At 54.8% G+C, this 70,091-nt stretch overlaps 1 protein-coding gene across 1 annotated transcript; it reads left to right on the forward strand.

Annotated features, from left to right (window-relative positions):
* The first annotated feature begins 8,283 nt into the window (after nt 1–8,283).
* On the forward strand, nt 8,284–49,254 carry SLC6A2 (solute carrier family 6 member 2). Its single transcript, XM_062176705.1, has 14 exons — nt 8,284–8,557; nt 18,772–18,903; nt 20,599–20,836; nt 32,431–32,569; nt 39,762–39,896; nt 41,182–41,285; nt 42,455–42,579; nt 43,799–43,911; nt 45,061–45,189; nt 45,663–45,762; nt 46,288–46,388; nt 46,849–47,016; nt 48,454–48,525; nt 49,088–49,254. The coding sequence occupies exons 1-14, from the start codon at nt 8,284–8,286 to the stop codon at nt 49,109–49,111; spliced, it is 1,854 nt and encodes a 617-aa protein (XP_062032689.1). The 3' UTR covers nt 49,112–49,254.
* Nucleotides 49,255–70,091: the final 20,837 nt, after the last annotated feature.

Genomic DNA, 70,091 nt, shown 5'->3' on the forward strand with positions numbered 1-70,091 from the left:
AAGAGCTGCATGGTGTTGCTCCTGCAGATAGGAGCGCGTGTCGCACATCAGTGGTATTGACTGAGGCCCAAATAAACTGAGAGAACAGAAGAGAGACCCCAGAAAGCACCCAGACAAAGGAGCGTGGTTTATGATAGAGAATTGTCTGTTCATCAGAGCAGAGAGGAGGTTACGACTTAATAACTGGGTCCGGACGATTCGTTATCTGTTACTCGTCTGAAAAATAATGGAGTGGAATCCCTCTCTCACACCTTACATAAAAATAAGCTGCAGGTGGATGAAAGACAAAAACGTGAAGTACAAAAACTGCCATATTTTAAAATATAATTTAGAAGAACTATTAGGGAAAAGTAGACATAAATACGCAAAGCAACGCTTGTTACATTAAATCACATTAAATACAAATGACCCATGCGTGTGTGTGCGAGAAGGTGTTCAATGTCATCAGAAGTCAAGGGAATGCAAATTAAAACCACAGTGGGATAGCATTTCACACCCAAAAGACTGGGACAACTTAAAAGCCCAGGTAATACAAAGGATTAGCAAGGATGGGAAGAATTTAGAAGTGAGAAATTGACAGACTCCTATAGGGAGTTCCAACTGTTGCAGGCACTTTAGAAAAAGGTTTGACCTAACTTGAAGAGCCTGAGAAAATGCACTCTACAAAGAGAAGGAAGAACAGGCTCTGGAGCAACCCCGCACGTCTGAAGAAGGTTACAGACAGCCTCGTTGCACATAGAAACACAACTGGAAGCCATCCAAGTGCCCTCCTAATTAGATGAGTAAATAAATTGGGATTATGCGTGGAGTATAGTGCATCTATGTAACAACGAAGAGGAGTGACTTACAGTCAGCCCCGTCGCTGGGACCGATTCTCAAAAGTATTATATTGAGCCAAAGAAGTCGCGGAATATATACAAAGTGATTCCTTTTATATAAAGTTTAAAAAAGAATAAAAGTAAACACATATTTTTTCAGAATATATTCCCAGGTGGTCATACTACCAGCAAGGAAGGAAGGAAGGAAAAAAGGGGGGGAGGGAGGGACGGGGAAGGAAAAGAAAGGAAGAAATTGACTGCTACATTCAAGACATTGATTTTCTCTGGGGGGAGATGAGATGTGAGGGGCATGCTGAGGGAGGGGTGCACAGGGGCTTGCAGGGTATGGAGATGTTCTGTTCCTTAATCTGGAGCGAGCTCTTGTGTTGGTTGTTGTTGTTTAAAGCATGACTTGTTCATGCATGTTTTACATGCCTTCTCCTACGTATGATAAATTTCAGACTAAATTTCAAGGATGCCACGTGCGTGCACACATTGCTGGGAAAAGAGCAGAAGATCCTCTCCTCGGCCTGGGACCCTGGTCTCTAAGAGAGGAAAAGTGGGCATGCAGTGGCCTGAGACACCGCTGTGCTCTGATGTGCCCAGCGGGCAGGGCCCTCGTGCCTGGCCGACTGTGGCTCATCCCCATTGGCTGACCACACCTCCTCTGCCTTAGAGAGGAACGTGGTCCGCACGCGAGTCCCCTGTCCCCAGGGCTTCCCTGACCATCTTGAGGCCAAAGGAGGGATCCAGGACCCACCTGGGGGCCGGGGAGAAGCCCTGCTTCCCCCCCAGGAGACTAAGACCCTTCCCTCCTTTCCTTTTTCCCCGCCCTTCTCCTGACACGTGCTCCAGCTGTCTTTCTTCCATCCATGGTCCCTCCCCATCATGCTGGTGAACTTGGCCGTTATCACAGAGCCTGAAATAGCAGAGTCCGAGTCAGGATGGGAGGTGCCAGCTCCCAGCCCAGAGCTCTTTCTGCCCCCCGCCCCCCGGCCCCAGCCACTCCTCTTCTCCTCTTGCCAGCGCCCCCACCCTGTCCCTACCTGATCTGGCTTTCCCTGGGGGCTGCAGAGCCATCAGGGCTTGAGTTGACAAGTCCGCAGCCGGGTGCATTTACCCATTCAGTCATGGCAGCCATGGGAGGGCTTCAGAGTTTATCATGGATGAGATGGGAGCTGTTAGAGAGGGAGGGAGAGGATCTGAACTCATTCCTGAAAGGTGTTTCTGACAGCTGTGTAGAGTTTCAGCTTCCGAGGGCGAGGGGAGAAGTCCGGGAGGCCATCGTAGTAACCCAGGGCAGAGGGATGGGCCCTGCAGTCACCGGTTTGCAGTAGGAGTGGATGTGGGAGCAGGAGAGAGGAGATGAGGCCTGAGGAACTAGAAGGAAGCAGCCGCTGGGACGGGGGCGGGGGGGGGGGGGGGGGCTGTGGGAGAGCAGAGCTGCGTGCAGGTCACGAGAGGGAGGCCAAGGACTCTGTTTAGGACACGGGGAGTTTCAGATGCTTCTTCCCAGCCACACGGAAGTCTGTAGCTGGATAAAGGTGTGCAGGGCTCAGGGGAGAGGTCCGAGGAGAGGATGTGGCTGTGAGGGTCTACACTGGGATGCCAGTGCCTGGGCGGGCCAGTTGGCTTAGGAACCCGACAGAGAAGAGGCTGAGGCCAGAGCTGCAGCTGGGTAGCCTGGAAGCCTCATGACCCCCAGGGGGCTTCAGGGGGCGTGTCCTGCGGGAGACTGATTTCAGCTCTTGGGGGCTTTCTCTGGAGGGGACTTTAATGTGATTTGTAAAAGCAGCACACCTTATACCAATGACCAATGCAATGCAGGGGACAGTTCTGAGGGTATCCTGGGGACCCAGCCCCTCGGACTCCACATGTGCCCCTCCCCAGCCCTGTGTCTGTTGGGAGATGGCCAGCCGTCACCCTGCATCCCATGGCCTGTGTCACCAAGTGCCACGGTAAGTGGAAGTGATGCCTTCCCAGAGATCACATTAGCCCCGATAATGCTGCAGCCTCCTGCCCACTGCGCGCCCTCAGGCCAGCTGCAGGGGTAGGATCAGGACACCGAGACAAGACACATGGCCCCATGGCTCTTGGAGCTGCCAGCAAGGAGTCTGGGCTAGAAGTGGAGGCAGATGCCTTCCGCTCCAGCCCAGCCCCGGGCCAGTGTCCTCACTGCTGGCCCCCAGAACCCTGAACGCTCTCAGGACTTGCCGACTGGCTCGCGGATGGTGTGCATGTCATGGGGGGAGTGCCACCTTCCGCCCCTGAAGCTAACACTCCCGCTGGGCCCTGCCCACACCCCTCATCGCTCCTGTCCCTGCCAATGCAGATGCCACCCAACAGCTGGCTGCTGGTGGCACCTGGGACTGTGCTGGCAGGCTTGGTCTGGCTATAGGTGCAGGCTCACCCCACTCACCACACTGGCAGGTCATTTGGGGAAGTTAATGCCCTGACAGCAACCTTGAAGGATGGTGGCTCCAGTGTCCTGGCCACTCTGTGGCATGTCCTCTCCAGTCACCCAGAGGTCCCCAGCAGGACTCAATGCCAGCCGTGCACCCCAGCAACCCCTCCTTCATCTACCCTCTGCAGTCTCCCGTTCCCCACTTCCTGTCTCTCTTCCCCACTCCTCTAGGGACTGCTTCTTTGAAGAAACTGCTTGCACCTAACTCTGGCTTCAGGTTTGGCCTCTGGAGGAATCCAATGTAAAACAACCCCAACCAAAGACACCAAACCAACCAGACAGTGAAATTCCCCCTGGTTCTCTTTTGCACAGCTTTCTGGAGCGCTGGCCGTGCCATAGACTACACGCCATTGGTCCTGTTCCTCATAGGGAAGTCACACGTGGTACTGTACTAGACGAATGGAAAAAGCAGATAAACAGAATTTTGATTGTGTTGTGCAAGGTGGTTATCAGAGAAAGCTGCCCAGTGGAGGTGTCACTGGAGTTTCTGGAAGATGACCGAGAATTCTTCAGGTGGACAAAGGAAGAAGGTGGTTATCAGGGAAAGCTGCCCAGTGGAGGTGTCACTGGAGTTTCTGGAAGATGACCGAGAATTCTTCAGGTGGACAAAGGAAGAAGGAAATGGCACATTAAAAAATGTGGAGGTGTGAAAACGCACAAGGGTACAGGGAACTGCTAGTAGCTGGGTATCTCCCCTGGTGCTGCAAAGTAAGGGATGTATCGGAGGCAGCCGAAGGTTTGTAAGGAAGGTGAGGAGAGAGGGTGGCAAGAGCTGTGGTTGGACAGGCAGAGTCTTGTCGGTGCTGCTGAAGCTGTTTAGATATTATCTTGGAAAGACCGGAGGACTTTAAAAAATGGCCTATCTTTTTCTGATTGCATAAGTATCAAACGCTCATTGAGGAAAAGCTGGCCTATACAGAGAAATACAAAGAAAATAAAATTACCTCAAATCCAGAGTTAATGAAATAGCACTGATGTGTTGGTATGTCTCAGTTTTAGGCAGAGGAGTGGGGCGGTCAGACTTGAGTTTTGCTTTCATTCAAAACATTTTTGTCCTTTTCCTTGGAGATGCAGAGACAGAAAGAGGGACAGAGAGGCCCCACTCCGTGGTCCCTCTCCAACAGCCTGCCACAGTCGGGCCGGGGCCAGGTGGAAGTCTGGAGTTGGGAACTCCATCTTGGTCTCTCCAGTGGGTGGCAGGCCCCTGGGTCTTTGAGGTCAGAGTTAGTAGGCAGCTGGGGTCAGGAGATGGAGTGCAGATTGAAGCCCAGGCTTTCTGATGTCGGATGCAGGCTGCTAACTGCTAGGCCAAACGGCTGCCCCAGACGTGCATTTCAGAAGGCGCTCTGGAAGCTGGTGATGCTGAGGGGGCCGGAAGGACTGGGCGTGAGTGGTCAGCTAGGGGGCTACTGCAGAGAGAGGGCAGGGCCGGCCTCTGCAGGGCCGCGGTGGGAAGGCAGGGGCCTCACGGGCCGTCCGGGAGGCAGGATCCTCAGCACCCAGGAGGGGGTGGGGGTAGAGGGAGGGGACATGACTGCTGGAGAGATTCCGAGTGTCTTCCTGCCATGGAGAGGGAGGAGGCCGGGAGCCAGAAGACCTGGGTTCTCCCTTCAACGCTGTTGCTTCCAGCATGGGGGGCTCAGATGGCTGCCTTGAACCCTCAGAGCCGCAGTTTCCTGTGCAGAAAAAGGATTGCATGCCCGCCTTCCTCACAGGCTTGGCAAAGCGGTCCGCTGCTCAAAGGGGATACACAGCCCGGATGGTGACCAGGCTCTGGTCCTGAAGCCCCTGCTCAGAGCTTTTCCTCACCTTCCTCCTGCCGTGAGCTCAGAGAGACCCGGGCAGCCTTGCTGTCCTCTAGTTTCCCTTCCTCTCTCCTCTGCGTCCTGCTCAGAGGACTTCTATCCGGCAGGTCGCTCTGGTGCCAGCGCTCTCAGCACTGCCGTGTGCACCTGTTCCTTCATTGCTTCACTCCCCTTGCTCGTCCACCCAGCACGTTGCAGGGGCCAGGAACATGGGGGTGTACAGGCACACCCTGACCTCATGGAGCTCATATGCCACCCCAGGGGAGACATAAAACAAAGCTACTAATAAGATAAAGGGAATGAATGAATCAAGGGAAAAGAATGAAGGGAGTGAAATATGATGATGTGGGGAGACCCGCTCTGTGGCATAGTGGGTAAAGCCGCCGCCTGCAGGGCCGGCATCCCATATAGGCGCTGGTTCATGTCCTGGCTGCTCTACTTCTGATCCAGCTCTCTGCTATGGCCTGGGACAGCAGTAGACAATGGCCCAAGTCCTTGGGTTCCTGCACCTGAATGGGAGACCTGAAGAAGCTGCTGGCTCCTGGCTTTGGATCGGTGCAGCTCTGGCTGTTGTGGCCACTTGGGGAGTGAACCAGTGGATGGAAGACCTCTCTCTCTCTCTCTCTCTCTGCCTTCTCTGTATAAGTAAATCTCCTTCTCTGTGTAAATAAATAAATATTTTAAATAATAATAAAATAATATTTATAATATTATAAAATGAATTTATAATATTATAAAATAAAATATAATAATATAAAATAAAATAATAAAAAACCATAAATAAATATTTTAAAAATTAAAATGATGTGGGGGCTGACGCTGTGGCACAGTGGGTTAATGCCCTGGCCTGAGGCGCTGGCATACCTTATGGGCACCAGTTAGAGACCCGGCTGCTCCACTTCTGATCCAGCTCTCTGCTATGGCCTGGGAAAGCAGTAGAAGATGGCCCAAGTCTTTGGGCCCCTACACCCATGTGGGAGACCTGGAAGAAGCTCCTGGCTTCTGGCTTCGGAATGGCGCATCTCCGGCTGTAGCAGCCACTTGGGGAGTGAACCAGCAGATGGAAGACCTCTCTCTCTCTGCCTCTCCTCTCTCTGTGTAACTCTGCCTTTCCAATAAATAATCTTTTAAAAATAAAGCGATGTGATGTGGGGGTGTATTTTAGACACCAGTGGTTCAGAAAAGACCTCTGGACTCAGGCTTGGACACTCAAGAAGAGACAGCAAGTGTAAATGCCCAGGGGTGGGTTGGAACTTGGAATGCTTAGGAAAAGGAAAGATCCTTGGAGCCAGGCTTGCCCAAACTCTCCCCCTCTCGGTTTGAGTGCTGCTGTTTCTCCGAGGCCTCCTGCCTCCCTTCCCTCACAACTTCTGCTCCACCCAATTTCCTCACTCCTGTTGTCATGACCACAGTGGGCAGTGGCAACTCTGTGCACACTGGACCGGGAGCCCATTGAGGGCAGAACTACTTCCACAGCTCCACTAGTTAGCAGTGCTCAGCATCTCTTGGGTGCATGAATAAATTCACCAATAAAGGAACAAGTGAATGACTACCGGCTCCGCGGGTCCGCCTCTTGACTGCTTAAGCGGCGCCTTCTCAGGCGCCCTGGCCCCCTTTGCAAGCTGCCGCCCCATTGCCTCACCAGCCTTCACGGTTCTCCCATAGCCAGCATCACCGGCTCACCCATGACATCATCTGTGTATTTACGACGCTTCCTGTTTTCCCCTATCTCCCCTGCCAGAATGCAAACACCATGACATCGGGACTCTCAGGGCTCGACCTGCATTACTGTCACCCAGGAGCCTACCCCGGCACCTAGCAGGACCTGGAAGAATGAATGAGTGAAGCAGTGAATGAATGAGTAGATTAACGAATGCTTAGCGTTTCTCAACCTTACAGAGCGGAGGCCACAGCCTCAAATGCCCTGCAGGCTGCCCACAACAGGGGTGGGAGTCAACACTGGGAGGTGACTTGGCAATGTGCCGCCTGCCAACAAAACCGCCCAAGGGCCCGCGGGCCACCAGTTCGTAGCCTTGGGCGCTGAGCCGAACAGATTGGGTTGATGGAGAAGCCCTGACCAGGTAGTTTCAGTGGCTTGGGGCAGACGACAGCGCCTGGGCTTGCAGGGTTTTCCTGGCCCAGTCTTGGGCGCGACTCAGACCCCCAGTCCTGGGAGTCTGTTGCTCTCTTGCAGCGGCCGGCAGCAGCTCAGAGCCTAGCGTCCTTGGCAGCGGTTTGCGGAACTCGGCGCAGGAGAGGTCGCCAGGCAGTGCGCGCCCGGTCCCGCAAGTGGCCGGGCGCCCTGCTCCCGCCGCCCCTGAGCCGCGCCCCCGCCCCTGCCAGCCCCGGCCGCGCTGTCAGTCTCCATTAGCGCTAACAGCCTCCAGACTGAGCCGCCCGGGCGCTGGGTTAATGCAATCGGCGCGTTACCTGGGGCGCAGGCTACATTACCAGCCCGGCCCCTGCCCGGCACGGCCACAGCCAGCCAGCCTGCGCCCCGCCAGCGGGCCCGCGCCCTCAGCGATCCCCACGCCGCGCCCGAGCGCCACGCGGCAGTGCCTTGCCCTAGCCCGCGTCCCGGAGCCTGCCGAGGCGCGGCTGGTCCCGGGCTGGCAGAGCGCACGGCACCCGGGATCCCCTCGCTGCCGGACACGTGAGTGCGCTCTGCGCGCGGGACCGGGCTGGGTGTGCCAGGACGACCTCGGCTGAGCCGCAGGAACTTGAGAGTCTCTCTGACTTTAAAGTGTAGACGTTTGAGTGTCCGCAGGGGCTCCCGGGGCTGCTAGAGGTGACGCAGTCCCTGGCTGGGGAGGGGGCGGCCGGCTGCACCGGGTCCTGGCACGGCCCTGGGAAACTTAAGTCGCGATGGGTCCACACCCCGCAGTTCGCGGACGGGAGAGCGCGGCTGACCGGGGAGCACGCTCGGGGGACGATCTCCACCTTTGATTCCCCTGCGGGTCGGGCTCGCCACAGCCTCTTGTTTCCAAAATTTTCCGACAGACGTGCGCGTCTGTCTGGCAACCCTGCGTCCGCCCGGCTGAGCGCGCACCGATCCAGGTGTCCTTGGCACTACTGGGAGGTCTGGAAAGGCACCCGCAGGCAGGAACCGCCCAGGTGACCAAGTCTTTTCCTTGTATCCTAGCAGAGCCTCGGCGCGCCCCCAGTCCCGCGAAGGTCCCTCCTGTCAGCCGCACCCATGCTTCTAGCGCGGATGAACTCGCAGGTGCAGCCCGAGAACAGCGGGGCGGACCCGGGGCCCCAGCAGCCCCTGAAGTCGTGCAAGGCGGCCGAGCTGGTTGTGGTGAAGGACAGCAACGGTGTCCAGTGCCTTCTGGCGCCTCGTGGCGGCGATGCACAGCCCCGGGAGACCTGGGGCAAGAAGATGGACTTCCTGCTGTCGGTGGTGGGCTTCGCCGTGGACCTGGCCAACGTGTGGCGCTTCCCCTACCTCTGCTATAAGAACGGCGGCGGTGAGCGCCGGTGGCTGGGGGGCTGGACTTGGGAGCCTACCTGTATGTCGTGGTGGTGGCCGGGAAAGGAGCTGGGCTACACATGGAAGGAGATTGATGAGATCTACGGGCAAGGTTGGGGCACAGGACAGGACCGGAAAGGAAGAAAGACTGGAGTCCCCAGTGGAAGAGGGAAATCGAGGCATGACCTTGGGCAGGGATAGTTTCTTGAGTGCAGGACGGAATCTGGGTCACAGGGTGGGCAGGAAAGGAGGTGGAGCAAACTCTTGAAGGGGCACCAGAAGTGTACATGGTGTAAGATCAGGTGCAAGGTGACCTAAACCCAGCACTCTGAGCTGCAACGCAGGAAGCCCTGAGCAAGAGGGGAGAAAGGATTTGGATTCCCTGGGGGAAGACTTTGCACTCTTGGGGTAGGGACACTGCAACAGAAGCAGACCAAGAGAAGCCACGCTCTGAGAGAACATGGCTCTTGGTTTGGAGATTGTTTTGCTTGGTCCTTGAGGTAGGAGGTGATGCCACTTTCTCCCCAGGTCCCATTCACATTGCACGGAGGAGTGGGAGGGGCTGGAGGGCACGGCATGAAGCAGCCAGGCTCTCTCCCCCTCCTTCTCGGTGGTCAGATTATCGCCTGCCCTAGAGTGAGAGCCTGGAGCTCATCTACAGCCCAGTGGGGAAAGGATAAGGTGGAACCCTGGGAGAAGCAGCCAGGAGTCGGGATGCTGCATCCTAAAACCCTCCCTAATTCCTGAGGGCATGTGCTCCCCCAGGGTGCAAGGGATAACACCAGTCCTTCCCTGATATTTGCTGAGATGAGCTCAGGGGCACCCTACAGACAGCATTGGAAAAGGACTTTCCAGAGGAAGACATTGTCCTGGCTCTGGAACCCTCTCTCCACCAAGCCACCGTGCCTGGGAGTGGCTCCAGCTCGGGACTGGAGGGAGGTCAGAGGAAAGGGAGGCAAGGTTTGGAGCTGGGTGATGGGAAGGCTCATAACCTGTCCGGTGGGATCTAGGACTCTCAGCTCTTTGCTTCCAACATGCACTCTTGCACTTGCTGTGGGATGGGTGATGCTCAGTGTGTGCCAAGAAGGAGTGGTTACCAGGGGGAGCAGGTGGTTCTAAGTAGAGAGTGCTCTGGAAAGAAGTGTTTAGCTTTCTGTCTCTGTCTCTCTGTGTCTCTGGGAAAGCGAACCCGAGACTGGAGCCAACACATGAGGGTTTTGGTCCATGCTGTCCTCGTGGGCCTCCTGAGATGGGACTGTCACTGTGGGATGCTTCGAGATGAGGTATCCAAGACAGCAGTCCTGACCCCTGGAGGCGCTCACTCTCTGCAAGCTCACAACTCGTGTCTGGCCCCAGGGTGGACACTGGCAGAGAGGAGGGTGGCAAACATAATCCAGAGGTGAAACTTCTCTGCCTTCGGTCGCTGAAGCTTCTCATGGGTTTGTGCCCTACGGTTGAGGATTCTGACCCCTTGAACCAAAGCAGGGAGAAAATGCAGATTTTTCTATATTTTTAGCAGGCAGGAGATGATAAATGAAAGACAGACTGAGAGCCATCCTTGTATGTCCTCAATGACTGTCCGGGACTGCTTGTCCCTAGGCAGTGGAAGACGGTCATCAATCAGCAATATTTATCTGGGCCCTCTCAACTCTGTGGGGCTCACCTGGATGTACGAACCACCAATGCTGCCTGCTGGGGACTTTAATCACCCAAGGTCTTCATTATCATACTACGGCAAGTCCTTTCCATTGTTGTATGTGTTTGTTAAGCTCAAAGCACCTTGGATGGCCAATCCAGTAGTCATGGGTTATAAGGGTATTCCAGGGCTGTCACCGACACAGTGCCCACTTGACCGTTGTCCCTCCCCCCGCCCCCGCAAATAAGCACCTGCTGGATGCCAGGCAATAGACCTGGAGCAGGTTTGTCACAGGCTCCAATTTCTAAGGGAAGTGGACCAGAAGCTCCCTCTTCTAGGCTTGCCGGCCGTGAGCACAGCACGTCCTGAGCTGTCTGGTGAGTTATCTCCTTATGGGTCTCCCAGACAGGCTAGGGCACGTGGAGGGCAGACACTGTGGCTTTTTCATCCCCAAATTTCTAATGCCCAAGATAAGACTGGATCCTTGGAATGTGGTAGAAGGTGCCCACAAAGCTTAGATTGAATGAATAAATTAATGAAAGGGGCTAAGCACCCCAGACCCACTGCTGTACCTAGAACCCCCGTAGAAACACCCAGCAGTATCTAACAAAGCAGGCAGCCTGGGCTGGTAGGGGCTGCAGCCCATCTGTTAGGATCTTGACTCTGCAATCCTAGGGTGCCGTTTCCAGCTGTGGGACATTGGGCCACCCTCCCAGCCTCCGTTTCCTTACCTGTCAAATGGACATAACAGTGTTTAGCGGAGAGCATGGTTGTGGGCACAGAAGGCGATGATGGAGAGCCACAGAAAGCCTGGTATGGAGGCAGGATGGCAGCTGCTTTTTATTAACGTCGCTCTGATGATTATGGCGTGGATGGGAGAGGGGATGGGTGCCCTCAAGGTCTGATAAGGGGCTGATTAGGGGAGACTCAGCGGATATGGGCTGTGATTGGAGTTCACTGCCCTGGACACCGACAGAGAGGCCAGCCAGAGAGGACTCAGGCAAGCCTCGGGAAGGGAGCACATGATGTAGCCATGACCCTACCCGGCCTGTGTGTGGAGTCATCACAGATAACAGGAGTGCAGGCTGGCTCCAGGGCAAGCCGGGGGAGATAAGGACTCAGAGACAAGCTGGGGCTGGGCCGCAGGGGCCTTGAATGTCAGGCTAAGGTTGGTGGGGGTATTAGACGGGTGAATTTCCGTTCCTGTAAGGATGCACAGTTGGGGTGGGGAAGCGGTGCAGCTCTCCATCTTAGAGTGTCAGGCAGCTCCTTTGCTAACATCCCCTTCCTCCCTCTGGGGGATGCTCAGCTACCTCTTCTGGGTGGTGTTGCTGCTGAGACCCCCTGGCTGCCCCTGTGAATCCACTCCCAGCTGGTGATTCTGAGGACAGCCCTGGAGAGTGGCAAGCAGGCAGGCAGGTGGTAGCCTTTAGTCATGGTGTCCAAGTTCAAATCCCAGCTCTACCACTCACTGTGAGCTTAGGCGGTGCATGGATGCCTCCCTCCCTGAGCCTCAAGTTCTCCACTGTGGCTGGACAGGAACTGAGATGGCCCTCAAGAGCCATCCCTGTCCAGAACCCTGGCTCGACCTGCACCCAAGCCAGGGCTCACCTTACTTAACAGCCCCCTGCCTGTGTGTTCTTCTGGTACCAGTATTCACAGCATCCCGTGTCCTGGTCCAGCTCTTCCTTCCAGACTGGCCCAGTCTGGTGGATGTTTCGAAATGATGAGGATACCAATAGTTTAGGCCCCTGGCGAATACTGTGCGAGTGAGTGACAGGGTCACTTGAGCCTGTCTGAACAAGGCCCTAAAGACAACTGCTGCTCTTGAAAGTTCCAGGGTTTGTTCAGACCCTTTTCAAACCACTTGTCTCAGGGGGGAGGCAGGTCCAGGCAGTGGGGCTGTGTCCAGGGTTCTAGATTTTCTTCCCCCACCTGTGATCTTGGGCTGTGTTGGTCCCTGGGGAGGTACGGGACAGGCCCACTGTCCCCCTGCTTAGGGGAGAGGCCACTGTGGACTCCCTTTTGTACGTGGCTGCTCCTGTTTAAGGCGGGCCCCCCGCCAGCTCTGCCTCTGCCTTGTGGACACTTTAGGATCTTTAGTTTCTGCAGATTTGAGCTTGAACCTGATGTGTGGCCTTGGACAAGTCACTCACCCTCTCTGGTCTGAGCCTAGGTTTCCTTGGACAGGAAAGGAGAGCCATCGCAGCACCTCCGTGCAGGTGGGAGAACCCCAGAGATGCTTGCTTTGTGGGTAAATACTTGAGCAGTGTTGCTGATGGGCTCAGTAGCTGTAGCTGCCGCTATCAGTATCCTTGTTCCATGATGTTGCCTGCGGACTGGACCCTGGGTGGGGCAGAGCCCTGATCTTGGTGGGAGCAGGATTTGTCCTAAGAGGAAGCGGTTGAAGGAAGTCAGGCAGAGGCAGTCCCACGTGGGCCCGGCTCCCAAGCACTGCGGAGAGTTGCATGAATCAGGGCTTGGGCTTTGCTTCACATAGTGGCGGCCTAACCTCGTCTCCTGGTAGATCCCTCACCTGAAAAGTGGGGTCCCCTGAGCATCCTATGAGCTACCGTGGTTCTGCAGCCCCTTCCTCCTCCAAATAGGCTCAGGGTCTGAGAAATCCATAGTCCTCTTGGGAATCGTCTTGGCCAAAATGTCGAATATTCTCGAAACGATAGGGATGATGCCGGTGTCTGGCGCTTAGGTCAGGAGCCTGTGGACTCAGTGCCTTCCCATCCAGCCTGGCTTCGCGGCGGGAGGCGCAGGGGGTGGGGGAGGGAGTCGGCGCTATCCTCACCTTGAGCTTGCTGAACTTGCTGCAGATTAGTCAGCTCCTGTACGCAATGAGCCAGGCTGCTGCAGGGCATCTGGCTGGCAGGGCGGCACACTCCTTTGCAGCAACGCAGTGCGCATCTGGGGCCTGGATCTGGGGTCAAGGCATGAAGTTGCCAGCTACTCTGAGCTGGCCAGAAGGAGCTGGAGGAGCTGTTCTCGACAGGACAGAGTCAACTTGGGATCAGTGTGACATCTTGCCTTGCGGTCCCCAACTCAACTGCTTAGGTGAGGGTGTGGCCGCACCACAAGCAGAGAAAGGCTCTGGGATTTTCATTAGCGACGTCCTCCATGTGAGTCATTGCTACAAGAGGCAGTCCCAGGCTGTGCAGAGCCCGTAGCCTACTGCAGGTGGCCCTCAAGGTGCTGGCGTGTTCTATTGCGTTACTGGTGGTGTTATAATCCCAGTGAGGGAGACAAGGCCCTCTTCTGACCACCGTGGGTCATTTCCTCTGTGATGTAGCCCCGAGCATCCAAATACCCCTTAAGTTGTGCCTCTTAAAGAGGCCACGATGGGGGAGATGGGAAGCCAGCATCTTCATGGAGCTTCTGCTGAAGTCACAGCTTTATTGGTCAAAGTCCAGTCCAGACCCTCCCAAGGAGAGGGGCAGTTGCTGCACACGGAGGGGTGACCCTCGTGCTGACTTTCCAGGATTCCAGCCCCTCCTTGCCCTCCTTGCAGGAGCTGGGTTTAAAGGGGAGTGGGTATGTATCCTCCTGGGGGGCTGTTCTACGTCTTAGAGCTAAGGTTAGAGTTCAGCTGGAGGAATCCTAGGGGAAGGTGAGGGAGCCACTTCTACAGAGCCAGGAAAGCCATTCTTGCCATTTTGTACAGAATCTCACCTTGTGATGCCGGGAACCAGGTAAAGGCTTAGGAAGATGCGCTTGGCTGCTCTCCGAGGAGTGCAGGGGAAGCACTGGAGAGAAGCATGAGCCTTCTTAGGCTGAGGTTCCAGGAGGCCAGTGGGCAGGGCCTGCAGTGGGCAGGGAGGCCCCAGGGGAGAGATGAGTGTGGGGGAGAAGAGGCGTGGCGCAGGCTCTGGGTGCTATCCCCCTGGAAGGGTCTGGGGCTGGTTTACTCTGGGAGCAGAGCATTTGCCTAATGCCACAGGAAGCCTGTGGTTTGTCAAGAACTTGGAGGGACATCTTCTGTCTGACACCAAATGCACTAAGAATTGCTTTAGAAAAGGCCTTCCATAGATACAACAGTAAGCCAAGGGATGGGGAGAAGGCAGGGGTGGAGGCAGCAGAGGGGGAGATTCAGGCCAGGGAGCAAGGACCACTGGCCAGGGAGAGGGTGGGCAGCCAGGCAGTGGCAGGCAGGCCTGCGGCGGCCCCGTGGGGAGATCTGAAGCTGGGATGCTGTGTGGGTGCTGGGACTTCATGGCCTGGTGTGATGGGCCACTGGGTGCCAGCTGCTGTGGGAAGGGAAGGGACTCTGGGCTAGGTGGCTGTCTTCAGTGGAGGCAATTCCCAAAGGGCAGGCAGCTGGGTGCTGAGCGGCGGATGGAACAGCTCCTTCCTTCCTGAGGGGGCATCTGGGCAGCACCAGGGGAACATTTTTGTCCCTGGAGCTGGCTTTTGCCTGGGGGCATCCTTGGTCCTCCTCTTGCCTACAGTCTCCATGCTTCTTGGGATACATGGGGGTTGGGGGAGGCGGCCTCTCTGGGGACGGGGTCCTGAGGAATCCAAGGGACTGCCTCAAGCCGGGGTCTGGGGAGCCGGTGGCAGGTGCTCCTTGAAGCACTCATGTCCCTCAAGCACATGGTGAGCCTCTGCTTGCTGCTGCCACTCAACACAGGTGCTTTCCCAGCTGCTCTTGTGTGTGAGGATGGGCCGCAGGTGCCACTGGCAGAGCGCCCACGAAGGGCCTGGTGCTGTACCCCATTATCTCCAATCACCGCAGAACACCGGTGACCAGCTGTTCCAGTCCCCACTGCAAAGGGGAGCTAAGGCTCAGAGAAGGTGCATTCGCCAAGGTCAGGGAGCTGCGAATGGCAGGCTTGGGGTGTCAGGGTCATCCTGAGATCCAGACAAGGGGAATGTCCTGGGCCCTGCGCTTAGACAGCCCTGCTCTGTCCTTGTCCCCCTCCCACCAGGAGGACCTGTGTCGCCCAAAACACTGCCCACCACCTGCCCCCACCACACCAGCAGGTACCTAGACTCTGGAATTCTCTGCTCCAACAGCCCCAAGCCCCCTGGGTCTGCTTGGGGTTTACACTTGGTCCCCTCTTCTAAAGCACATTTGTGTGGCAAGGCCTGAGCGGAAGCCAGGGGCACGGTGTCTGCAGGGGGCGTGGACAGAGCTCACACACAGGCTGGGGTGGAGCTGGGTGGGAGAGAAGAGGAGGCAGGCAACAGCGATCTTCCTGGGCTGCCACATTCCAGCCCAGAGCTCCAAGAGCAAAGGGTTCCAAACTTGAACTTCACTGCATAGAGCCCTAACAAGGCCTCTGTGTGAAAGCAGGGAGATGGGACATGTGGCTTGATGGGCCGTCTTTAAGTATGTCAACATGGGGATGGCGGACCCCGTGTGTGCTCTCACCCCAACCCTGCCAGTGCTTACCTCCCTAGCACTCCATCTGCAGTACCCCGGGGTTGTTGCAGGAAGGGGGCAAAGCAGGCTACCCCAGACACCGACTGCAGTTTTCTTGGGACTCTCTGAGAGTCAGGGGGCAGGAAGAGCCCATAGCTGAACTGTAGGCACCAAGGGGTCAGCTCTGTGGATTTCTCTTCTTGCATATAACCCTCCCCTTGCTGGGGCTCCGGCCAGCAGAAGCAGAGGTAAATCCCAAAGTAGGTAACTTACCAGCAGCGCCACCCAGAGACACTGGAAGAAAGCAGCCAGAGTGAGAAGCCTGGGTAACCGACTGCTCTTGCTCTGGCCCTCCCTTGGCCCTGTGGAAGAGAACGTCAGGTCAACAGCAGCAACCCCCAGTGCCAAGATCCCAGTCGCACCTGCTGCCTTTTGCCTTCCCCGGGTTCCTGTTGGGCCACTGACTTCAGTCTTCAGGCCTATTGGGCTGTTGTACGCCTTGTTTCCCACTCTTTCCTGTGGGCTGCAGGCGGTCACAAGGCAGAGTGAGGCTCAGGCAGATCTAGGTTCGAAGCCACGCTGCATACTCACTAGTTTAGACGAACTGCTAACCTGTCTAAGCCTAGCTTCATTGGAGAAATGGGATGCGTATCTGTTATCTCCAGGGGGTGGTTTTAAATGAATGGTTATACAGAAGCTTGTATGTGCTAGTAGGTGCTCGACCATTGCTTCTTGCTATTTTCATCAGCTCCACAGCCTACTTCCGTCGGCTGTGTTCACTGGCACCATTGCCCATCACCCCTCCCCACTGCTGTCAGCAGTGGGGACAGGCCCGGGTTCAGGGGCCAGACCAATCCTCTTTCTGTGGGACAGCAAGAAGGCAGGAGACGGAAAGGAAGACATGAGGAAGGGGAGAGAGACGTCGGCACACAGCATTTCAAAGAAGTCCAACCTGGACCAGGGGCAGAGACACCGCAGCTGCTGTTACCAATAGACCAGCGGCTCAGCTGAGCTCAGATCCCCAGGCCCAGAACGAGCCTTCTCACTCTGATCCTGTTCAGACTCATGTCTTTCTTGTCTAGATTGGAGTGTTCTGGAATCACGGGGTATACTGAGAACGGCTCTGGGATTCTGGAGCCAGGAAGATCGGGGTCCAAATTCCTAAGCCATCAACCACCAGCTAGATAAACTTGGCCAGGTCGCTTAGTTTCTCCTAAGCCTCAGTGTCCTCCTCTGAAAAATGGGTAGAGCAGTTCCACCCCTGAGGGTTTCTGACGTGGCGCTGTATCCCACTGAGCCGCACCGTAGAATGGGATCCTACGTATCTAGTGCCCAGTGCCTGACACTCAGGAGGTGCTCGTCTCCCAGTTTTCCTACTCTCCACCTGCTGGTCCATCGCCTGCTCAGAGGGAACTGGGTCTTGGCGCATCAGGGCCAGGCTTCCTCTTTAAGAGCCCTGAGCTTCCTGGTGAGAAACCTGAGCCCAAAGTGAAGGTGGACAGTCTGAGTCACTGGGCGAGTTTGACCCGGAGCAGCGCGTGACTGTGCCACAGCTCCTGGCTAACTGGAAGCCTCAGATTCAACTTCTGTAAAACGGAGGTGGTGATCACACGGGCCTTGCATATGCTGTGCAGATGAGATGAGGTTGCTCGGGAAGCGCCTGGCACGCAGCGAGGATCACCGATTGTGAACTGCTGGCGTCCGGTGCTAAGACTGCCGGTGTTTCCTGGTTTCCCCTCTTTCCTGGTGTGGGCAGGTGGATCATATCTGGTTTCCAAGGTTACAGCATGAAAGCCAAAAGCCAATGGCCAGAGGAATTTTTGCACCTGGCCTGGGCAGCTCCAACTGCGTCGGGAAAGGAGCCGGTGTTTTGCTTTGCTCGTGTCTGTGGCCTGGGCTGACGTGGCAGGAATCCCAGGGAGGCACTCGATAGCATCAGGTCCCGTTCAGCTTGCCCTGGCTGCCAGGGTGTCCCAAGAATCATCTGCAGAACTCAGACGTGGCTAATTCCTCTAGGGAGCCTCTCCAGGATCTGCTGCTGCCATAGCCTAGGAGCCCCTGCTGGGTGGGCCTCTCTCCTGGTCCAGAGTCAAACCCTGGGCTCTTTCTTTACCTTTAGCCACCTGTAACGGGGTCAGCCTAGTGGACTGGAAGACCTGAATGGGAACGCTGCTTCTGCCACCCAGCACCAGTGCCCCAGGGACAGGGCAGCTCTCCGCTCCTCAGCTTCACACCCTGCTTCCCCACGGCCAAGGAGGGCGTGACGACCCCAAGCTTGTTATGTCATCCCGAGCTTGTTTTGTCTGCAGGCTGTCGGGAGATTCTAGGAAGAAGCTAGTGAGATCACTTTTGGGAAAGCCACGCGCAACCTTCAACTGATGTCAATCTGAGCAAAATCAGCAATGCAGTCAATACGTAACTTACGCAGCAGCAGCAGCTCTCCCTCTCTGGTCTCGGCTTTCTTGTCTTTAACAGGAAGGCTTTGGGTTAGAGCAGCATTCCCAGAGAAAAGACTCATGGGAGGAAAGGCTCTGTGTTTAAATACATTTGATAAAGGCTGCACCTGCAAGTCTCCTCGCCGCTGTGCTGCATGCGCTGGTGCAACCAAGGCTAGGAGATGCCTGCCAGGACCTGCTTAGCTTTGCTTAACCCAGATTTTTTTTTCTAAGATTTATTTATTTATTTGAAAGGCAGAGTTACAGAGAGAGGTAGAGACAGAGATTGAGAGAGAGAGAGGTCTTCCATCCACTGGTTCACTCCCCCGATGGCTGCAACAGCCAGAGCTGTGCCAATCCGAAGCCAGGAGCCAGGAGCTTCTTCCAGGTCTCCCACACAGGTGCAGGGGCCCAAGGACTTGAGCCATCTTCTACTGCTTTCCCAGGCCATCAGCAGAGAGCTGGATCGGAAGTGGAGCAGCTGGGTCTCAAACCGGCACCCATATGGGATGCTGGCACTGCAGACAGCAGCTTTACCTGCTACGCTACAGTGCTGGCCCCTTAACCCAGATTTTACTGACTGGACCACTGACCTCATTATCATGGCTGTGGTACTGCCTCTATTTTTATCCATTGCTTTGTGGAACTCTAGTTACCTGCCACAAAGCACACCTTGTGGAATGGCCAGGCGAGCGTATGACTGCGGACTTGGATCCATGTGCTCTGAGGGGTGGGGTCTTGGGGTCACACTCTGCCTCTGTGTCCCCCAGGTGCCTTCCTGATCCCATACACCCTCTTCCTCATCATCGCGGGCATGCCCCTGTTCTACATGGAGCTGGCTCTGGGGCAGTACAACCGGGAAGGGGCAGCCACCGTGTGGAAGATCTGCCCATTCTTCAAAGGTAAAGAAGGGACCTGGTAGAAGCCAGACTGTTCCTGGGGGTGTCCATGGTGCCTCTAGGGATCTGAGGTAGACCAGTGCTCTTGGGGGATCACAGGGATTGACAAGGTCAAGGGTATGCAGCATTCCGAGTTACACAGAGCGTTTGGTATGTCAGAAGGAGCATTAACAGAGGCAGTCTGCACGACCAAAGTCTATTTTTACATGCAGGAAATACTTACAGAAACCTCAGAAGTACTCAGCACATACACCGCTACTTCCTATATCGCTCTAGTGACAGACATGATAAATCGATTATGGATATTTTCAAACTCAGCCAGGGAGCTGCCTGCAATCCTTAATATCCCAGCCATAACTAACAGATTGCAGCTGGGGTATAAGAGGAGCCTACTTGCATTTGGAACTTAGAGAGTACATCTGCAGAAAGTATCCAGAATGCCCTTCCCTGGCCTCCAGGCAGCAAGGAGAAGGCCCTGGAACACGGGTTGGTGTTTCACCAGCACTGGTTTTAGACCCAGGATCAGTGAGGGCTACAGCTGCTCCCCAGCTGGCACTGGTGTGTGAGTACCTTGGGTGTATTCAATCCTGTCCTAGATAAAGGCTGGTGCAGGAGCCTTAAGAAACATGTGTGCTACTCAGGATCGTGTTTGTTTAATTCCCAGAAATCCACTCAAGTCGGGTTAAATGTAAAAGGTAACTTATTGAATTACATTACCGTCAAGTCTAGTTGTCTGGACTGAGGCTAAAACTAAAGCTAACGTCCAGGCATTTGAGCACTGTCCAGAATTGACATCTTTCTCTTTTCTTCTGCGTTAGCACCAGTCTCAGATATATTATTCTCAAGCACGGCGAAGATGGCCATCAGAAACTCTAGGCTCAAATTCTACCAACTTGTACAGTGATCAAAAGCAAAAAGAAACAAGAGACCCCTTACAAACGCACAGCTTTGAGTCCCCTGCGCCCCTGTTAGCCAATCACTGTGGCTGTGGGGAAGCAGCACCCTGGTTGGCCACACCTGCCTCAAGTGCTCTGGCTACATTAAGGAAACAGGGGCTTAGCCTAACCCAGACCGCACAGGCTGATCATTGCTTAAGGCAAGTATTATCTACTCCTAGGCAGAGAAAAAGCCATAGAAGTAGCTCTAAAGAATACATTCAGGAAGATGAGGTTGGCACTTGGAGCAGGAAACTGTGAGTCTAACCCAGAGAACACGGTGAGCGGAAGGCAGTGTCAAGAGTTATTCGAGGAGGAGATCCGGGGGTCAAGAGTTATTCGAGGAGGAGATCCGGGGGAGCACCAGTGGGGGCTGGAGAATGGGAGGCACCCCATGGGGAGGGGAAGGGAAGGGAGTGTCATCAGGGCAAAAGCAAAGGGCTCAGTCCCCTGGGAGCAAGTGTGAAATGTGGCTCTGTGCCACCCTGCTAAGGAGCGAGGCATACTCCTGCTCCACTTCCTGACCCAGCTGCTCTGGGACAATGCCTGCCTGCCTGCCTGGTGAGTGGACAGAGCAGGCTACAGTAGCAAAGGGCTGGCAGGTGCCTATGGAAAACAGGTGGCTCTGACACTCCTCTACAGAAAAGCAGAGACTTGGGAGTCAGGGAGTACAGTGGTTACAGCTGATTCTCCAGGAGAAGTGGCTGTAGGCCTGGGCGGGGGCCTGGGGAAGCCCCTACCTGACTCCTCTGTCCCCACCCAGGAGTCGGCTATGCTGTGATCCTCATCGCCCTCTACGTTGGCTTCTACTACAACGTCATCATCGCCTGGTCACTCTACTACCTCTTCTCCTCCTTCACCTTCAACCTGCCCTGGACTGACTGTGGCCATGCCTGGAACAGCCCCAACTGCACTGACCCCAAGCTCCTCAATGGCTCCGTGCTGGGCAACCACACTAAGTACTCCAAGTACAAGTTCACGCCAGCAGCGGAGTTTTATGAGTAAGTCATGGGGACCTCATCCTGGGGGTGGGGGTGGGGCCCACTGAGGCCTGTCTTGGGGCAGGAGAGTGTAGATAGGGAGAAAATACTGGTAACCAGATAAGGATACAAGAATGTCTTAGAGAGAGAGAGAGAGAGAGAGAGAGAGAGAGAGAGAGAGAGAGAGAGTATTCCCTTGGGAAAGGAAAACTATTCTGGAGATTGGGATTACCCTTTAGAAACTAAACCCAGGGGGGTGTGGGGAAGACTGGAACTTTAACTCAGGTAGGCAGGGAGGGCCTCCTGGAGGAGGTGACTTAGGAGCTGATGAAGTCAACCAAGGGACCATCTGGGGCTCAGCTGGGAGGTGAAGGAGCTGCAGTTGGAATCCAAGATAACCTGATCCCTAGGCTGTTGTCTGATCCACCGTGTGCTGCCGTCTCTCTGGGGTGGTCCTGGGGGAACATTGTTGGAGCTGGTGGGTGAAATTCAAGATGTGGGCAGCAGGCCAGACACATGCTGCCCAGGGAAGCTGTTTGGACCCCGTGTGCTTGAGAGGCAGCACCCAGGGGTGGAAGACGGAACACCATTAAACAAAGCAATGTTGTATGTTGAAATTATTTTATACAGAGAGAAATTTAATAACTAGTGCATAGACCCTTCTCTCACCTTCCCTGGAGGCTGACCCCTTCCATCACCACGGCTCTGGGATTCCCAGCATGGAGATACTGTGACAGGACCCACGTCAGGCCTTGTTTAATTCTGCCAGTTTTCCCAGATGTCCTTATCTGGCCTTGACTTGTCATGGCTCCTTAGTCTGCACCAATCTGGGAGGGTTCCTTGGGGTTTCCTTGAGTTTCAGGACCTTGATGCTTTCAAAAAATATCGTGCAGTCTTTCTGAGAACCGTGCCTCAGCTGGGTTTGTGTGTCATTTTCTCACGTGGAGATTGACACGTACACCTTTTTGGAAAGATTGCCAGGGAGCGAATGCCGTGTCTGTCTCAGCGCGCACTATGGGGGCACTTGATGTTGGTCTGTCTGCTGTCGTAATGTTGACTTTGAACACCTGGCAAAGGTGGGGCCTGCCAGCTTCCTCCTGTGCGGACAAAGCATTTTTCTTTCGCAATTAGTAAGCATCCTTTGGGGAGATATTTTGGGTTTGTGTAAATATCTTGCTTCCCAACATACTTTGCCCATATTTCTTAGCATCCGTTGAAGACCCTGGTGAACAAGGGCGATTGTTGCGTGCTTGTCTAATTGTCCCGTTCCCATCATCCCTTCCAGATTAATTGCTTGGAATTCTGTGAAGAGTTGTCCCTTCTCTCCTAATTCTTACTCAGTGATGGCTTTATAGCAGTAGGGGCTCGCAGCTGTTTATTTTGTTCCGTGGTTTTAATCCCTAACCATCATTATTTAATTTGTTGCTCTCTTGAATCCTCTTAGCCACCACAGCATCCTAGTATAACCTTGAGGAAAGTGATGGGCAACTTGTTTTCAGCCGCTAATCTAAAATGTCCACATGGTGTTCTCTTCATGTGGAATATGTTGTCATTATCACTCAAATGTGGGTGAGTCCCAGCTCAGCCATCCTTACACAAGTGCTAGCATTTAAGCAGAAAATGCATGGGGCTTGTGAGTGCAATTCAAGGCATGGGAAGCAGGCCATACACGTGTAGCTCACGGACAGGGGTAGGACAGATAAACCCCATGGGAATCCCACTCTTAGGGCTCAGAGGGGCTGGAGCAGAAGCCCCGGTTATTTGTGAAAGACCAGACAGTAGTTTGTGGGCCCCATGTCTCTGTCACGTAGTCTTTGAAACAGGTCGCACCTCAGTAGGCACAGCCTTGGCCCAGGGGTGTGGTGTGCTGATTGTTGTTCTAGAGAACACATCACATGAGAACTTTCTATGGTGAGAGAAGTGTGCTGTACCTGTGTGGTCCAACGCAGCAGCCACTCATCACGTGTAGTTCCTGCATAACTGAAACATGGCCCGTGTGACCGAGGAATGGAGTGTTAATATAATTTAAATTAATCCATTGACCAGTGGCTACAGCATTGGATGGCACAGGTCTAGAGAATGAGAAAAGACAAATCCACAGCAATAGAGCTTCAGGGATACTGTCTTTCAGTTCTATAGATTCCCTAGGCCTCGAATCTAAGAATGAGTCCTGCTTGTCTTGGAGATTAGAGTTAACCTAGGATCATTTCCACTTGGGCCATCTTGGTGCCACAGGACCAAAGAGATCCAGTTTGGTTAAAAGTAACCTCTGGAAAATGTGCCACCTCCAGGGCCGGAGGAGTCAGTGTTCTCAAGACCCAGAGCAATCCCCAGATGGCTGTGAATAAAGAGGTTTTGCTAGGGGGCCTGCACCTCCATGCTCACCGTGTCCATCTGTGACTCTTGTGGACTTGCAGGAAGCAGGCCCGTGCAAGATTTTGCACTGGGATTTTTCTAGGGGAGGATTCACAGTTGCCATCAAATTCTCTAAAAACCTCTAAGCTGCCAAAGTGAGCATCTGCTAGAAGTAACAGCACCATCCCTGCCTTCCTCGCTGTGACAACATCACCAGCTACCCACTCACCATGTGTGCCTGACTTCCTGCTAACTTCTTGTATGTGCATGTACGTACATACGGAAAGATCACCCTAACCTAAGGAGTTTTCTGTAACCCTTACCCTCATGGTACACACAAGGAGGCGAGATTTCACAGATGACACAGCAAAGCCCCCAGCCACATGCAGAGCCAGGGTCTGGACCCAGGCACCTTGCACTAGCAAGACCTCCAGAGCGAACACTTCCTCACACTACACACCCTTCAAGCCCGAGTCCTCTTACCCTAGCCCAGCCATGCCAGGCAGAGAAGCTCCGGAGCTTCTCTGGTCTCTGTATTGGTCTCTAAGCCATTGTAAGTGCCTGTTCTTACTCGGAGACATTGTCAGACTCACAACTCACGTTTACGTGGCTTAGATGGCTTCCCGGTCATTGTGCAAAGTGTTTTTTAATCCTGGACACTGTGAGCTAAAATTAGTCTTGCTTTATGAGTGAGGCAATAGACACAAAGCAGTTAGCGACTTGTGCAAGACTGTTGAGTCTAGGAGTGGCCTCCAAAGTGTGCTTGGATCCAGGTAGCCTGGCTCCAAGGCTCATGCTCTTAGAATAGAGGTGCTGGCCGGCGCCGTGGCTCACTGGGCTAATCCTCCGCCTTGCGGCGCCGGCACACCAGGTTCTAGTCCCGGTTGGGGCACCGATCCTGTCCCGGTTGCCCCTCTTCCAGGCCAGCTCTCTGCTGTGGCCAGGGAGTGCAGTGGAGGATGGCCCAAGTCCTTGGGCCCTGAACCCCATGGGAGAGACCAGGAGAAGCACCTGGCTCCTGTCATCGGATCAGCGCGGTGCACCGGCCGCAGCGCGCCTACCGCGGCGGCCATTGGAGGGTGAACCAACGGCAAAAGGAAGACCTTTCTCTCTGTCTCTCTCTCTCACTGTCCACTCTGCCTGTCAAAAATAAATAAATAAATTAAAAAAAAAAAAAAGAATAGACGTGCTAAACCTTGGCAGCCCATGGGCTGATATCACCCAGAGGGTTTAAACAACACAGACGCCTGGATCCTGTGCCCGGAGAACCAGAGTGCAAGCAGTGTCTCCTTCAATACTAGTGTCGAGCCCGGGTTGGGGACCCATCTTAGCCCCTGTACTCGCCTGTCTCAGAACAAACTGCCTGCTGGCCTCAGGGTGAGACCTCTACAACCTCCAGTCATGGAATCCCTAGGGCCTCCTCCACTCTTCTTCTGGCGATCATGGCCTCAGAACATCCCAGAACTGCCAGAGAGCTGGCGGGTGGAGGTTTTAGGGCCTTCTGGGCTATGAGTGTGGTTTGCATGGAGAGACGGTGAAGCCAAGTGGGGCAGAGGCAGCAGCTGATCCATGTACTCGGGTGCCTGCTTTCGTCTTATCCTCCCACGGAGGACAAAGCATGATTTTTCCTTTTGCTCTTGGCAATCTTTGTTCTTATAAATTAAAATGAAAAATGATAGACTTGGCCTCTCGAGTTTAGGTCATATCTGTTTCCTGTTCTGATATCTTAATGGCCAGTATGCCTGCCCAGGCAGCATAAGGGAGAGGTGAGTGGTGTTTGAAGACCTTAATTACTGGAACAAAAGGAAAACATTTATGTATTTATTTGAAAGTAGAGTGACAGAGAGAAAAGGAGGGAGAGAGATTCCAGCTGCTAATTTACTTCCCAAGTGCCTGCAACAGCTGGGGTGGGGCCAGGCCAAAGTCAAGAGGCAGGAACTCCATCCAGATCTCCCACGTGGGTGGCAGGGGCCCAAGTACTTGAGCCATTGTCTGCTGCCTCCAAGGTGCATTAGCAGGAAGCTGGATTGGAAGCAGAGATGGGATTTGATCCCAGCCACTCCCACCTAGGGTGAGAACATCCCAAGTGGCATCTTACCCTGCTGACCCCCAATGCCCAGTCCAGTGCTGGCTACCTTAGTTGCGGCCCTAAACTTCCTCCAGGCTCAGAGGTGAGCAGAACGTTGCGCAAGAAGACGTTCTCGTGCGTGGGGCTGAGAAGGCTTGGGGATGTGGTTGGCTTGGCCGTATGGAGCAGGATTCAGGATTGATATCTGCATCTTCCTGCTCTCCAGACGTACCTTCTTCTCCTTAACTCCTTCCCCACAACCCCCGCCAGTGTTCATAGCTACTCTGAGCCAGGTGCTCAGCACCTCTTTACAACCAAATCTCATTTCATCTTCGCAGTTCATGGAGCTAGAAATCTTTCCCATTTTACAGATCAGAAAGTGGAGGCTCAGGTTTTGGGGTAAATGGGAAAGCTGGGATCTAAGCCAAGTTGTTTGACTCAGGATTCTCACCCCATGCATAGGCCGATCCCCAAGCCCCGTCTTTCTCCTCTGTCCTGGTAGTTTTTGGTGGGGTGCGTTTGGAGTAGGTGTGCCGGCATCTCTGCAGGTAGATAGGAGCCCATCGCATACTCTTCTCTTTGTAGCATCCTACTCTAAGTTATGGGTTGCCTCTGGAATTTTCCTAATGGCACGTGGCCCTTTGCTCTAATTGTTTCTATGTAAAACCAGTAGCCCGACTCAGTCTGGGAACCCAGCAAGTGGGACTCCCAATGCCAACCTTGAGATCACTCGATTTCCTCTTTCCCCAAACCTCCTGGTCAATTTTGTAACCCTCTTGTTGTACTCATTTAAGCTGATGGTTTGAACTCATCATTCCAGGGAGCGACTGGCTGTGCTCTCGGGCTCTGGCCCACAGCCAAGCAGCCCCACAGCTAAACGGGACCCTGAAGGCATGGATCTTTGCCTGAGAGAGGGCACCTTTGGTGTTCACGTACCTGGCAGTGGAGAACTGCTACGCCATGCCGGTTCCTATGAGTTAGAGAGGTCTCCTTCCATCCTGATGCTAAGCTCCCGTACTTAATGTTAAGTGAAAAATTGAGCCTTCCTGGCCCGTGGACTTTGGAAAGCCTGGATGGACCCCTTAATGATGACTCATGTTCGTTAAACTTCTGGAAAACAAAAACAAGCCCCAGTGACTTGCACTAAGCCCCAAGGCTTGGAGCGAGGAGCTGGATTCTCTTACATTTTCTTGGGAATTCATGCTGGAGTCTGGCTCACTTCGCTGATGAGATATGTGACAGCCACCACAGCCCTGAAAGTGGCCCTCCCATGCACTTCCCCAGCTGGACCTGGGAGAGGGGCCTGCCCACCATCTGCTTGTCCACTAGGGACGTTTTAGCAAGCTTCAGGGAGAGCACAGTTGGTTCAATGCCTTTTTTTTTTAAACTGCCTTTAACAGTAAAATCAGCCAAATGGTGATTGACACCTCTCACCACTTGGCTCATCAATCCTGGGAAAAAGCGGAATTCAATGCCAGGCAAGGTCAGTACTAGATTCTGGTTCTCTTTCCGTTTGGAGATGTCAACCCTTGCCACCACCACCCCCCACCCCCCCGCGCGCCTGCCATGTACATAGGAGAAGGTCTGCCTCACAGGATCATTTCTGAGTTGAGCTGAGTAAGATGGGGAGAAGTTTTCCTGCAGAGAAGTTGGCTGGAAGTGTGTTCCAGGCTGCAAGAACAGAAGGTCACAAGGCCCAGAGCCATGGGACATCTTCTGATGGGAGATGACATGTGGCTTGCTATTGCCCGAAGCCAAAGGCAGGGTGTGGTGCTGAGAGGGGTGGCCTTAGCCAGGGGCGGATTACAAAAGCCTTCAGGTTCTGAAAGGCTCGCGTTTGTGTCCTGCAGGCTGAGATTTCACAACCTGGGTGCTTTTGACCTTTGCGGTTGACTCGTTCTTTTTGGGGGAGGGGTGGGCTTTGTCCTGTGCACTTTGAGGGTTTGGCAGCATCCTTGACTCCACCTGCTGGGGGCCAGGCGCACCCCCCACCCTCCAGATGTGACAACCTCAAATACCCAGATCAGGAGGCAGGGGCAAAACTGCCTCTGACGAGAACCACTGTGAATGGTGTGTGATAAGAGCCTCTGAGCAGTGGATCTGGGGGCGGGGGGGTGGGGGGGTGGGGGACGAGGTGAGGAAGACACTTCAGATGGGGACACAGTCAGTGCATTTAAGGGGGCCAGCAGGAAGCAGAGAGGCAGGCATGGGAGGGGGCTCGGGGACATTGACAACAGCCTTGGAGGGAGAGGGACAGGGCGTAGGTTTGGCCTGGGATGGGGCCAGTGGGACTGAGGCTGGGGGCAGCAGCCACAGCAGCTGACTGCAAGGAAAAGACGATGCAGAGTGAGTTTGGGGCCCCAACAGCTGGTCTGGGGGCTGCAGGGATGGGGTCTGTTCCGGGGAGGGGACACATGCTCACCTCCACCTCCCCTTAGCGCTCTCTCCTCCACACTTGTCATTGCACCGCTCTCCCCCTGGCCAGCAGCCACCTCCTCAGGGGAGCCGGCCCAGCGGAGTCCCTGGGCTGAGCTTTCTGGACATTTCTCAGCTCCTCTGCTGATATCCGCTCCTCCAGGGTGCCTGGAACTTGATCGGAAGTGTAGTGAGAGCGACTATTTGCCTAGCGCTTCCTGGGTTCAAGGCACTGTTTCACATGCTGTAATGTAGTCATTTTACTCTAAAGGAAAACGCCTCCGAGATGGGGATGAATGCACTGGCGAGTGTCCCCTGGCCTGTGAGCCCCACGTGGCCCGGAGCTTGTCCACACCCCTGTAACCAGCCACTAGCACGCTGCCTGGCTCAGAGCAGAGGTGCAGACAAGGTTTGTGGAATCAGCGAGAGGATTCAGGTTACAGAAGAGCTGGAGGCAGAGCCAAGATGGGAGCGCATATCTGTCTGAACCCAGAGTCTGGGTGGTTGCTGGACCACATTCTTCTGTTTTCCTTGTTTTTTATTTATTTATTTATTTTTTATTTTTTTTATTTGACAGACTTAGTGAGAGAGAGACACAGAGAGAAAGGTCTTCCTTCCATTGGTTCACCCCCCAAAATGGCTGCGCCAATCTGAAGCCAGGAGCCAGGAGCCGTCTCCTGGTCTCCCATGCGGGTGCAGGGCCCAAGGATTTGGGCCATCCTCCACTGCCTTCCCGGGCCACAGTAGAGAGCTGGACTGGAAGAAGAGCAACCAGGACTAGAACCCAGCGCCTATATGGGATGCTGGCACCACAGGTGGAGTATTAACCGAGTGAGCCACGGTGCCAGCCCCATCTTTTTTTTTTTTTTTAAGATTTATTATTTATTTACTTGAAATTCAGAGTTACACAGAGAGAGAAGGAGAGGCAGAAGCAGAGAGAGAGAGAGAGGTCTTCCATCCACTGGTTCCCTCCCAAGGTGGCCCCAATGACGGGAGATGCGCCAATCCGAAGCCAGGAGCCAGAAGCTTCTTCCGGGTCTCCCATGCGGGTGCAGGGCCCAAGGACTTGGGCTATCTTTGACTGCTTTTCCAGGCCATAGCAGAGAGCTGGGTTGGAAGTGGAGCAGCCAGGAATAGAACCAGCACCCATATGGGATGCCGGCACTGCAGGTCATGGCTTTACCCACTACTCCACATCGCCGACCCCCCCTCGTGTTCTTGCATGTAGTAGACATCTGCTTTGAGTGAGTGAGGAATGAAACCTTCACAGCATCCGTGGTGGCCTCCATTCTTTCAGAAATTCAGAAAAATTTTAACTCCCGCTCAAGGAGAAGATACTTGGTTCCCAGCCTTGCAGGGGATGTTCCCTTGCAAGCCTGGAATCTTCCATTTTTTCCATCAGAGGCCTTCATCCTGCTGTGGGCTCACCTGCCCACTGAGGCTTCCAAGATGTTTGCAAGCCCACCTCCTGAGCCTTCTGTCCCCGGGGCACAGGATTTGCTGGGGAGCTACACACGGCTTCCAGGACGCTGGAGCTGACCTTAAAGGAGAAGCCACTTAGTGCATTGTGGCTTTGCCTGCCCATGAGACTCACTGGGGAATTTCAAAGAGACTAGGCCCAAGTACCATTCCCTGAGAGTTTTCATTTAACTGGCTGATAATAATAATTATAGTATATATTATGTAATATATAATAATAATAATATAATTACATAATATATAATAATAATGTAAGTGGTCCAGATAATAGTAATTCTGTTTTATGATATAAAGCTTGTTTTAAAAGTTTATTTTTATATCAGTAACTTGAAAATTCTTTCTGGGTAATTCTAACACACAGGTTGAGAGCCATGTTCTTGATGATGGCCCCTAAACTATGTTTCCTTAACCTTAACTCCTTCCTTGGAATTGAGGGTGGGGCAGAAGAATAAGATGAGAAAGAGGAAGAGGAGGGGTGAGAGGGAGAGAAGAAGCAGGACAGAGAGAGAGAGAAGAGAGGAGAGGGAGAGGAAGGCGAGCTCATGCCTTCATGCAATGTCATGTCCATGGCAGAGGTGATAATTCCGCCGCCGGGTTAGTGTTGTTTAGCATTGAAACACCACCACAGGGAAGGGCAAAGTATTAAGCCACTGTTTGCCTGTGACACTTCAGTGTGAATTCATGAATTCTCCACTTTCTGGACGGACCCCTGGCCGAGAGTAAGCACCTGTAGAGCGAGACGCGGGGAGTTCCCAACTGGGGAAGTGTGTGGTTTCCCTGGGAACGAAGCAGAAGAAAAGGCCAAGAAAGCCCCACGCGTGGGGGAGGAGCTTCCAAGAGGCGTGCGAGCGTGGGAATTGACCCTTTTCCTTCCTACTTCCCCTGGCGGTGGCCCTGGGGTCTCATTGTTCCTAGAAGACAGAGCGTGGGGTTTAGGAAGAAAGACTGGGGACCACTTCTGTGTTTCTAATACAATAATTTGCCACGAGCTGATGGATCCAGCTGCCAGTCCTGGGCCAGGCCCTGGGCCCCAGAAATGGTCAATCTCTTGCTTATCCTGGGGGCGCCCTGGCCAGCCCTCAGGTCTTCCAGGAGCAGGCTCTGCTGACCTATGTGCCAGGAGCCAGTGGCACCCAGAGGGTTGAAAGATTCTGATTGGGGTGATCAGGGAGTCCTCCCAGGGGAGGTGATGATGAAGCTGGGCTTCAGAGGGTGTTGAGTGCAGCCCTGGGTCTGATTGAAGCCAGACAGGGGCTCGGGGAGACCTGCGCAGGGGCCTCTTTGCGGCTCCTTCCACCCTCCCAACGCCAGCCTCGTTTCTTGTGAGTTCACATTTGGTGGAATACAAGCCCAGCAAGGCAGGGACTGTGTGCGAGCAGTTCCCCTTCAATGTCTAAGGCCCAGATGGGCCGGCTCGTAGCAGGCCCCCCGTGAGGAATGGATGATTCCAGTGTATAGTGAATACCGCACCAAGCTGTTCCTAGTTCTGACTGCTTGTCTTGCGAGGGTGTGGAATTGTTGGGGAAAGCTTTCTCACCTACGGCCTGTCTCCTGGTTTACCAATCAATCCTATTTGACCTCTGGTCAGATCTTTGTGGTATTGATTCAGTTCTTATCAGCAAATGGTCATTTTGTGCGTGATCTTTATCACCCTACCTTCGCTGTAGATGGTATGAGGGACCCCAGTGTTGTCAAACCTCTGGAATATTTATTTTGTTTGTTTTCCTTGCTTAAAAACCCAATGCTTTTCATTAAGGGTTAGCATATTACAGAGAAGTGAAGATCAAGGAACAGCTCAATGAATGCCACAAATGCAACGTAACCATGTGACCAGGAAACAGTGCATGATGAGTGTCCCGGAAGCATCCTGTGTCCCCTCCTCCCCATGCCATGAGGCGCCCTGCCTGACTTTACCTCTAGGTCTGTGCTGTCTGCTGCATTTTATTTATTTGTTTGTTTGTTTATTTATTTATTTTGACAGGCAGAGTTAGACATTGAAAGAGACAGAGAGAAAGGTCTTCCTTCTGTTGGTTCACCCCCAAAATGGCTGCTACGGCTGGCACACTGCGCCGATCCAAAGCCAGGAGCCAGGTGCTTCCTCCTGGTCTCCCATGCGGGTACAGGAGCCCAAACACTTGAGCCATCCTCCACTGCCCTCCAGGGCCACAGCAGAGAGCTGGACTGGAAGAGGAACAACCAGCACAGAATCTGGTGCCCCAACCGGGAATAGAACCTGGAGTACTGGCACCGCAGGCAGAGGATTAGCCTAGTGAGCCGCGGCGCCGGCCTGCTGCATTTTATTTGAAGGGAGATGCGCAGAAAGGGCTCATTTGGCTTTGACTTCTTTCTCACAGTGTTGCGTCCCTCTGGAGGTAGTTGCTGTATAAGTCTCCCTTTTATGAATACATCATCATTGATTTATCCATTCTGTTGGACAGATATTTAAGTACCTTGCAGTTTTGCATTATTATGAATGATGGTTCTATGAACATTCTAGAAGATGTCTTTTGGTAAATTATATACAAATTTCCAGTGGGTAGATGCCGGAGAGCGGAACTGCTAGCTTTAGCAGATGTTTCCAAAGAGGAGAAACGTTTCCTCTTGTCTCAGTCTCGAGACCAGGGATCTCGACGTTGACCATAGGGACATTTTGGACAGGGTGATTCATTGTTGTGTGGAGACTGTCTTATGCATTGTGTTTAGCAGCACCCGTGGTCTCTTTCCTGCAGATGCCAGTAACACCACCTCCACCCAAAACATGACAATAGAAAACATCTTAGACATTGCCAAATACCCTCTGGGGTGCAAATTGCTCCCTTCTGTTGAGAACTGCTGCTTTAGAACATGAGCTCTGTGCCGGCAGGAACCTTCCCTGTCTAATTTATCATCTTGTCCCCAGAACCATACGTGCAGTAGGCATTTAAGATGTTTTTGTCCTTGAACAGCAGCTTTGAACTTGGAGTCTCCGCAGGTGGTTTGTTTTGTCTGGGGTAGAGCCATGCAGGAAACAGGCCATGGCTGACCAGAGCAGGCCCGCATGATGTATGTAAGAGAAGTCTTCAAAATACTCACAAAAAAGCATATTATGGAAAAAAAAAAAGCTATGCTTAGTTTCCAAAGTTTTCCTTTTCACCAAAATAAACTCTTTGAGATATACACGTGTACCGGTGGCCAAGGCCCCCGAGTCAGTGGAGAGTGGCCAGGCACCGTCTCCACCAATGTGTACTCACCTGTGGTCATGCCTTGGTTGTCCCCCCTGACACCGTCTTCCCTGGTTCCCTCCCTCTCCTCTGGGCAGGCGTGGCGTCCTGCACCTCCACGAGAGCAGCGGGATTCACGACATTGGCTTGCCCCAGTGGCAGCTCTTGCTCTGTCTGATGGTTGTTGTCATCGTCCTGTATTTTAGCCTCTGGAAAGGAGTGAAGACATCAGGAAAGGTAACGTCTCTTTGTTTCTCTTTCCATTGGGAGGTGTAACCATGTTGTTGGTGAAAGAAAAGGTGGAACTGGGAAGTACAAAGCCTGGGTGCAAGCCCCAGCTTTGCCACTGAGTTGGACAAAGTCTGCACTTTGTTCCCTGAGCCTAAGTCTCCCCAGCAGTAGGGTGAGGGGGTGCAAGTAGATTAGGACTCCTCAGACCTTCCTGCTAGAGCTGCCCTAATAACAAAGACCAGGGCCTGGGACATCTAAGGGACCAAGCCTAAAGCAACTATTAACATGACTTTGATAAATTGTGAATCCTGATCTACAGCATCGTACAAATGTTGTACCCTACTCTGGAATATAACTATTTGCTTTACTAAAAAGTCAATAAATCTCTCATCTGAATCTCTGAGTCAAAGAGGGTGCTCCAGGATGCTCCAGAAGCTGTCTAATGTCTGCTGGGGCCGTGAGTTTCCTCGGACATGAGCATGGTATGAGCGTGGTGTGGTGACTTGGAGGGACAGGCATGGAGTGAGACACCAGTGAGGGCCAGTCCAGAGTTGTCATTCTGAATGTGAGTCACACTGCCCCTGAAGGCAGCTTCTCGGGGGTGAGGTCTCCTCAGGAAGTGGTCAGTGTTGCTTGTTAGCCTGAGGAACATCACAAGGACAACGGCTCCTCTAGGACCATCCAGCGTCTGTATTGCACTTGAGTGTATTATAGAGAGCGCATCTGGGAAGTGTGATCTCCAGTGTTTCGGTTGGTTATTGCTATGTAACAAAACACCCCAAAGTGTAGTGACTTAAAATAGCAGTTGTTTCATTAGCTTTCACAATTCTGTGAGTTCACTCGGATCAGTTGGGTGGTTCTTCTGCTCCCTGTGTTATAACTTGGGCTGCATATCTGGGGGCTTGACTGTACTGGAACATTCTACATGGTGCATACACATTGCTGATGCTTAGCACTGACTGGGTGCTGTGAAACTGTCAGCACCTTGTGTCATTTTCATGTAGCCCTTCTATGCAGCTTGGGCTCCCCACAACCTGGCAGGTGCATTCATAGAGCAAAGCCCAAGGAGACAAGATCCACATGCACACAGCTTTCCCTGTCTGCCTGCATCAGACTTGCTGTGTCCCAATGGCCAGAACAAATTTTGTGCTAAAGTCAGGAGTTCATGTGCGAGGGGACTAGAAACAGGTATGAGTTCACTGGGGGACACAAGGCAATAGTCTACCATAATCGGCTAGGCATGGATTTGGGATAGGCTTCATCAGGAGAGGGAGAGTCACTGGGATTCTGTCTGAGACTCCTGTAGTTTTTGGTCATGTCACTGAGAGCAAAGATGGTGGCAGAGAACCAGCAGGCATTGGGGATGAGCTGTCAAGAACTAGAGGTAGAACTTCCCATCACCGTGTTGGGTACAGTGCCAGCCCTAAGGAAGCTCTCAAACAAAATACAGACCCAGGCTGGGAGGAATTCTGAGAGTGAGCAAATAAGGGTAGCACTATTACCATCCTGGTGCCTGGCACATGGTAGGTCTTCAGTAAATATTTATTGAGGACTGAAGGGTAGGTGTGCAAATAAGTTTGGGGAACTTCATATGTGTTCTTTTGAATGAAGTTCAATTTACTAAACATGTATGGTCACCTTCTATGTGCCAAACTCGATTCTGGAAACAGAGGTGCAATAAACAAGCAGATTCCTTTAATCACTGATAGACTATGCATATAACAGGCAGGCTGTGGGTCAATCGGTGTCACCAGGATCTTGAGTCCACCCAGAAACATATGTTTGCCTTCAAATAAACACCAACTGGACCCAAGCTATGCATATTCCTATATATCTTGATTTTTAAAAAGTCCAGCTTTACTGAGGGTAGGTGTTGTGGCACAACAGGTTAGGCTGTTGCTCGAGATGCCCACATCCTGTATTGGAGAGCTGGGGACAGAATCCCTCCTCAGCTTCCGATCCAGCTTCTCGCTGATGTGCGCCCTGGGAGGCAAAAATGATGGATCAAGTACTTGGGTCCCTGCCACCCATGGCAGAGACCTGGATTGGATTCCTGGCTCCTGGTTTTTGCTTGGCCTGACCCTGGCTGTGGTTATGGGCATTTAAGGAGTAAATTGGCGGTGTTCACTTTGGCAGCACATATACTAAAACAGGAGTAAATTGGTGGATAGAAGATTTCTTTCTTTCTTTCTCTCTCTCTCTCTCTCTCTCTCTCATGTTCTCTCTCAAATAAGTAAACAGACTTCTAAAAAATTAACTTTACCCTGGTGTTAATTCCATATTCAGGCTATTCTTTCATAGAAAAATAGACATACAAACTGTAAGGTTTTAAATTATCATCAAATCAACTTAATGGGTTCTATTTTTACAAAAGGAATAGATTAGATAATAAAAGTATGTTGCTCATAGTTTGTAAGAGCTTAAAGTAAGAGCTGTATTGTCAAATTTTGATTTAGTTACAGCAGCCTTATGTTTATATGTAATGTGTCCTGATGCATAAGGAATTCCTTACCGCGAGTAACAGCATGAGATCTGCGTGAGTGGAGGAAGGAAGCTTTCTCAGCTGGGAGCCCCTACACAGACCATGGAGAAGGTGGCATTTGAGCTGGGTTGGTATGACAGGCATGGGTAGAGACAGGACAGACAGAAGGGGCTCTCAGTGGAAGGAACTGCGTGAGCGGAGACATACAGGTGCGGAAGCCCCAGGCCAGCTGTGCCTCGTGTCCTCTGTACAATCAGGAACCAGGCTCTCCTTGCTTCTGCTGAAGGTCCATGATCTACTGGCCTGGTTGTGGGGCTACCATAGGCTTCTTTTTTGTTTTTTAATTGAAAACTTATTTATTTTTCATTTTTATTTGACGGGCAGAGAGGCATATCTTCCATCTACTGCTTCACTCCCCAGATGCCCACAAGAGCCAGAGCTGGGCTAGGCTGAAACCAGGAACCAGGAACTCAATCCAGGTCTCCCATGCGGTGGCAGGACCCAAGTCCTGGAGCCATCGTCTGCTGCCTCCCAGGGTGTGCATTAGCAGGAACCTGGTTTGAAGCAGAGGGCCTGAGACTGTGATATGGAATGCAGGCATCCTGAAGAGCATCTCAACCGCTGTGTCAACCACCCACCCCGGCCCTCCCACATTTTACCTCAAGATTAAGATCCCCATAGACACTGGCAAAGGGGCAGGGCCTACCCCACCTAGTTTAGTATTTGGTCGGAGCAGAACAAAGCAGTCTGCAGGCGGACTAATACCAAGGGAGAGACCAGGAGCAGAGCTGAGCATGCTCAGTTCCTCCTTCCAAATGCACCCTGCGAGGGGAGGAGGAGTGTAATGAGGGGCGGGACAGGAGTGTTACACTGGGGAAGTCCCCGGGGTGGAAACATGAGGAGCGAGGAATATGCGTGCCTCTTGCATGCGTCAACAAAGCCACAACCCACATTTTGCGTCAGTCTCCCAGTGTTGGGACAGCTGGGCAGGCAGGCGCCCCAGGCAGTCCGTGCGGAGGGATTTTCTAGAATGGAGAGCTTCTCTGAGGACGTTCCTATGCCCTGTATTTCACTGTTTTTACAAACTGGCTCATGAGGCAATCAAGAGTGTCGCTAATTTCTCCCTAGACGGCGTCTGGAGCAGGGCACTGAGCTTTCCCCAGCAGGCGGCCACAGCCACAGAGTCAGCCTGAAATGAGCTGCAAATGTTCACACTTCCCAGCTTGGCAAGTACAGACAGTGCCTGGGAACATGAGTGACTCCACAGCCTCTGGGGTGGTGGGGCGTGGGGTACAGCTCAAGCCAGGGAACGGGGTCACCCTAGACCACACACTCTGTGACAGCTGTGTTGGCCCGTGGAGCACCTCAGGGTGAGAGAGGAGGTCAGGGCAGGAGTTGGTCAGCTCCCCCCGGGGGCCACCACCACTTGCTCTCCTGGAGTCCTGCCTGCCTCCCCGTTGCCTTGGCTCCCGACAGAACTGGCATCCAGAGCCATGCCCGGGAACCAAGGCCCTCAGCGTCACAGCAGGAAGACACTCAGACGTTGTCCGTGCTGAGCTCCTGGCACAGATGAGGAAGTAGGGATTTAGGGAAGAGCAGGGCTTCACAGCCGTCCTGAGCCAGGCGGGACTTGAAACTGGGTCTCAGATAACCAGGTCAGTGCAGTCGCTGAGAGTGTGGGCTTGCGGGCAGACCACTTACGGTGCGGTGCAGGATTTGCAACCTCTCTGATTTCAGCCTCCTCGCTTGTACACTCAGGGCGATTCGTGGCAGAGGCTGTGAAGAGGTCGGGGTGAGAGACCCTGTATGCAAGGCTGACAGATGGAGACTGCACAATAAATGGCCCCCATGTTCGTCCCCTTCATCAGCTCCCCTGCCCTTATTCTGCCCCCGACTGCCGCGAGTTTCAAACATTGCACTGTTGACTCCAGTTGCTCTGTTTGGAGCTTGGAATATACTTTCAGAAACCTTGAACTTCCCTTTGCCTGGAGACAAGGCAGCCAGCCAGGAAAGCCACCACTCTCTGTCCATGTGTCAGCTTCAGGCTGTGTGGGGGATGGAGTGGATGGAACAATCCCACTGTGGGACTGGGAAGAGCAATTCAGACAAGATGGGGCACGTTGGAGCAGAAAGAGCAATGCAAAGAGAATCTGAGTTCTAGAATGTTTAAATGGAAAGGTAATTTTGCTACTTCCACGTTCAAGTCAAAATTCTATCCAAGTCCTCCCACTGGCTGTGGTTTGATCGAACACAATGATAATGAATAGCATCATTTGCCTATGAGCAATGCATGTAGTCAAGTATTCACAGCTCAATGTTTTCTTAAGTACTCTTGATGCATACGTATCAATGCTCACAGAGCCTCCTTCTAAAAGTCATTGTAGTTGGTGAAAATATCTCTAAAACCCAGTTTAGAGGATGACAAAAATCTGTATCAGTAAAGTTTGGCTTGATACAGTGATGAAGCATGGCCATTCATAAACTCGGTGTTGGAGTAGACCTTAGGGCAGATCAAGCCCTCATCGAGCTGTAATGCACAGAAGAATCAACTTGTTAAAACAAGTTTTGAACTCGCTAAATCCCTGACTCCTCAGGCCTTCCTTGATGGGGTCTGATTTGGTGGGGGTGGGAGAGAATTTGCGTTTCTGACAAGCTCCTGGGTGACGCCAATGCTTCTGATCTGGACAATGCTTGGTCTGATTCCTGGATTCAAAGAAAAGCTTCAGTGACAGAGACCTTCCTGAGCAGCTTGTTCCCATTGGAGAACTTCTCTCCTTCTTCCTTTTATAGAGCCAAGATATTCTTCATTTGATTTCTGGTCTTCGGCTTGAGTTTGGTACCCTGGGACCATGCAAATTTTCCACAGAAACAACATGTGTGTAAGAATTTGGGTTCAAGGTGGCATAAAGCAATGGCCTACACTGAGGGCTGAGAACATCTGGTCAGGCATCGAGAAAGGGGCCTTGATCTGTCCATGCACCTGTGTTTAAAGCTAACCTGTCTGGGTTTTGTGAAGGTTCATTGGTGATGACTGCCAAGGCCATTGTAACGCTCATTGCTTTCTTCACCTCATGCTTAGAGCTGCAGCCAGTCCATCTTATCCTGATCAGTGATACATTGCAAGCTGAAATTCTGAGGGCAGAGAGGCCTGGGTTGGAGAGGACAGAGCCCAATTGTCCCTTCTCCTTGCCCTGTGTGCATACAGGGCCCACGTGAGCATGAGTGAGCTGTTGCCCAAGGGTACAGGAACCTCTGTCTCAATACAGGATCTTAGGCGGCTGAACTCACGTCTGCGATCAACTCAGAAACTTCACAAGACTCAGATGATTAGGCTTTGCAGATGTGTGCATGAACAGAATAACCCCCCCTTCTCGGTGCCTGACTGTAGCCAGAATCAACTCAGCCATGTCCTGTTGTGTTCCTGGGGGAAATTGGATCCTTGCTGGAGCCTCAGGCATGGCCTGTGGGAGACCCCCTGGAGTCAGAACACAGGATGTTGTCTGATGACAAGAAGAGTGTGGCCACACCCAGCCCGCTGGACAGGGGCAGTGCAGCTGGGCTGCAGCTGTGGTGTGAATTGTAGGCACCATGGCGGTTAGTACCCATCACAGTATATGTGAGGGCTCCTTCTTGTGCCTGTCACCAAGGTCTTAGATCCGTTTTGTCCCAGTTTGGGAGAATGAAGCCTAGAGAGATGTGAGGCCACCCACATGCGATGACTTCACTTTCCAGGGCATGTTTCCGTTCTCATTTATTGGAAATCCGTCCTCCCTGTTCCTACCCCACTGAGAGAAAACAGAAGCCAAAATTCCACATCCATAGGGACCTTGGGAGAGCAAGGGGGTGGTAGAAGCACAACGGGATGATGTGAAACAGAGGCTCCCTCCCTGATCGGCCCTAGTCCCGAAGATCCAACCATCAACCATGCCTGTACTCATTTTCTCATTCATGCACTCACTCCCACTTTCATTTATCCCTTGCCTAAATTAGCCATCTGCTAACCCTCTGATTTGCCACTCACCCACTCATCCTTTTATCCATCCATCCAGTCAATGTTCCATCTACCCTAACCACCCATCTATCAAGTTAACCATCCACTCAACAAACTGCCCACTCAATTGTCCAACCACCTACTCATCCATCCATCTGTCCAACCATGCACCCTTACAATTGTCCAATCACTCATCCAACAAATGCATTTATTTTTATTATTTATTTTCGTTTTATTTGAGAGAGCAAAAGAGAGAGAGAGAGAGAGAATTTCCATTTGCTGGTTCATTCTTCCCAAATGCTTGCAATGTCTAGGGTTGGGCCAAGCTGAAGCCAGGAGCCAGGAGCTCCATCCAGGTCTCCCATGTGTATAGCAGGGACCCAAGTACCTGAACCATCACTTGCCGCCTCCCAGGGAGGCGGGTTTGTGGAGGACTGAGCATCAGTGCTAGGAGAACCGGGGCTCTGCCCTTGGTGCCTCCACTCCTGCTGCAGCGCTGCCCGCAGCATCACCGGCTGTCCTGCTGGCTCTGAGCCTCTCTGGTGCATCTGCTTCTGTTCGGTGTTCTGTCCCTGGGGTTTCCTCAAGGCCTGGCCTAGGTATGCAGCTCGTGGCAAGTGCATGGGATGAAGGCGGGGTGGGGAGGGTGTGGTAGAGGACCCTGTGCCGAGGTGGGGGCTGTGGGGGCGGGGTGAGGCTTTCATGCATGCTTGTCTGTTCCCCAGGTTGTGTGGATCACAGCCACGCTGCCATACCTCGTGCTGTTTGTGCTCCTGGTGCACGGCGTCACGCTGCCCGGCGCGTCCAACGGCATCAATGCCTACCTGCACATTGACTTCTACCGCCTCAAAGAGGCCACGGTCAGTGCCTGGTACCCACCCGGCTCTGGGTCAGGGTAGGGGAGGGCTCTCGGGGGCAGGCAGTGATGAGAAATAGCTCTGCTGCCAGCTGGCCGTGTAGCCTTAGGCAGGACCCATCGCTCCCTGAACTGCAGCGTCTCCCTCTGACCAGCTGATATATAACTGGTGATCTCCATGAGCCCATCCAGCTCGCGTGGTCTGGGATCCTGCAGTTCTATTTCATGGCCTCCACAGCCCACTCTGCAAACAGGGCCACACCCAGTGAAGGAGACGTGAGGCTCTGGGTTCTTACTCCCGTCTTGTGCTCATGGCCCCCTAGCCACCTCAGCCACTCATACCCTGTTTCTACTCTCTGGTCCTCAGCCCTGGTTTCATCACCAGCCTCAGCCTCTAGGGAAACCTGCACCTTGCCAGCTGTTCCCTAAGTGTCCCCTCCAGATTGCTATCCCGGCCAAGACCCAACTTACAGTGAAGGGGTCCAGGGGATATTGGAGTGGAGACCAGGGCAGGGGGGTGAGGTTAGGAACTGAGATGGTCTTAGGGATACCAACTATCTTAAGCATCTTTGGATAATGGCTGAGATTATGTCCACCCTCCTCCAACAGCACCTACCCACCCCTACAGTGAGAACACCTCAATATTTTTTTTTCCTTGTAATTCTCAAGGGCTTTTCGATGCTTTAAAGGAATGCGTGATAATCCTGGCAGAAGCAACACAGGATTAGGAGGAAGACGTTGGATATGCTTTCCCGTGGTTACAATGTCCCAACGCGCCACAATACTGCAGGCCCGTGACCAAGAGAAAGCCATTTCCTTAGTAACTGTCACAAAGATAACAGAGCCCAACACAGGAATCAGCCTTGGGAACTACAAAATAAGTCAGGCTTCCATTCCTTCTGCAACTGTTTGACTAGCCCCAGTCTTGCAGGTGTGTGGATCCACACCCTTATCGTGGTCTCCAGGAGCAGATCCGCCCTCCCCCAGCAGGTTGCTCCTCTATTATGCCCTCTGTCGGCAACGATGGCAAAACTTAAAACGGCATTACGTGGAGCCAGTGAGTGCCCCCAGGCTGGATCCCTTAGGTCTTCCTGAGGCCAGGGACTGCCCGAAAGACCTCACTCCTTCCCTGGAGTGGAGATGGTAGAGAGACCTTACCTGTCTCTGGTTCAGACCCCGTTTCCTCAGGTCTAAGAGCATTCCCCAGGACTCCCCAGCCCTTCTGGAGCAGTGAGGTGGTCCCATTCTGCAGGAGGCCGAGGGTGATGGCTCTAGTCTGCTGGTTTCAGGTGTGGATTGATGCTGCAACCCAGATATTTTTTTCCCTGGGGGCTGGATTTGGAGTCCTGATTGCGTTTGCCAGTTACAACAAATTTGACAACAACTGTTACAGGTAAGCTCCATTTCAGAGCTCTGGAAAGTTCTACTAAATCCTGGGGGTGGGAATGCTGGACAGGGTCACAGCTGTCCTTGAACAATCCAGTTTTGTGTGTGTGTGAGTGAGTTATCCTGGGTGTTCTGTGAAATCTGACATGGCCCATGGGGTCCTGATGAACACATTTCACTTCTGGATGCCTCTTGAACATATGCAAGGTGCAGAGTTGGGAAAGCTGGAGTTTCTAGTGCTGGAAGATCATAAGCAAGAATGGCTAGGACAGAGGAGCACTCTCTGGCTTTCAGAACAGGCAGTGCTTCCTAGCTGTGTTCCTTAGATGTCCAGGTAGATGGGAGTGGAAGAATGAGGGTGGTGAGGACCTGGTAGGGCCAGAGGTAAAACTTCAGAAGAGACAGGGAGTTGGGAGACTGGGCTCTGGTTTGGATGACTAAGCGTTAATGCCGCCTTCTGCAGACTCAGTGTGTGAGGACTACAGACATGGGCACAGGTTTGAGCCACCTCCATCACTGCCCATCAGAGGCTTAAGGCAGAAACACAGCACCTTCAGTACAAGCTAGAGTAGGGTGCATGCATACCAGTGGGACAGCTAGAGGGAGGTGAGGAAACGGGGTGATCGTCGGCCCCTAGCAGGAGACCAGCAGGAGACAGTGATGAGCTGCCGGTGATCCTGGGAGAACAGCTGGGGTCATGACAGCAGACATGGAGTGGACAGCATGCATGGGGCGGGGAATAGCATGAAGCAGTGAATGGAAAGTTGACTGGTTTGATCTGTTCAAAGACTATCTGGTGGGAGTAATGGGAAATCAGCCCAGAAGGAAGGTTGGGTCGTCTTAGCCAAGCTCTGAAATGCTGGGGCGAGGAATTTGGAGGTACTGTGCAGCCATGACAAATTTGATGAAGAATCGGGGACTCAACTTGCTAGGCATTTGATGCAGGACTCTGATACCAAACTGTTCCACCCATATGCTGCTAACCTATTTCCTACACTAGCAGGTGCTGACCCAGCAATGGAGAGGCACTGGGGTCCCTATGAGCAGGACAACTAAAGGGGGAGGAGGCATTTGAGGCTGGAGTCAGAGTGCAGGTTCCATGGATGGTCAGTGGTCCATGGGAAAGGTTGAGGGGGGAGTCAAGTGACTTGAACTAACAGGGCTTCATTCCCACAGGGATGCCCTATTGACCAGCACCATCAACTGTGTTACCAGCTTCATCTCTGGGTTTGCCATCTTCTCCATCCTTGGTTACATGGCTCATGAACACAAGGTCAACATTGAGGACGTTGCCACTGAAGGTGGGTGTGCAGACCTCTTTGGGCCCAGCCTACCGAGGAAGGGGCTGAGAAAGCTGTCTCATTCTAGGCCGTTAGAGCTCTCTTGTGACTATAGGACTATAAGGGATGGCCAGGGAGCTTTCCAAACCACCCATTTGGTGAACTTTCCCTTGAGACTGTTGTTGGTAGAAATTCCAGTAAACCCTTGGCTCTGGAAATGTTACAGAACCTGCCTCTGAGTCAGGCTAGGAGGAACAGAGTTTGGAATGTCTACTTGGTACCAGTCCCTATGCTAAGCATTTGACATTTGTCTTGGTCTATTTTCTGCAGCTATAACAGAATATCTAAGACCAGGGGACTTGTCAAGAAAAGAGGTTTATTTAGCTCATGGTCCTAGAGGTCCAAGAGCGTGGTGCCAACATCTGTTTAGCTCCCAGTGATGGACATGGGCTGCTCAACCCATGGCAGAGAAGCAGAAGGGAAACAGCTGCACGCAGAAGGGGCCAAGCACATGACCTCCCTTTGTACCGACCCATGCTCGCGGTAACCATTGCAGTCCCACCAGAGCAAGAACTCACTCCTGCCAGAAAAGGAGTAATCCTTCTTCATGACCTAATCACCCCCAAAAGGCCCCCAACACCTCTCGACACAGCTGCATCGGGGCCCAAGCCTCCATCTGAGTTTGGGTGGGGGCAGCTACAGTGACATACCTCCACTTAGTTCTCACAACGCTATGAGGCAAGCTTGGTAGACTCACTTTAAAGATAAGAAAACTGAGACTCAGGCTAAGAACATCGTCCAAATTCCCCCAGTGAGGGAGCAATGGTGCCATCATTCAACCCAGCTCTGAAGACCAGGTCCTTTCCTAGGGCTTATCATATTCCTTGGCCACAAGGAAGCTATGACGCTATGACCTGGGGCTCCCTCTAATGGATTATGGAGGACCTCAAGCTTTTGAGGATAAGAGTGGCTCCCTTCTGATGTGTAGGAGGTGAGGTGGAGGTCGCAGCAAGGAGCTTGCAGCTGTCCAGGACAGATACTGCTCTCTCGCCTGGCTCATCGATTATCAGAGGAACTGCCAATGTGTGCTGACATCAACTGTCACCATCAGGCCCTTGGTTTGCGCTGTCTGCTGTGGCTGATCAAGCAGCATGGGGCTGTGCTGGAGCTGACTTGGCTCCTATCTGCAGCTCAGCCAGAAGGTCCCAGACATTGACGAGGTCCTTGATGTTTCTTCTAGGAGCTGGCCTAGTGTTCATCCTGTATCCAGAAGCCATTTCTACCCTGTCGGGATCGACCTTCTGGGCTATCGTGTTTTTCATCATGCTCCTGGCTCTGGGCTTTGACAGCTCAGTGAGTGACCTTGACCTTACTCAGGAAGCCTCACCCCCACCCCACTGCCCCGACTCTCCCCCACTCCCCAACACACACACAGTGCTCAGTCTGAAGTTCCAACGACTGGCACCCAGGATGAGTACTTTCCAGAGGGCCCTCTTGACATACAGACAAGGAAATAAGTCTCCACTCAGAAACTTAAGGTCTAGGCCAAAACTAGGAACTCATAGGGACCCTTTGGCATCACAGGATGCCAGAACAGAAGGGTCTTCGGATAGGCCAGCCACCACTCTCCTGCTTACCGCTTGGATTTGGGGAGGACACAGAGTATTGTTCTCCAACCCAGTGCTTTCCCTTTGCATTTCATCAGCAACAATCAACACAAAGCTTCTAAGATCCTTCTATTTTACACACATCTAAGACTGGATTGACTGATGCCGTTCTCTATCTGTGCCACCCCTAGTAGTACACCATGCCCAGAAGTGTGCAGAGAGTCTTTAGGTGGGGCTGGCAAACGGGTTTCCTCTCATTGCCTTTGCCTTTTGATTGCTAGATCTGCCAGGAGCCATGTGTTGAGAAGGCTTCTGGGGTCACCTCTAGGCTCAGAGGGAGGAACATCAATTTTGATTCGTGTAATATCTGCCCAGGGGAGAGAAGGGGAGCACGTGGCACGCAGGCCTCTTGTCTGCCACGCAGGAGCCGATGAAGAATGCATTCTTCTCATGGCCCTGGGGTGTGAGACCCTTCCAGCCTCTGAGAGCTGGGAGTTTGAGATGACCGCTTTGCCTCCTAAGTAGAAAGGCAGCCAGAAATCCTTGTCCAAAGTTCCCACCCTTAAAAGCTCTTCATGCAAACACAGTACACGAGTGTTCTGGATTTTACCTGCTCACCCTCTGATCAGCTTATCGGTACCCACTCAGGCAAGACAGAGGAGCGTGTGGAGTAGAGGCAGACAGGAGTGAATCCTGCACCTCTCCCACATGATTCCTGAGTTTGGGTGGGAACAAGGCATTCATGCAGGAGAGGGTGGGGAGGAAGACGGGAGGGGAGGCAGCAGCCGGGTTGCCTGAGCCCCCGGATGCTGGAGGTCCGAGGTGACCCAGGCCTAAGACTGAGATGCAGGGAGACCCTCATTCCTGCACCCCCTTCCTACCTGGTCCCCTCCAGATGGGAGGCATGGAGGCCGTCATCACGGGCCTGGCCGACGACTTCCAGGTCCTGAAGCGACACCGGAAACTCTTCACACTTGCCGTCACCATTGGTACCTTCCTCCTGGCCCTGTTTTGTATAACCAAGGTGAGGAGGGGCTGGGCCCTGGACCACCCGGAGCTCCTGAGGCTGCCTTTCCCTAAAGGCAGACATTCTCAGCCACAGAATTGGGGCTGGTAGGGCCCGGCTGAGCTCAGGGGCCACCACTGGCAGACCGGCATCACCCCACTCTCACCCTGTAGCCTGCTCCCCTAAGATCCGACCTCAGCCGTCTCTCTCACCCCTGAGCCTGAGTATTTCCAGGCAACTCTGCTAACTGCGTCTTGATTTGGGGGCAGCAATGTCCCCCTGGAAACCCATGTCACTCTTCAGCGGCTGACACACTCCTCTAGAGCCCGTGTCTCCCAAAGGCCTTGGCTAGAAGGCAAATGAGTGAGGGCTGTGGACCACGCCGCCTTCTGACAGGTGGGACAGGCCCAGGTGAGATCCATGCATGGACGCAGCAGAGAGTGCCCACTTCCAGGCACAGGTGGCCTCAGCTTTTTCTCTCCGTGCCCCAGGGAGGAATTTATGTGGTGACTCTGCTGGACACCTTTGCGGCGGGCACCTCCATCCTGTTTGCCGTGCTGGTGGAAGCCATCGGGGTGTCCTGGTTTTATGGTATGTGAGTGTGCGGCCAAGTGTTGGCACCCAGGCCTCCTGGAGCCCTTGTGCCTGGAGATGTCAAGGGACTTCCCACTCCCAGGGCAAATGGTCCAACGTGTTGCAATTATTCATTGTGATGCTCAAATGTTAGTTCTGGTCTTACCCTTTCATATGACCCAGAAAAAGGCTGCAGCATACAAGCGAGACTTCTGCTCTCAGATTGGCACATACACATGTGCACACATATACCTGTGCACACGGTGACTGTGCACACACTGGCTGTTATTCTCAGAGAAAGTGAGCAAGAGGAAGAAGCCAGGCCTTGTAGTCGGGCCAGCCTGGCTCTGGCTCTCATTTCCCTCAAATTCACTGCCCTGGAGTTGTTCTCTGTCCTGGTCTCCATCAGCAAAATGCTTGTCCCCGGGTCTCCTAGTCCCAAGGTGTCAATATCCTGGCCCATTGCCCTCTTGTCCACCTGGGGCCAGAATCTCATGGGAGGACAGCAGGGGGCCGCTGTCCCAGTGCCCTCTGTGTGCCCAGGTGTGGACAGGTTCAGCAACGACATCCAGCAGATGATGGGGTTTAAGCCGGGCCTGTACTGGAGACTGTGCTGGAAGTTCGTCAGCCCTGCCTTCCTCCTGGTGGGTAGTGTGCAAGCCGGGGGCCCTGGGTGGCGGGGGCTGTGCCCAGGGTGGGGACGGGGTGGCTGTATTTGCTTCTCAGGGAAGGGGGTGCTGGGTGCCCTGGCCACACAGATGGGGCACCCATATGCCAAGCCCTGTTGATACCCTGGTAGCTACCACCTTAGCAGAGGCCTCAAGTCTGGGGCCAGGTCCCTGGGGTGCTATGTGCCAACTCTGGGTCACCTGCTGCTGCTGCTCCCCTCCTCTTGTTCCCTGCCGTTTTTGCCTCCTGGGTGACCGTTTGTTCTGGAATTCTTTCTCTTCTTCTCCTTCCCATAATGCACCTGGCTCACCACTGCTTATTTTCCTCTCACCCTTCTCTGGGTCTCTTCCTCCCCCCCTCCCCCGCCCCATCTCGCTTCCTCCTCTCCCCCACCTCCTCTCGCTCCCTCCTCCCCCCCCACCCGGTCTCCTGCAGTTTGTGGTGGTGGTCAGCATCGTCAACTTCAAGCCGCTCACCTACGACGACTACGTCTTCCCACCCTGGGCCAACTGGATGGGCTGGGGCATCGCCCTCTCCTCCATGGTGCTGGTCCCTGCCTACGTCGTCTACAAGTTCCTCAGCATTCGCGGCTCCCTTTGGGAGGTGAGCTGTGGGCCAGGTGGAGGGGATGCGGTGGGAGGCGGTCCCCCAAATCACTCCTGCCGGGGCTGAGACGGAAGGACACAGCCACATCTTGAAGCCAGGAGCCAGGTGCTTCTCCTGCTCTCCCACGCGGGTGCAGGGGCCCACGCACTTGGGCCATCCTCCACTGCTTTCCCAGGCCATAGCAGAGAGCTGGATCAAAAGTGAGCAGCCGAGACTTGAACTGGCACCCATATGGGATACAGACACGATAGGCGGTAGCTTTACCCGCAATGCCACAGTGCCGGCCCCTATATTTTCTTCTTTGACATGTATACATCATGTATTTACAGATAGATAGGTAAGTAGACAGCTAAAAGGGGATTGCAAAAGGTTCATGGAAAATGGAATTAAAAGAGAAGTTTATTTTGGTGCAAAAAGTGTTTGAAATCCATGCATATGAAAGACTTCAAAAATGTCATGGAAACTGTATATTATAAAGATGCTGTGCCTGCATTTCAAAAATGTGGCACCAAAATAACGTGATCTCTTAATTCTATTTCCATGAACTTTTTGAAGCTCTCTCTCACAGATATGCACACATGTAAATATTTACACATGTGGGTGTCTACCAGCGCCATCCCTTACTCTTCTATGTCGTTCCTATTATTTGATTGCTAAATCCCTTTTCTTTTATACACTTACAGAGATGGTCTTTCCCCACACCCCGGCTTGGCAAAGCCAACACTGCATCCCTCATTCCGTTACCCAATGTCTTCTGGGGATTTACGGAGGACGCAGTGTGCTCTGGGCAGTGTCCCAGGCATGAGACAGGAGGCCCCCACCCTTGTGAGGAGCCCAGGGAGCCTTGTGAAGAGAGGGAGGGAGGGAGCCAGGCAGGAGCGCAGGGCAGAGGGTCCCAGGCAGGTGCACTCCCAGCGCTGCCTGCCCAGCCCTGTTCCCTGTCCTAGGTTTCCTGCCCCTGAGCCTGTGTCCTGAGGAGGAGCTGCCTTCCGTGAGCCCATCCTGGTTGTGGGAAGCAGGACTTGAGCTTTCTCACTCCTCACGCTTTGGGAGTGAGAGGGTCTCCCCTGCCCTGGTGATCCGCTGCCGCTGGCAAACACCTGCCCTGTGTGGCTGCCCATGCCGGCTCCCAGGAGGCGCTCCCTGCGCCCACACAGGGCAGGTGCGGCCTGGGCTCTCACTGCAGCGCCTCCTGCAGGCGTAGTTGGGAGGTGCCCTGGCGTGGGTTTAATGGCCTGGCCAGGTGTCTGGCCCTCTCCCCCACAGGTGGTTAAGTAAATATGCTGGATGAACGACTCAGCTCCAGAAACAAGGCGCCATCTGTGTGCGAATGCAGGGCCTAACATAGGTGGCCCTCGTGTGGGGGTGTCGCGGGGTGGCTGGGAAGGTGGCCCTGGCCAAGCGGAGGCCTCCTCCCCCTCTCTGTCCTCACAGAGACTGGCCTATGGCATCACACCGGAGAACGAGCACCACCTGGTGGCCCAGAGGGACGTCAAGCAGTTCCAGGTAGGGGCCTCCTGCGCTGCTGCCTGGGGGCTGGGCTGGGCCCTGGCCGCTCCCTGCTGAGCACCAGCAGTCAGAGCTGCTGTTGGCTGGAGCCCGGGGAGGGGGGGAAGTTGGGGAGGGGTCTGTCCTCTGTCTCCAGCCTCATTGCCTCCCTGCTCCTTGGCCCTGGGCTGCCAGGTGCCCAGACATCCCTACAACTGTCTCACCCCTGTGAGTTGTCCCTGGGGTGTCACCAAAGAGCCTGAGGATTATCTTGAAGGAAGAGCAGTAACCAACCCTCAGCGAGGTGACCAGGTCCTACCCTTGCAAAGGCCCGGTTGGGGGATGGACAGGCTCTCTGCCCCGTAAGTCTTGAAATGTGACTTTGGGCCGCTTTCTTTAGTGCACTGGGGGTGCTCAGTGGCAAGGCAGGAAGCGACTGCATGACCTCTGAGTCATGTTGGGGGGGGGGACAGGGTGTCCTTTCTCACCTCCTCTTTGCTTCCTCCTGCCCCTTGGTTCCATCCGTCCGACCCAGCCTGCCCCAGCGCTGGGCTCAAGCCCTTGCTGTCTCTCTCCACAGTTGCAACACTGGTTGGCCATCTGAACCTGGCCCGAGGGGGAGGAGGCGGCGCCAGGCTAGCGTCAAGGTCAGCGGCATCGGCTCCACTCTCGCCCCGGACTCTGTCTCAGGACTGTCCTCTTGGAAGACGTCCTTCCCCAAACCCTCGCCCTCTTTGCCCAGTTCCAAATGACATAGTGACTCTGGTTTGTGTTCATTCGTCTCCCGTTTCTCTGGCCTGGGGGCTGTGACGTGGAGGACAGGGAAGGGGGGAGTGGGAGAGACGACTTTTCTCAGCAGAGCGGCTTTGCCCACCTCGTCTCCCATTTGGTTAGGGGGAAGTCCCAGCACCGTGGGAGCCTGCATGCGCACAGGGCACAGTTCCTGAGCATGCTGGCTTGTCCTTTGGGCCACAGAACAAACTGTCAGGCCATCAAGTCAGACAGAGGAAAGGCTTGGGCTAACGCCAGAAAATTAAAACAAGCAAAGAGCAAACCAACAGTCCGTCTGAGTTCGGGGGATCCTGCAAGCCCTCCCTCTCTTGCCCACCCTCGTCTGTGCCCTGGTCTGAGAATTTGGATACAGGCGTCCCTAAGGTGATCTCAGTGGACAGAGGCTCTAAGGATCTTGAGCAGACATCTGCATGGTTAATTTCTACTCTGGCTAACCTGAGTTTGGATTGAGCGTGTTCTGGAACCTTCCTCTGGCTTCTGGCGGTCAGAGGGTCCATCCAGCACCATGGGGGTGAAGGGGAAGGATGTGGATGAAGCACTGAAAGCAGGTGCCATGGAGGGACCACAGCAGAATGTCACGTGCCGGCCTTGCTGAACCATGCACGTGAGGCCCAGGAGCCCACCTGTAGTCCCTGAGACCTTGGCAGGGACCCCGCGATGCCAGGTGTGTGTCCCCTCGCCGGGGTTCTCTTCTGTCCTCATGATGCCAGCTGGGTGCCCATGGGCAGCCTGTTGTCACCTCGTGTTTATTTCCTATTCACAAAGTCTTCCCGGGAATCCGCCCAGCACCGAGATCGATCCTGAACAAAGCGGAGTTAGCCCTGTAACTTCCCTTGGTCTCTTCATGGACTGGATTTGACACCACGGAGGGGAGGGGGGACCAAGCACATAACAACCCACTCACTCAGGTTGAGGGGACAAATTCTCGGTGGATGGAATAGGGTTTAGAGAATCACTAGGTTTATTCCACGGCAGGCTTGCAAGTGCTGCCCTCTGGCGGTAGTTAGTTTTCGCTCAGTAACTGAAATTGAGATTTGGTGATTGGTGCCATCTACTTGAAATTTCTGTTTATGGTTAGAGTTCCCTTGGGCTCTCATTGATTCTTATTATGACCGTGGGATCCTCTATTTCAGAATCTCAGTCCAAAAAAAATAGACCAAAAGAAGAGGCCACTCCACTTCCACTCAGGAATGTGATATGGGGAGCAGGTGTTTTGCCTAAAACTAGGATACCACTGAGCCCCAGGGTGTGCAAGAAAGGGTTCGGTGGGGCCGCCTGGGACAGGGAGATAGGTGGTTTTATCTCTGTGGGCCCTAAGGTCTCCCCGCTGAGTCAGTGGCCGTAGGCCATTCTTTAGGGACAACAGGGAAAATCAGGACACCCTTGCTCTCCCCACATAAAGAATCCCAGTGCAAGGCTGTGGCAGCTTGAGTGGCAAGAGTCTTAGATTGTTGGGACAGGCGAGGCCCGAGAGCTCCAGTGCAGTGGGCCCAGCAGGTGGGGGTCTGGGCCTGGGTAGTGACTTGGAATCCTCCCGTGAGTGCTCACTCCTTCCTGGCTGTTACAATTTTAATTTTTCTCAGCAGAGCAGCTTTGCCTATGTCTCTTATCTGGCTTCCACCTCCCCATTCCCCAGATGAGAAGACCAAGGCCCAGCATTGGCAGCCCCTCTCGCTCAAGGTTTCTCAGCTCCTAAGGGATCGAGTCAGACCCTCGATTCTCCTCCTCTGACTCTCCCCGGCGCACTCGGGGATCCCCTGCACAATATCCTCACCCCACCCAGGGCTGTCATGAACACAAAATGCACTCGAGGGGCAAAGGGTTCTTTCTCAGCAGAGAGCCGAGTGTGGGCGGAAGGAAGGAAGGAAAAGGATGTCGTTTATTCTCCTGTAGCTGCTGGCCAGGGCGGGAATGGGTCAGCTGCTCTCCTGTGATGAAACGCCAAGTCCTCAAACAGGGGCCCGAGAAGGTGGAGCTGCCTGCGCGTGCTGGAGAACGGACAGCCACCAACTCCTCTTGGCCAGCTGCGTGCCCTTCTCGTCCCAAGGGGGCATGGGAGATGCGGTGCTAGCTGACTCCAAACAAATGCCACGGTGCTGACCTGAGTCTGGGGTAGGGTGGGGGTCCTGGCTCCCTGGGAGAGTGGGGGCACCCCGACAGCCCTGGGAGCTCCCCTGGTGTGCCTGGGGCTGTGTGGCTGTGCCTTTCCACCCAGGCTAGATGAGGACGGATCCCGGCTTTGTCCTGGCTAAAGCTCCACTTCTGCTGTGTGCCCCTCCCCCCCTTGTTAATAGCAGAGCTCACCCAGGCCTAGGGTGCACCTGTGTGCTGCATATCACACTGGTACTTTGATATTTTGCCAGGTTTTAAGGGAATTGTTATTTCCCATGAAATGTAAATTGTTTCAGACCATCACATCAGCGTGTAGCCTCTGCCTAGGTGTCCAGCACCCACCCTGCCCACCTCCATTCTGCATACAAATAGGACAAAGGGGAGGGAGCTGCTGGCTCTTGCCAAATTCCCTGCTGACCAACAGCCCCAGAGCTGCCTTCGTGCCCAGGACGGAGCCAATCTCTTGCCCTAATATGGGCATTCTGGACTTGACCACCGGAGACTGAGGCATCTTACCGAAGAAGTCATTTCTTAGATAAAAAAAGAAAAGCCCATGGAACTCACCTCATTTGTTTGCTCATTTCCCTGCAAAGTCAGGGATGAGGAGGAACAGAGAGGGTGTGAGGTGTGGTGCAGACAGCACAGCATCAGGAGCTGCACAGCTCTGGGTCTGTGGCTGCCCAGCTGGGTGCCCTGGGGAAGGGGCTTCATCTCCTTGAGCTCACAGGTCTGTGGAACATCAGGGCTTGGATCAGTGATCAAAGGTCCATCCAGTGTTGTTGGGCTGGATTCACCGTGGAGGAGGCACGATGCTTTCAGCAGGACTGTCCCAAGTGACCCCGTGGCCAGCGAGCTATGGAGCCAGAGTTCCAACCCGGAATTTGTTTTTTTTTCCTGGACACCCAGTCCCACCCTTTCACAGATCCTTCCTCGGCTGGTGCCAGAGGTACTTGTAGTTTTAAAAATGCCAACCCTTGTGTTTGAGGTTTGTTTGGAGGAACTGGAGGGTGACTGTGCCACACCCCTGTATGTCCCGGGATCCACACTCGGCAGGAAGGCAGCGGAGCTGATGTTGCCACCATAGAAGCCACCACCCCCCACCACACCTGATGCGAAGTCACGTCTGTGTGCCCACCTCGCCCCTGCGTCTCTGCTTCAGCCGTGTCCTCTCTGTGTCATGCACTGTCCCAGTGTCATTGCCAATTCCTACGTCTGCTTTGCATTTTATTTCAAAGTTGTTCTCCTCTTGGAGGAAATAGATGTACAGAACAATAAAGATTGCTCTCGTGCCGAACACCTGGTGACGGCGCAGTGAGTGCTGTCTGCGGCAGCCACAAGATGCTGCGGGCTTTGTGACACGAGCGGTTTCCCTGTGACCAGTCTGCTGTGTGCAAAATAGAGATTCTGGTTGGAGTGGCCCAGCTGTCACCCACATACCTCGTTTTAGGACATTGGTATCTCCTATCAGACAAGAGACTGGGGAGGATTCTGTCTCTGAGATCGGCATGCATTTTTATTTTATAAAATCCGCTGAGAGTGAGGGCAGGTGTAGCCATCCGCTTTCACTGTGGTGTTCCGCCCCCGCCCCTTCTCTAGGCTGAATTTCAAGGGGACCGGGGCTCCTGGACTGACTCCCTGGAGAAGGACACCACCCACTCTGAGGCCCTGAGACCTCAGCACTGCCACCGTTTGGGGAGGAGGCACGCATCCTGGAATTCTTTTTTTTATTTTGTTTTTAAATTTATGTTTCTGAAAGGGAATGATCCTATCTACTGTTTCATCCCCAGATGCCTGCCACGGGCCAAAGCCTAGAGCTGGGAGCTGAGTTCAGGTCTCCCGTGTGAGTGGCAGGGACCCAGCTCACGGGCCATTATCAGCCTCTAGAATGTGCGTTAGCAGGAAGCTGCAGTGAGGAGTGCACCTGGGCCTCAGAGCCTGGGGCTCCATACGGGACACAGGCATCGTAACTGATGCTTTTGATTTATTTATCTGAAAAAAATTTATTATTAAAAAGTCAGAATTACAGAAAGAGAAAGAGAGGCGGGGTGGGGTGGATTCTCCATCTGCTGGTTCACTCCCCAAATGGCTACAATGGCCAGAGCTGCAAAAATCCAAAGCTGGGAGCAAGGAGCTTCTTCTGGTTCTTCTATGCAGGTGCAGGGTCCCAAAGATTTAGGCAATGTTTTACTGCTTTCTAAGGCCATAGCAGAGAGCTGGACCAGAAGTACAGCAGCTGGGACTCGAATTGGTGCCCACATAGGACACCAGCACAGCAGGCAGTGGCTTTACCCTCTGTGCCTGAGATGCCTTAACTCCCAGGACAGAAACCCGCCCTCAGAGAAACATTCTCAATACAAGGCAGCAAGGAGATGGCAACACCCACATACAGGAGGTATAGCCCAATAGCAATGCGGTTAACACCCTCGTGTATTTAAAGGCTGAAAGGGAGTGGGAGGTGGCCCAAGGGCCAGCAGTGAGAAGTCGGTGTCGCGGCTTTCAGGAAGTTTAGAGCAGAACAGAGATGAGCCTGCTGCCCGACACGGGAGCTCCGGCACTGGGGATCTGTGACCTCATGCTGGCCCAGGTCTGCTGAGCACAATCCCCAAGTTCCTCCGTTTGGAGCCCCTGGGATTCTGCATGGCCAAGCGCCAGCCCGCCCTTGGCCGTGAGCCTCGGGAGCCGAGCATCTTGGCTGTGTGTGTGAGGTGGCGACACTCTACTTGGACAGGGGAAGCAATCCCAATCAGAGAGACTGAAACACACACACACACGCACACAGTTCCCAGCCCCAGACGCCCTCAGTGACAGGGGCGGGGAAGGACCAACGCTGAGAACAGGTAACTCAGTCCCCGGCTCTTACAAGGGTGGCAGGAACACAGCTCCCTGAGCCACCACCACTCCTTCCCAGGGTCTGCCTGTGTAGGAAGCCGGACCCGGGAGCTGACCTGGGACTGAGGTCCAGGCACTCCTGGAAGGGACGCAGGGGTCCTAAGCAGAAACACTTATCTTTACTTCTATTGTCCAGTACATTTTGATGAGTCCTCCTATGTCCTGAGGTCCGAGCTGAGCTCACGTACTCTCCTGACTGCAGGACCCGAGGACACACGGACCTGAGCTGGCCTCACAGAGGCTCCTCTGAGCCCGCGGGCGGAGGTGTCCACTGAGCACAGTTCTGCCTTCACAACCTCTCTCTTCTCTGCCCTGCAGAAGAGGGCACCTCAGCATCCAGGGAGGAAGCGGGTGAAGAGAGAACGCGGTCCGTGTCCACCAGGGGGCAGCACCACGCTCCTGCTGCTCAGCAGAGGCTGAAGGAAGCAGTGAGCACCGGGGTTTCTGTTCTCTGGACACTGCTCAGGGCCCAGGGACCCTCCTGAGCCAGGGTTGGAAAGAAGTTCCTGTCTGGAAGGAAAGGTCACGGTTGTGTCTTATCTTGGGGAGTCATCCGTCCAAACCCTAGCCCCACCAAGTACTAGGAAGGAACTAGAAAACACAAACAGGGAGACTGCATCCCCAAGGAACACCAATTCTGCTGGGAAGGCAGGTAGTGTGCTCGGAAGGAAGCAGTTACTGAGCACCAACTGTATACATGCTCCTGGAAAGTCCTCTAGTGGTTCCCCAATGGCTTAGGGTCAATCCAAGCTCCCCAGCCCGCCTCCTCTCTGCTCACAGCCTCTTGGCACCAGTCAACCCATGTCAGGTGCAGTCCCCAACTTGTTCTTCAGCCCACGATTGTCATCTTTTGCTTTTTCCTTCTCTCTGACATTGTCTCTCAAGTTTCCACCCTCAAAAAAAAGTCTTTGTTAACCTTCCCCGTCACTGCACTCACCACAATATATTGAATGACCCTTCTGGGCACCAGCAGCTTTTGGGACAAGAGGCAGCAACCACGTCCTTACTCCACGCCTGGCACGGGGCAGGCCCTCAGCGGATGCCTGGTCCACAGAGGCAGGTGAGACAAGGCCACCTCGTACGCTGGTGGGAAACCACGCACAAGGCCCATCTCGGGGATCACAGCAGGCTCCCCACAGCAGGTGCACTTGGACTGGGTCTTGAGCTAAACCTTCGATCTGGAGAGAAGCCAAAGTGACAGCAGAGGAGGCAGGAACTGTTGAGGGGTATAGGAGTCTGCCCAGGAGCAGTGGGCAGCTCCGAGAGTTTAAAGGGGCGCAGCCATGTGATCAGACTGTTACTAGGGGGTGCATCCAAGAACAGCGGCTACAGAACAAACCGTCCCCAACCTGACAAGGACAAGGCGTGTTTGCTTCCTGAGCCTGGGAGGGGCTGCTGATCAGCACCAGCTTGGGGGTCTGCATCAGCCTCCCTCAGGGAGTTACTGGCAGGGTCAGGGGGAGGCTGTGCTACAGTGAGTGGATGCACTGCACGCATGGTGAGAGACAAGGATTCCACCGTGGGCAGGGCCATGGGAGTGGTTCACTGTTTCGCTGTAAGTGGTCTGTGGCCAGAGGGACACAAGAAGGTGGGGTGTGACATAATAAGAATCGTACGAGGCCGGTGCTGTGCTGTGCTTCTGCCTGCCACACCGGCATCCCATATGGGTGCCAGTTCATGTTCCGGCTGCTCCTCTTCTGATCCAGCTCTCTGCTATGGCCTGGGAAGGCACTAGAAGTTGGCCCAAGTGCTTGGGTCCTTGCTCCCGTGTGGATGACCTGGAAGAACCTCCTGGCTTCTGGCTTCAGTTCCATCCATCTCCAGCCATTGTGGCCATTTGGTGCAGTGAACCAGTGGATGGAAGACTCTCTCTCTCTCTCTCTCTCTCTCTCTCTCTCGACTTGAAAGGCAGAGTGGCAGAGGGAAGGGGAGAAAAAATGAGAGATGGAAGAGCTGCTGAGACCCTCGGTGGCTGGTGGCCCTCTGGGCTCCCCAGAGCTAAAGGTCATTCTAGCTGGGCTCTCTACAGATTCCCAAGGCTAGAGAGGCCTGCAGAATAAGAATGGCCGGCTGGGAGGATCCAGGATGCCTGAACAGGGAGAGGCCGCACTGACCTCTGCCCCAGACAGATGCCAGAGACACAAAGGGAGGACCATGTTCCCAGGGACTGACTGAGAGAGATTGTCAGTGGCAAACAAATGGACAGAGCAGACAGAACAGAACACAGGCTCCGTGGAGCAGTGAGGACAGAGAACAGACATACAGCTGCCAGCCACGTATACCAGTGCCCATGGTAGGGAGGGGTCCACACATGCAAATCAGTAACACAATGTGTCACATCAATGAAATGGAGGAAAAAAAATAAGATGATCTCGATAGATGAGGAGGAAGCATTTGATTACATAGAACATTCTTTCATGCTGGACACCATAAATATTGATTGGATATAGAAGGAACACACTGCAACACACTCAAGGCAATAGTGAGCAAACACACAGCCATCATCATATTGAATGAGGAAAAGATGGAAGTATTCCCATTAAGAGCCAGGCCAGAAAAGGGTGCCCAGGTTCACCGTAGTTATTCTATATAGTCCTAGACGTTTTACTCAGAGCCATTAGGCAAGGAAAAGGAATCAAAGGTATACGAAGTGGGAAGGAGGAAGTCCACCTTGTTGTGGATGGCATGCTCCTTACACACAGGCACGAAAAGACTCCACTAAGAGGCTATGGGAACTCATCAAAGAAGTTGTAAAGTTGCAGGATAGAACATAAAAATCTACAACATTCTCACATACAGCTCTGCCTGAGAAAGAAATCTCATTAAAAATAGCCATAAAAAAACCAAGTACCTTGAGATAAATTTCACTAAGAATGAAAATGATCTCTACAATGAAAATTAAAAATTATTAATAAAAGGAAGACAAGAACACACCAAAATGGAAAAATCTTCCTTGTTTTTGATTTGAATATTTGAATTAAAATATCCAAGGGATCATATTACTCAAGGCAATTTACATATTAAAAGTGATCAACAATGGAAATACCAAGGACATACTTCACATATGTAAACAGAAATCCAAAAATTCATATGGAAACACAAAGCTCCCAAATAGACAAAACAATCTTTAATAACAAAATCAAAGCTGGAGGCATCACAGTACCAAATTTCAAAACCTATTGCAGGGCTGTTATAAACAAAACAGCATAGTATTGGCTCAAGAACAGACGTGGAGCCTAACTGAACAGAAGAGAATCCCCAGATATTAATCCACTCATCTTTGATCAATTAATATTGACAAGAGACCTAAATCCCTCCAAGAAAGGACACTTTTTCAGACGACGTTGGGAATATTGGATTTCCACCTGCAGGAATCTGAAACAAGACTCCTATCTTACACCCTGTACAAAAGTCAACTCACAATGGATCCATGATCTAAGCAGAAGACCTGAAACCCTGAAATTCCTGAAGGAAAAGAGAGGGGAAACACTGCAGGACCCGGGTCTGGGCCAAGACTACTTGGAGACGACCCCAGAAGCACAGGAAAGCAAAGTGAACATGGGATACCCTGAGCTAAGATGTTTCTGCACAGCAAAGAAACAACCAGCAACGTGAAGAAGAAACCAACAACACGGAAGGAAATATTTACAAACTACGCATCCGATAAAGGGTTAACACCCAGAATATACAAGGAACAGGAGAAACACATCAACGACAAGAAAAGCAACCCAGTAAGGAAGTGGGCTCACTCTGAGAACTTTACTCAAACTAAGAGGCTTAAAGGCTGTTCTACAGATAGCAAGGTCTCTGTCTCAGGGCCCGACAGGGGCCAGAGGTGCAGGTGCACCTGGCTCCAGAACACCTGTCCTGGGCCTGCCCTCCTGACCGGAGCTGTGGAGACAGCACAGGACCCACCTCCAGGGGATCTGACCATTGAGGGGAGGAGGCTCTGCTGACCCGGGAGGGTGGCATTGTGACACTGCTGGTGGAACCCCGTGATGTCAGCATTCCTGGAATCCTCCTGCGTGGGTGGTGGCAGTTAGAGGCTGCTCGTGTCTGTGAGGGACTGACTCGTGTGCTTTATAGACTGGAGCAGACTCGGCAGAAAGGACGGATTTGGGACAGAGGTGAGAGGGATGCTCCCTGGGGAGGGACGTGGCTCCTGGATGAGTGTCGCCAGCTGAGAACTGCGCGTTGCCTGCTGTGTGCTGAGTGCAGCTACCGAGGTCCCTTTCAGTGCCTCCATGATGGAGTGGGGTGGCTGTGAGGATGCACTTAGTGTGGGTCTGTGCCAGCCCAGGTGTCCCCAGGGTTGGTGTCCAGGTGAACACTGAGCTCCCCAGGGGGCACAGGTGCCTATTGTGGGCTCATCGGAGACTTGGGCCTCTGAACTGGGAGCCAGAGGAGACTTTCTGTTCTAAGGGTGTGTTTGGGCACAGTGGAGGGCAGCCCACACCTCACGGGAGAGAAGGCTCCTTCAGTCAGGCTGGGCCAGAAGTCAGGTGCACCCCCCTCTCCCTCGTGTGTCATCCATATCCACTCTAGACCCAAAACCCTCCTGGTCTGAGAGCCAGGTGCCATCTGCCTGGCGGTGGCTCAGAGCGGATGGACTTGAGTCCCAGAGTGGGGTGGTAGGAAGCAGCTCCCTATGGTCCTCCTGGGCTCTGTCATGTTTACAGTTTGTTCTTGCAGCTCAGACATGGAGGCTCTGGAGATGCTGGAGGCCCGGCAGCGAGCCGTGACCATCACCAAGTATGAGCAGGTACAGGCCAGGCACCTACCATGGAGGAAGGGCCCTAGGACCTCGGCCGTGTCCATGGCAACAGCGGACCGGGCTGCCAAGGGCCATGGCGGCGGTTGGGGTCCTCCTGCTCTCCCCAGCCCATGTGCCCCTGGCTTCTCACCTGGGTGCCCCTCTGGCTGCAGGGTCGCCGAGGAGGGGTGCTGGTGATGCCTTGGGAGGAGGAGGACGAGGCCACCCGCCCATTCCCGGATCACCTGGGCATCCTGCAGTGAGTCGGCACACCCCATGGCCTCTCAGGGCAGCTTCTGTTCTCAGAGCACCTGCTCTGGTACAGGGACCTGTCTCTACAGCCTGGGCCCTCCTTGTGTGATTTGAGCCTCAGGAGACACTGGGCGGGACAGGGCTGCCAGGGAGCGGGGAGGGGAGGGGCCCTGTCACTGGCAGAGAGGGTGTGGGCACAGGAAGAGAGACCCGGGCTGCTGGGCTCGGGGCCCCCCGAGAGCAGTTCTTTTCAGGGCCCGAGGGGCAGCTGGGCTGAGGCAGAGCCCCTGGCTGGGGTCCTGAGGAAGGGACTGGGCAGGGAGGGTGCACAGCAAAGGCGCTCTGGCCTGAGTCTGAGCCGGGGAGCTGGGGCCTGGGGAGGAGGTACTAGGCCTTCGTCCTGTGCCCCAGGCATCTTAGGACAGGGAAGGGGGTGAGTTCGTGTTGGGGCCTGAGCAGCCTGAGATCTGGAGAGGCAGGTGGCATAGGGGAAGCCCTTGGCGGGGTAGGGTGTCGGGGGAGCAGGCACCATGACAGTCCTCCCAGCACTGGGCAGATCTCAGGCCAGGTCGTGGTCTGGTTGGTGGTTCTGTCATTTCTTGACACTGGCTCCCAAGGGCGCTCAGGCCTCGGCTTCCAAGCAGCCTTCCTGTCTCAGGACTGTGGATTCTCAATCCTGCACAGGGTCCGGTCTCTGCCCAGGAGGGAGCTCCCATGGCAGAGACCCCTGTGGACACCGAGGACCCTGTGGGCCCTGTGCTCCCCACATTCCTGGGTCCCATCCTCCCAGGGGTGTCCATGTGCAGGAAGCTGCCTGCTGCCTTCTATTTGATCTCCTGGGCTAAGACTTGAGGCTGGGGGCCTGGGCTGTCCCTTCCCTGGCCTGGCGTGGGCGGTGGAGAGGCTCAGTCCTGGCTCAGGTCCTCAGGGCTGTGCCTCTGTTGCCTCCCAGTGAGAAGAAGCTGCCCCGGGACTGCGCCTGGGGCACCAAGGTGAGAGCTGTGTGTGGAGACCGCCGGGTGGGGCTGGGAGGATCCCCCAGGCCTTGGTGTGTTGGGTGGTGGTGAGGGGCAGAACCCAGAGTCATCCAGAGTCAGGAACTCTTGGGATACCCCACCACATACTCCCGTCCTAAAAAGACATACAGCTACAGGACCCTGCCCACAGCCACGGGACAACCTGCAGGGTTGGACAGCGGGGGTGTTCGTCCTCAGTGTGGCTACTGTGCAGGCGGCCACAGGTCACTGGTTCTGACCCACTCAGAGGTCTGGGCCCGGATCTGGGCCCCTGTGGGTCCATGCGGTTCAGTGAGGTCAGGCTGGGCGCTCCCTCCGAGGGCCGCTCTAGAAGACACAGAGCTGTGCTGACAACAAAGTCGCTCCCTTCCGGCAGAATCGGCAGAACCGAAGCCTCCAAAAATGGCTGAAAATTCTGAAGAATTGGCAGAAGTATCAGAACACTCAGAAGGTAGCGTGGCAGCTGAAGGAGCTGTGGGGCCGTTCTCTGCCCTTGGGGGGAGCAGCACCCATGTCTGTGGGGGCGCTGGGTTCTCTCCAGTCAGCTGGCGGCCCACGGTGCCTATCCCCAAGGACACAGGCCTTGGCTCAGCCTCATGTCCTCCACTCTAGGTCCCCCGGGGAGAGAATTGATGGCAGGATTGGCCACGCCCCGGCCGAGGGAAGGGAGGCCATGGCTGAGATCCAGGCCTCTGTTCCCTAAACCCAGACCACCTCTGTCCCTGGGGATTGACCCGAGCCCTCCCAGGACAGCGGGCACCCAGGCTCCCATCCTGCTGCAGCCTCTGCCCCCAGCCTGCCCAGGGTGCCCTGTGCCCGGCTCACCAGAGCCCCTCCTTCCTGCAGCTGCGCCGCCGCATGTACAAGGGCGTCCCCGCCCAGGTGCGGGGGAAGGTGTGGGGCCTGCTCCTCGGGGTGGACGCGGTGAAGGCGGAGAACCCCGGCACCTATCAGGTAGGGCCCTGAGCTTGGGGCCAGAGATGCCACTGCCAGGCCAGGTGGGTCCAGAGCTCAGCGTGTGGTTGGCAGAGCCCTGGGATGGGAAGAGGCCTCCTTTGGGCCCTGTGTGCTCCTGTTCCTCTCTGGATGGTCCCGCTGTCCTTGCTCCGCATTGTCCACTTGTGACTGCCCTGTCCCCTCACCATGTCCTGGCAGTGTCCCCACTGGGAGGTTGTGTGCAGCTTGTGCTGGGCAGGCCCATGGCTTCCACTGGTCTCCTGGAGCACAGACCCTCATGCCTGCCCATCAGCAGAGGGTGGTCTTCAGGGGACCCCTCGGCAGGGCTCTGGATCTCATGGGTGACAAGGGCACCATGGTCAGCTGACACCAGGGACCTCCCTGGTTTCAGGGACTCAGGGACCTGATCCTCCTGAGGCCCAAATGCTCCTTCGGCCCCTGCTGGACCCTGGGGTTTGTGGGTACAGAGGGCTGTGTGCTGAGGCTGGTCCCGCCCTCCTCCCGCCCTCCAGAAGCTGAAGGCGCAGGGCCGGCTGCGGTCACAGTGGGTGCAGCAGATCGATGTGGCCGTGAGCAAGACCTTCAGGGGACACGTCATGTTCCGGGAGCGATTCGGAGTCAAGTGAGGCCTGGGCTGGTTGTGCCTGAGGAGGGATTTTGTGGGAACCAAGTGTCATGGAGAACTGGGAGTGTCCTGGGCGAGATGTGTGGCGCTGGCATGAGTGTGGGGTCCCTGGCAGTTTTGGGCCCACAGTAGGTGCTGAGGCTGCCCATGGAGGATCAGCCAGCACCGGGCCCTGAGCAGCTGCTGGGTGCCAGGTGCTGGTTGGAGACCTGGGCCGGTGGGTCCAGAACACAGGAAGCTCAGGAGGACAGGGACAGCAGCAGAGACAGCCCGGGGACAGGAGCCAGGATCCTGGAGGCTAGAGTGGCCTGGGGCCGGGACCAGCCCCTGAGTTCCACTGCAAGCCAAGAGCTGAGGGTGACCTGGAGCTGGCTGTGGGCATGCGGGGTGGCTGGGTAGGAAGGAGCCCTGGGCTGTGACCAGGGTGAGAAGTGTGCACGGCGCTGGCTGGGGGCGGCAGAGAAGGGGTGGGGATGCAGAGCTGAGCTCACGGCCTCTCAGGAACCTCGCCAACCCTCCCTCCTCTCGTCCCCAGGCAGCAGGCCCTGTTCCACCTGCTCTTGGCCTACTCTGTGTATGACCCTGTGAGTATCTGCATGGTGCAATCAGGGTGCTGGGGGCGAGGGGACTTGTGTGATGTCAGCTCGGCCTGCAAGGGGTGGGGCGCAGAGACTGCTGCCCTGGGGTGCCCAGTTCCGGGAGCAAGAACTGACACGGGTCAGCCAGGCGGTGCGGCTCCATGGCGACTTTGGGCTCTTGCAGGAGGTGGGCTACAGCCCGGGCCTGAACCAGGTGGCCGCCCTGCTGCTCATCTTCTTAGACGAAGAAGACGCCTTCTGGGCCTTGGCGCAGCTCATGGCCAACGACAGGCATGCGATGCAGGGTAGGTACAGGCTGGACCAGGCCCCAGCAGCCAGGCTGCGAGCTGCCACCACGGTCGGCTCACTGGCTGCCCCACATCTGGGTGTCCACAACATTCTCCCTCTGGAGAGTCTGAATGTGGGCTGGGGCCCCCACACAGCCTGAGACCCGGGGTCTCCCCATCAGCCGGGCCCACAGCCTCTCCATGGCTGCCTGTGCATCCCCACCTCAGCCCTTGGGTGCGTCCTGGTCCAGGTGCCTGCTGGTCCTGCTGCTTTGCACCATGGCCGCCACCCAGCCCGTACTCAGCACAGTTGGAGGATGCCCAGACGGTGGCCTCCCTAACAGGGTCCCCTTGGCCTAATCCTTGTACCCAAGATTGGACCAGACTCCCGCCAGCTGCTCACCCATTATTTTGGTAGCACTCTGTGCAGTCCGGACTTAACCCAGGGCCACCCACCTGCAGCCCTGATCCATGCTGTTCTGCACCCTCGGCAGGGGGGATTCCACTGTCCACACCAGAGCCTCCCCGTGCCCCCCAGCCTGCACCCTCAGTGCCCCCTGACAGCCCCGGCGGTGCCTTCAGGCTCTGATTCCCCGAGGGGGGTCGGTGTCTCTCAGGGTTCTATAAGGCCGGGGAGCCCAAGCTGGCGCGTCTGCAGCAGCATCACGAGACCATCCTGAAGCTGGCGCTCCCCACACTGAAGAGCCACCTGGTGAGTTGTGTGGGCCTGGCTTCCTCCAGGGTGCGCTCTGGAGCAGGGTCCCAGCTGTCCCTGCATGGGGGTTGGGCCAAGGCTTTACCAGGAGCCCTCTTGGTGGGAGGGGGCTGCAGCGGCTCTGCAGGGAGGACTCATTGTCCTTCTCCTGCTCACACCGAGCACCCGGGGCACAGTCCCCAGGGGCCAGCAGGTGTCGCCTGTGTCCACACACCCAGCACTGTGGGGGTTGAGGAGCCGCTCCACCATGGGAGTATCTTCTCTGGGGAGGACTCAGACAGGCCCTGAGCCCCTCTCTCCCTTCCTGTAGGACAGCCAGGGTGTGGCCACCAGGACCTATATTCCCAAGTGGTTCAAAGGCTGCTTCACCGACGGGGTAAGGTGCCCAGGGACACCTGCATCCGGGAAACTGTGCCCACAGGGCCGGGTGGCAGGCCAGTGGTCATGGGACCAGTCCTCCTCACCCCTTCTCCCCAGTCCACTGGGTCCCCGAGGGGCCTACAGCCCCCTGGCAGGTGAAGCCACATCCACACTGGGACAAGTCCACCCTTGAGCAGTGGCAGGACCTCATAGGGGCCGCCTCACCGGGGTCTCCCCCTGGGCAGGGTCCCCTGCGCTGCCCTCTGCTCCCTGCTCAGCCTGCACGGCCACATCCTCACACCCCTGCTGCCCCCACAGAGTCCCTTCCCAGTGACCCTCAGGTTCTGGGACATCTACATTCTGGAGGGCGAGCCCGTGCTGACCGCCATGGCCTACGTGGCTCTCAAGATCCACAAGGGTGAGTCCTCTGGGGCCATGGAGGGCGGGGTGCTGGGCTGAGGGTGGGGGATCCTGCTCAGCCCCTGGGAGCATGGACTGAGGGAGAGCAGGAGTGGCTGCCTGGGCCCCATGCGTGTGCATGGGCCTAGAGTACCCCAGGAACCCCCTCGCAAGTCCCTGTCCCTTGGCTGGGTGACAGGGTTCCTCACATGTGAGTCTCAACCTTACCACAGGGGAGGCCTTGGCAGGATCCAGCGGCTACCTGGGTGTGGGACAGGGGATGGAGAGACCGTGGGTGCTGTTCCTGCCTGGGCTCCTCCAAGCCGCTCACCCCCACTGTCCCCCGTGTAGGTCGCCTCCTGCAGCTGTCCCAGGACTCCCTCAGTGCGTTCCTCCAAGACCAGCTGAGCCAGGCCTGGGCCCTGGACGAGCATGTCGTGGGGAGGCAGCTCCAGGCCTCCCAGTCGAAGCTCCGCAAGCTCCGCTGCCTGCTGCCTCCTCCAGGTGGGCCCCCATGCATGCTCCCATCCCCCTGGGGAGTCAGGAGAGGGCGTGCCAGGTACCCCGGACCTGCCCTGGGCTTCCCTCCTGCATGTCATCTGCTCCAAGAGGCTTTCACACATCCTGGCCAAGGGAACCTCCAGGTGGGTGTCCAAACCCAGGTGCCCGTCGACCTGGCAGTCGTGTTCCAGTCATTGCCACAGCAGCCCCTCCTATGGTTGACGGGGCTGTTATGTGAGAGGTTGGCCTGGTGATGGAGAGAACTCAATGGGAGTCTTGTTGTGACCCAGGTCTCTGGGATGATTTTGTCAAATAGGGAGCCCAGAGCCAGCCCTGCCATGGGGACCATCCCGGTATCCTGGGGCCCCCTCACAGCTCGCCCAACACAGGTGCCAAGACCTTACCCTGAGCAGGAGCAGTCAGGTGCCTTCAGGACCAGGCCAGGGGGCCAGGCAGGACCTTGAGGGCCCCAGGGACCCAGCTCCAGGCCCAGCCCGGGCATCACTGGGCTCTGCGAGAAGCTGACCGCCTCTCCTTGACTTTCAGCACCGCCAGAGGAGGTGCCCAGTGGTCGCCTTGGCCGGATGCTGGAGGCCGCGGAGCCAGGGCAACTCCCCACGCCACGGAGGCCCAAGGTGCTATGTGATGAGGCTGCAGTGCGTCGCTCTGCTGGGTCCACCCTGCCCCAGGAGCTCTGGGGCTCAGCACCCTGCAGCCACGGTGTGGGAGGTGCCGAGTGCTCCATCCCTGAGGACACGTTGGAGCCAGAGACATGGAAGACACAGGAGGCCTCCCCAGAGCCTGGGGTCCCAGGCCTCCTGCGAGGGTCCCTGGAGAGTCTGGGTGCCGCCTCTGTCACTCCCTCCGCCCACAACTCCGGGAAGCAGCAGAGCCCGTCAGCACCGGCGTCCCTGCCTGACCTGGTGGAGTACATGCTGGCTGCAGACCGCTGGCCCCCACAGCGCCACATCCTGCAGGCGCTCTTGGAGCCCGGCAAGCCCACCACAGCCTCCCTGGGGCTCCGAGGACAGGGCCAGCCCTGTGGGCCCTCCGAGGCTCCCTGCCCACCCCCAACGGAGGTGCTAGAAGTTTCCATGCCGGAAGCCTGGGAACATGAAGAGGACTCCCCTGACACCTGGGCTTCCAGCCTCTCCCTGGGCTCCTCCGAGTTCTGCCGCCCTGCAGAGCGAGCAGGGGACCATCAAGGGCCGTCGGGGTGGGGCTACCTCCCTGACCTGGTGGTCTACATGCTGGCCGCAGACCGCTGGCCTCCGGATAGCGACATCCTGCAGGCACTCTTAGACCCCTGCAAGGCCACTCTGGTTCCCCTCTGGACCAAGGGCCTGGGGGAGCCCCGAGACACTGTCTGCACTGCAGGGAGCCGTGATGCAGACATCTCCTGCTGCGGGCCCTTCTCTAGCGATGAGGAGTGGGGTGATGAGGAGGGCTCCCTGGAGCCCTGGGAGCCAGACCTGTCCCTCGGGGCATCAGAGCCTCTGGGCCCAGCCCACATCTCAGGGGATGACATAAGTGTGGCACAAGCAGCTGGCTTTCCTAAGCCTAGGGAGTCCTTGCCAGCTGGGGACTCTGGAACCCCAGAGAACAAAACCAAGTAGAACCTGTGACCCCGCCCCATCTGCCCTGGCCCCTGTTACCCCAGCCCCACCTGTGTCCCCCAGAACTTGAGATAGGCCTGAGGACCCATGCAGACCATGTGCTCAGGCAGTGGTGGGCGGAGCATCATAGGGCCAGGTCCATGGTGGGTTCACTGACCGAGTGCTGGCAGAGTCTGATGGCCTCTTCCATGGTGAGGCTGGCACGCTGAGGCCACTACAGGGAAATATGGGACCACATCACCAACCCTGAAGTCAATGAAGCCTGCCTCCACACTCATTTTTGAAAGGGGTCCTTAACAGCATGAATCCCTGATGCTTAGCAGCTTCCCCTGGCCTCAGGTGGGGCCCACAGTCAGGGTCCCAGGTATGCTTTGTGCCCCCCACCCAGTAGCTGAGGTCAGGACGAGTCCACCCTGTCCATGGTTGCTGGCCACTGGGCCGGGCTTGCATCCAGCACCCATCCTTCCTCTTAGAACATACTCTGACTCCCTGGGGTGGGGGCATGCACTGAATCAACAACTTGGTGCCTGGGGAGGCAGCGAGAGTGCCCGGCCAACACGTTGTGGAGATGGCAAAAGCAGAGGTGCCGATTGCCCTCAAACTCACAGGAATGCCCCAGGGTTCCCCTGCCCCTTGCTGATGGAAATAGAATAAAGAGTTTGTTTCTGAAGGGTTTGGTCCATTCTTGTGGCCCCCAAAGCCTGTCTGCAGAGGTTCCCAATGGACTTCGTGCAAGGCCACAGACACTGCTGTCTCCAGCCTGAACCAGAGGTCTGGGTCCTGGCCATCCAGTGACTCCTGAGGTTCCCCTTTTCCATGACCTTTGACACTGTGCACAGCATTGTGTGAGGTGTGAGGTCACCTCAGGCCCCCATCCTGAGCTGGCAGGGTCCATCGTCCCTTCCCCTCCGTGGGTCTGTCTTCTCCCTGCCTTTCTTCCCCCTCCTCCATGAATCCACTCCACCAGACCTGTAACTGGGACTGGCCACAGAGGCCTCCTCAGAACACAGACCTGGGACCAGCTGGTCAGTCACCCAAGAAAGTCAGGGAGCAGTGGTGGCCTCTCTGGGTGGCCGTGGGCATCGGCCGTGGGCATCGGCCCTGGGGGCTAAGTACAGACACCTGCAGCCCAGCCGGGTGAGCACTCTCCTGTTGGGGTCAGCCTCAGTTCTCTGCAGCCTCATCTGGAGCACGAGTGGGCTTGGAGACAGGGACAAAAGGTCAGGGCCCAGGTTCCTGCACTAGGAATGAGCCGGGCAACCCTCCCCTGGGTGGACTCCCTGCCTGGGCTCTGGCTGCCCACTGGCCCTTGACCTCCTGCCTTCACCAGCTCCTTCCTCAAACCTCTGCCTCTCAAAAGGGAGCAGAACCCATCGCAAGGCCCCAGGGTAGTCCTGGAGGGTCAGGTTCACTACTAAGCGTGCGTCTGGGAGGACCAGGACCTTCCAGGATCCAGCTCTGCTTACAGGCTTGACTACGTGTTTGTAACCCCAGCCTGGACTTGGGCTCATGTCAGTGGGAGTCCCACAAAGGGCTCAGGGCCACAAGTGCTCACTTGGTGCTTTCTGGAGATGAAAGCAGAGGCCAACATGGCCCTCTGTGGGAGCCGGCTTTCTTGTCTAGTCTGGCCAACATTGCCATGTAGGGTAGGCCACCATTGAGGGCAAGGGTCAGTCCAGTTCCCTATGCCCATGGCCAGGTCATCCCTGCTCCCTCAGAGCACACCTGCACCTCACCTATTTCATCTGCTCCCTGCATGGGGAATGGGGAGGCAGATGGAGGCATCCAGGGTGGGCAGAGGGCGTGGGGAGCCTGCTCCAGGAGCAGCTGCTCTCCCAACCCTGTGTGAGCCCTGGGACCCTGAGCAGCAACACTGCAGTGAGGAGTGAGCAGGCGGCTCATGGTCTTGTTGGATGCTCATGAGGACTTGTTGGCAGCAGCGAGCACCTGAAGCCCTGCTGGTCCCCGTGCCCTGACTCCTTCTGCCCCTGGCCCTCACTGTCCATGTGGTCAGCAGACCCGATCCCCAGATGATCACCTGCCCCTGCTGTGACTCCTGTGTGAGGCACAGCTCAGGGCCACCACCACCGCCCCCCCGCCCCCCGGAATGGAGGCTTCTTGCAGCCAGCCCCTGCCTGTACCTCTTCACGCCCCAGCCCTGGGCCCCTGACTCAGGGTTCTTCTCTCCTGGGTGGGGGACCCGGCCCTGGCCCTGCTGGTGGGTGCTCTGCATCCAGGGCCCCTCCCTGGCCACTTGCTGGAAAGCTGGTGTCCATCAGGAAGCTGCAGCGAGTTGTCCTCACGGGAACAGATTCTGGGTAGATCTACAGACAGATGTGGATACGGGTGTAGACATGGAAACACAGCTGTGGTATGGACGGGAATACAGATGTACGTGTGTATAAGGACACAGACATACAGAGATAGAGATACAGATATAGATATAGAAATGGATACAGATACACAGGTAGACAAAGGTGTACAGATAGAGATTCAGGTTAGATAGAGACACACACACACATGTGGAGACAACACAGCCACAGCTACAGGTGCAGGTGCAGAGGTTTGTCTTCCTTGTCTGTGATGCTTTCAGAAGACCCAGGGGTGGTCATAGACCCCGGAGAACAATTCCTTAATCAAGGAATCACTTTCATATCCAGAGAGGTGAAGCAAGAGTCTTATGTCCATGGGATTCAATCTCCTGGAAGTAGCTGCTCTGATGGAAGGGTTGAATGGTCTTTCAAAACCTCTCACTGGGGCTGGGGCCACTGCCTGCAGTGCCGGAATCTGTATGGAGCCCAGTTCCTAGCTTTTCCACTTCCCATCCAGCTCTGTGCTGTGGCCTGGGAAAGCAGTACAAGATGGCCCAAGTCCTTAGGCCCCTGCAACTTGTGGGAGACCTGGAAGAAGCTGTGGCTCTAGCTTCTGATCTGCACAACTCCAGGCATTGGGGCCCTCTGGAGATGAACCAGCAGATGGAACACTTTGCTCTTTCTTTCTCTTTCTCTCTCTGCCTCTCTGTAACTCTGCCTTTCAAACAAATACATAGATCTTTAAAAACATAAACAAAACCAAAACTTCCTGTCCACATCAACCATGGGACAACAGCCTGGGGGTTGGGCTGCCTTTCACAGCCTGTGAGAGAATCTTTACTCGGGGATCCATCGATGGCACTCTCTCCCCAAAGCCAGACTGCAAAGGTTTGATAGTCAGTTATGACAGAGGGACTGGCTTCTCTCACTAACTTTTATCTTTCTTTTTTTTAAAAGTCAGAGTTACATAGAGAGAGGAAGAGGCAGAGATAGAGGGAGAGACAGACAGACGACACACATTCCTTCCCCTGGTTTACTCCCCAAATGGCCACAACACACAGGACTGGGCCAGGCCAAAGCCAGAGGCCAGGAGTTTCATCCAGGTCTCCCATGTGGGTGGCAGGCGTCCAAGCACTTGGGCCTCTTCCACTGCTTTCCTAGGCCATTCGCAGGGAGTTGGGTCAGAACTGGAGGAGCCAGGACACAAACCCACACCCATATGGGATGCCAGCATTGCAGGTGGTGGCTTTACCCAGTACACCACAACGCTGGCCCCTCCTCTCACTGCCACACTCAGGGACACAGTAAGTTCATTGAGGCGCCTCCTGCTCCTGTCATTGTAGCAGTGAGAGCTATCAGAAAACAAACATACAGCAGCACCCTCCTAGGGCCCAGATCTTCCACGCTGAACCTCGGGGCC

The sequence above is a fragment of the Lepus europaeus genome, chromosome 19 (assembly GCF_033115175.1).
Source record: "Lepus europaeus isolate LE1 chromosome 19, mLepTim1.pri, whole genome shotgun sequence".
Lineage (NCBI taxonomy): Eukaryota > Metazoa > Chordata > Mammalia > Lagomorpha > Leporidae > Lepus > Lepus europaeus.

Coding starts and splice junctions, on each gene's coding strand:
- SLC6A2 (XM_062176705.1), top strand. CDS start 8,284: ATGCTTCTAGCGCGGATGAACTCGCAGGTGCAGCCCGAGAACAGCGGG. Junction 39,897..41,181: donor ACCGCCTCAAAGAGGCCACG/GTCAGTGCCTGG, acceptor TGCTGGTTTCAG/GTGTGGATTGATGCTGCAAC. Junction 46,389..46,848: donor TCAGCCCTGCCTTCCTCCTG/GTGGGTAGTGTG, acceptor GGTCTCCTGCAG/TTTGTGGTGGTGGTCAGCAT.